Source organism: Pimephales promelas, chromosome 12 (genome assembly GCF_988280905.1).
Source record: "Pimephales promelas chromosome 12, fPimPro1.hap1.1, whole genome shotgun sequence".
Classification (NCBI taxonomy): domain Eukaryota; kingdom Metazoa; phylum Chordata; class Actinopteri; order Cypriniformes; family Leuciscidae; genus Pimephales; species Pimephales promelas.
In genome coordinates, this window is record NC_142780.1 from 9049510 (window position 1) to 9121598 (window position 72089).

The following is a 72089-nucleotide window of genomic DNA, read 5'->3' on the forward strand; positions in this document are numbered from 1 at the left end:
CAGCGCATTGAGTCCGTATTGAAAAGTTCAAAGCACAAAGGAAATACATATTTATGAACAGTGCATTATACATTATCTATCTATGCAATAGTTTATTAAGCCTTTTCTTTTAAAGGTTTTAAATTTCAGTTACTGTGTGCATGAAGAACAATTATAGTGCTCTGACTCTAGTGTTGTGATCTAACCGACACCCAGTAGAAAGTAACACGATTAAGTTACAGCAATAAAGTCCAGCAAGAAAAAGTTTCTTCATTCGAAAATATAGACCTTTAGACCTTTATCTTAAAGATCCAGTATAATAGGATTAACATTCAATCATCTTGAAGATCGTTTCATCATTGACTGTAACCGAATGTGACGTGCTGTTTGAATGCTGAATGGAGAATGACTGACAGGCGCAGAGAGGGAAAAGTTTGTGTTCTTGAATTTAATTACTTAAATATTAATTTCTATATCACATAATAGCTTCAGAACACTAATAATACAGTACACAAAAACTTTATGGTACTTTAGAAAGTTTTTGTGCCTTTGTGCCTAACATAGAATAGTATATGCACAATATAGAATTTGAATCAGCCTCGTCAAAGATGGCAGTGTCAGAGCCGATACCGATCCTGAGTATCTAATCAGCGCACTTCTTTTCAACAGTCAAATTGAAATTGAAATTGAAATTGCTTGAAACTCAACAGATACATCACATTTATTAGCCAGTAGACATGTGCAAAGTTTCAGAAACGGGCATTGTGCAAGGACTAAATAGCGCCACCTTTTGACAAAAGTGGGGTTGTTAGTTTTATCTACAGTTACAAAAATCGGTATATACATTGTACTCCTCAAGCCGGACAACTTTCTAATACATAGTTATTAGCTCGGACCAAGAGGAAGTCAGATATTTTGGTTTGAATATGGTGAGCCTCTCTCTGAGCCTACGTCCCTGTATGGCAAGCCCTTTTAACATTTAAAAGCTAAGTTTGCCTGTCCGGAATTGACATTGTAGATATCAACAACGTCTTTCTGTCTAGTCGTAATTACATTTTGGATAGTGTGTATTATCATTTAAGATATCTGTAACATAATTGTGACTAGTCTAAATGACAGAGTATGGCAAGCCGTTTTAACATTTAATCATAAAAGGGCCAAAGCCTTCGGCACCGCCACCCGGGTGCCTTTAGGTAACTAAAGGAACCAGGGTTGCGGTGCCACCGGCTTGGGCCCGCCATCGCTGCTCGCAGCTATATTTAGGGCCCAAGCCCTGAAAGGGCGAAGGCCCTATTGTTTTCCTTAGGATTATTAGGGCCCAAGCCCTGAAAGGGCGAAGGCCCTATTGTTTTCCTTAGGATTATTATTATTAGGGCCCAAGCCCTGAAAGGGCGAAGGCCCTATTGTTTTCCTAAGGATTATTATTATTAGGGCCCAAGCCCTGAAAGGGCGAAGGCCCTATTGTTTTCCTTAGGATTATTAGGGCCCAAGCCCTGAAAGGGCGAAGGCCCTATTGTTTTCCTTCCGATTATTTTTTTTTTTTCTTTTATTTTTCTAACGACTATTCGGGCACTTTTGGGGCCCTTAACATGCTCGAAAACTCTTGAAACTTTGCACACGGGTCAGAACCCGCGGCCATCAGAGCCGGGCTGAAGCTGGTACCCAGGCGTGGCAGGGCGGCTCGTCAGCGCCCCCTGGAACGGGGTCCGAACACTTGGTCCATAACTCAAACACGCTTGTATGTAATAATATGAAACTCGGTACACATGTTGCTCTCATCGTTTCATCTATACCTCACGCTCTTACTTTTTACCCCAGCCCAACAGGAAGTCGGCTATTGAGGTTTGTTTGTAAAACGCTCGCAATGGTATTTGAAATACTCCTCCTAGAGCTTTGATCCAAGTTCGACGAAACTCAGTCAGCGTGAAGTCAAGACATTGAGGATGAAAGTTTGCGAGGGGATTTTTGATATCTCGAACGGTTTGGCCGTGGCGAGGAAACGAAATCATGGCGAGAAACGTGAAACAGAAAGTGTGTCATAACTTCAGCATACATCAACCGATCTTGATGAAACTTCAGCAGTGTGTTCGCTGTAAGAGGACGATCACATGGATGTGACTATTGTGAGTCAAAGTTATAGCGCCACCAACTGGCAGCAGGAAGTGTGTCATTTTCAAAATGTTTTGAAATCACCCTCTAATTTTTACTCGATTTGCTTCAAACTTAATCTGTATACTGCAAATACACAGCAGATGAAGACCTGTGAATGGATTCTTGATATCTTTGAAACTGTTGCCGTGGCAACGCATCAAACTTTACCATTCTTTTAGGATGCTTTTGAGACTCTTAGCATGCTTTAAATTGCATGAAACTCGACAGACACATCACATTTATTAGCCAGTAGACATGTGCAAAGTTTCAGAAACGGGCGTGGTGAGGGCTCAGTAGCGCCACCTTTTGACAAAAGTGGGGTTGTTAGTTTTATCTACAGTTACAAAAATCGGTATGTATATTGTACTCCTCGAGCCGGACAACTTTCTAATTGACACTCATTAGCTAGGACCCACAGAAAGTCAGATATGTTTGTTTGAATGTAGAGAAAATCTCAGAATTTTGCCAGTCTCTCAGTGTCTCTCTGTGTGAGTGAGAGGAGGGGCGCCTGTCAGGTTAATTTTAACCCTTTATTTGCTGTGTGCGACTTCTCTGGCATTTTCGGGGGCCTTAACATCCTCGAAAACTCTTGAAACTTTGCACACGGGTCAGAACCCATGGCCATCAGGGCCGGGCTGAAGCTGGTAACCGGGCGTGGCAGGGCGGCTCGACAGCGCCCCCTGGACTGGGATTCGAACATTTGTCCATAAATCAAACACACTTGCATGAATTAATATGAAACTCTGTACAATTATAGATCACATCAGGCCAAACAACTTTCGTGCTCTAAGTTTTATGACAGTTCAAATGGAAGTTATTTATGAATTATGAATTATGGGTTGTTTGAATAATAGTCCTAGGAGAAATACATTAAATCACAATGCATGTGTTTACCAATCACAACCAAACTCGGTCTGCATGAATTCAAGACATTGAGGATGCTCAATTCCGGACGGATTTTTGATATCTCGAACGGTCTGGCCGTGGCGAGGAAATGAATTTTATGACTAAAAAAGGACACATAAAGTGTGTTATAACTTTGCTCAATTTACCTACAGTTACAAAACTTACCACGTATATTGTTCTCGTCAAGCCGATCAACTTTCCAATTTAAAGTCATTCGCTCTGAGCAACAGAAAGTCAGATATTGTAGTTTGAATGGATTTATTTCCCCTGCGATTCTCTCTCTCTCTCTCTCTCTCTCTCTCTCTCTCTCTCTCTCTCTCTCTCTCTCTCTCTCTCTCTCTCTCTGTGTGTGTGTGGGTGTGTGTGTTTGTGTGGGGAGGGGAGGGCTGTTGTCTGTGTTTATGTGTGTGTGTGTGGCTGGCTGTGATTTTTCCTAAAAGTCCTTGTCTCTAAGTCCTTGTCTTTTTGCATAACAATTTTGCATAACAATATTTTTAAATGACAAAATAGGCATATAACCCCCTTCTTTTAAATGTATAGTTTGCTTTAAATAAAAGTAAGATTGTATTTGTAATTGAAGTTGAATGAATTTAAAATTCATGTGCTATATTTCAATATATTTGTTTTCCTTAAGATTTTAAAACACTAACTTCATTCTTATCTGAATTACAAATATTTGTTTCTGTATAAAATAATACTCTGACTAAAAACACATTTGATGTTTTTTTTTGGTATTTTTATTTACATGTATTTATGTGTGTGTGTGTGTGTGTGTGTGTGTGTGTGTGTGTGTGTGTGTGTGTGTGTGTGTGTGTGTGTGTGTGTGTGTGTGTGTGTGTGCGTGTGTGTGTGTGTGTATAAAGTGCAGGGTTTTTTAAGATAAAGTAGAATTTCTATAACTACAGTATGTGTTGAACTAATAAATCACTCTTGTGTGTGTTAAACACAATCTACTTAATACAGACAACTTCATTATAAAGATAAATAACAAATCCAAAAAATATATGATTATAATCTATGACAAAAAAGCCATTACAAACTATATTAATGGAAAATACACATTGCTCTTTGTATTGTTGTAAAATATTCATGAAAAACAAGATAACAAAAATCAAAAAGATAAATTATTTTAGATATAGCCATGTTTTAAATGTATAGCAGAGATGTTAATTGAGGCAGCAACATACAAACTTTCTAGAACAACATGGACCTGAATAGCTGGTTTTTATGGAGGACAGTGAAGAGGAAGAGGGTGCAAATCAAACAGCTTAAGTTAACTTAAGCTTAAGTTTTTAGTGCTTTGTTTGAGGTTTTTTGTGCTCTGTCCTATCTATTATCAACATATAATAGATGGAACAGAACAAGAAAGGCAATTAATAATCTGTCATTGCGTCACTGCATTATGATATGAAAGGCTCAGTACAGTGTGGCACAAAACGCTTATGCGCATCCCGAGTGGAGAATGATGCGCTTAAAGCCACATGGAGTTACAGTGCACAGCGCATCGAGTCCGCATTGATGCAAGCTCTACAATACACTTCTTTTTGATAGTCAAAGGCACCAAGGTGGCGGTGCCACCGGCTTTATATTAAATATAAATATAGCTGTGAGCAGCGATAAAGGGCCAAAGCCGGCGGTATCACCATCCCGGTGCCTTTGGGTAACTAAAGGCATCGGAGTTGCGGTGCCACCGGCTTGGGCCCGCAATCGCTGCTCGCAGCTATATTTATTATTATTATTATTATTTATACGACTATTCGGGCACTTTTGGGGCCCTTAACATGCTCAAAAACTCTTGAAACTTAGCACACGGGTCAGAACCCGCGGCCATCAGAGCCGGGCTGAAGATGGTACCCGGGCGTGGCAGGGGGACTAGACAGCGCCCCCTGGAACGGGGTCCGAAAACTTGGTCCATAAATCAAACACGCTTGCATGTAATAATATGAAACTCGGTCCACATATAGATCTCATCGTACATATATACCTCATACTATTACTTTTTACCCCAGCCCAACAGGAAGTCGGTTATTTAGGGTTGTTCATAAAACACTCGCAATGGAATTTGAAGTACTACTCCTAGAGAATTCAAACACACGGCACGAAACTCGGTCAGCATGAAGTCAAGGCATTGACGATGAAAGTTTGCGAGGGGATTTTTGATATCTCGAACGGTTTGGCCATGGCGAGGAAACGAAATTATGGCGAGAAACGTGAAACAGGAAGTGTGTTATAACTTCAGCATACATTAACTGATCTTGATGAAACTTCAGCAGTGTGTTCGCTGTAAGAGGACGATCACATGGATGTGACTATTGTGAGTCAAAGTTATAGCGCCACCAACTGGTAGCAGGAAGTGTGTCACTTTCAAAATGCTTTGATCTCACCCTTTTATTTTTACCCGATGTGCTTCAAACTTAATCTGTATAATATAAATACATAGCAGATGAAGACCTGTGAATGGATTCTTGATATCTTTGATACTGTTGCCGTGGCAACGCATCAAACTTTAAAATTCTTTTTTTTAATGATTTTGAGACTCTTAGCGGCTTTTGGGGCCCTTAACGGGTTTGAAAACTCTTGAAACTTTGCACACAGGTCAGATCCCACAGCCATCAGAGCCGGGCTGAAGCTGGTACCTGGGTGTGGCAGGGGGGCTAGACAGCGCCCCCTGGAACGGGGTCCGAACACTTGGTCCATAAATCAAACACGCTTGCATGTAATAATATGAAACTCGGTACACATGTTGATCTCATCGTTTCATCTATACCTCACGCTCTTACTTTTTACCCCAGCCAAACAGGAAGTCGGCTATTGAGGTTTGTTTGTAAAACGCTCGCAATGGAATGTGCAATACTCCTCCTAGAGAATTCAAACACACGGCACAAAACTCGGTCAGCATGAAGTCAAGGCATTGAGGATGAAAGTTTGCGAGGGGATTTTTGATATCTCGAACGGTTTGGCCGTGGCGAGGAAACAAAATTATGGCGAGAAACGTGAAACAGGAAGTGTGTTATAACTTCAGCATACATTAACTGATCTTGATGAAACTTCAGCAGTGTGTTCACTGTAAGAGGCTGATTACATGGATGTGACTATTGTGAGTCAAAGTTATAGCGCCACCAACTGGCAGCAGGAAGTGTGTCACTTTCAAAATGCTTTGATATCACCCTCTTATTTTTAACCGATTTGCTTCAAACTTCATCTGTATAATGTAAAAATACAGCAGATGTAGACCTGTGAATGGATTCTTGATATCTTTGATACTGTTGCTGTGGCAACAAATCAAACTAACATTCTTTTTTGATACTTTTGGGACTCTTAGCATGCTTGAAATTGCTTGAAACAGATAGATACAGATAGCTCGACAGATACATCACATTTATTAGCCAGTAGGCATGTGCAACTTTGGCAAAAGATTAAAGTAATGTCAAAAAAGTAAACACTAAAAGCCTCATATCTTCTAAAAATGTAATTATACATCATTTGTTTCTAAATTAAATTATACAAATATTATAACTTCCCCAATTTTTCCTTTTTTTCATTTAAGAATTATGTTTACGTTCAAAAACAGCCAGAATTGTTGTAAAATTCATAAAAAAATAATAATCTGAGTCATACGTAGTGCTATACTGCCCTCTTGTGTTCAATATCAGTTAGGCCTATTGTGTATATTCCCACCGGTTAATCAACGTGTGACTCCGCTGGGACTCGGGAACTTTTAAATCGCTTACTTAAAACCGAAAGTCAAAATACAGATATCCGCACAAGACATTAATGTTGTGGAGTAGAGCAAGCATTTTAAATAAATTCCTATTAAGTAGGATTGAACTAAACAGAATGAACGTTCACTCTGTTCTGCTGGTTCCTCGCTGTTGGCGCGCACAGTTATGAATGCTTGTGCAGCCATGAGTTTTAGTTTAATTTTAAAATTAGCGCAATTTCGGGATTTGTATTATTTGAATTTATTTTTAAAAAACACAATGTTGAGTTTTATTGTAACACTGTTTAATCGCGCCCACGGTTATATTTTGTATATTATATATAATTATAATGTATTTCTGTATAAAATAATACTACAATAAAAAACACATTTGTGACCGACCTGATCCAGCAAAATTAGTCACAGTGACCCAAATTTAAAAATTGAGATTTTGATATTAATGGAAAGAGGACACTGTAAGCTTTCAAATGATACCTTGGTCATACCTTGAATGGTTGTAAAGATATACAGATTTGAATTCTGGTCGTCTGCCCTTTTTTTCCAATTGAAAACCTAAGAAAATCGCTTTTAAAGTTTTTTTGCCCGTTTTTTTTTTTTTTTTTTTGATATCTTTCAAAATCCATAGCATTTTAAGGGATAAACTATTTATTTTATATAGCTTAATTTGACCAAATAGATTAACATATATAAATGCAATTTAACGAGGCTGAAACTCAACTTATTTTAAATTTTTTTGAAATAAATAATTAAAAAGTCACTTTTACAAAAATGTTCTAAAATCAGAAAGATTGAAGAGGAGTCAGAGAGAAATTCAGTTTTCATACGGATTAGCCCACATAAGCAGAGAGCAGTCTGTTTTCTTTCATTTTGAATGGTTGTCTTTAAAAGTAGACATTTCAATATATATGTCTGTGAGGATACCTTATACGCTGACTTTCGGTTCATGAGACAAGCTTCAGTTCACGTGCCGCGCGTCTCCGCGTCGTGATTAGGCCTAGCCTATTGTCTGCAATTTATTTCTTATTATTAAATCCTAGTAATTGGTTGATGAAACATTGATTTAAATTAAGATAATTATTTTAAAACGAAATTTACTTTAAAGAAAGGCTTTGTGCTTGCATGTTTAAGCTATGTGAAAGTTTTAGTGCTGCTTCCAGAGAACGGCCACGTTCGGATTGTTTTTCCTCATAAATGCGAACACGGAAAATAAAATAAAGATTTTATGTTCTGGAGAGAGTCAACCCTTCTTCATCCGGTGAGTATTACTTTTGGTTTGTGCAGTGTGGTTCACATAGGCCAATTTATTAAAATATTTAATTATCTGGGAATTGGATCTCCTCCATAATGCTGAAATTGCCCAATTGTAAAAAATTTAGTAATAATTTAAGTTTTGTGGTGTAAGTCTACGTATTTTATAATGTTAACTTCAAATAATACTAATAGTAATTTAAAGATGTTGTAGCTAGCATTGGGTCTGGACGTGAAGGATAACTTCGGGAGTTGAAGGGACGTGTCGGTGTCGTGATTCTGTCTTCTCACACCGCGACACAGGTTCGTGGATCTGAGTGTCGCGATCGTTACAGCCTTACATAGGCTATATTCTTCTTGCAGATAAATATACTCACGCAGTTTAGGTTAGAAGCCTCCAGTGAGTTCAACGTTTCAGGGGATACCCGGGAAATGCTCAGAGGTGACGAGGGGAGTTGAGAAGAGCAATGTTTATTTCAGCTAATTTAAAGCTTTGACAACTTTAATCGTTATTTAAATACCTTTACTCAATTATCTCGACTACGAAACCCTGTGAGATTATTTTTGAATGTCTGTTCTTTGAAATTAGCAAAAAAAATTTTTTTTTTTTTTTTTTTTTTTGTTATTTCATGGTTTTTCCACATAATCTGCCCATATCTTAAAATGGAAGGTTGCAACTTCCGACTCATTTCGCCAGAGCGGGTCACATTTGATTTTTATTTTTTAAACAATGTAATGTGTAACCTAAAAATAAACAGATTATTTGATAAATGGTATATTTAAATCTGCATATTGTAGCCTAATATCTGCAGGGCAGCCTATAGTCTTAATAAATATGCTTCATTTTTCATTAGTAAATTTGATCAATAAATTCAATAATTTAGAATAATAAGGCACTATAGGGCTGTTACCCTAGGTAAGGCTGATCAAATTAAATCGGTTACACAATAATGTTACGAGATTGGTTTAACAGGAGTCAATTAAAAATCGCTGTAAAGAACGATACTTTTAAACATAACCCTAAATCACCATAAGGTGTCGCCAGATGACCGTCTTAATGAACGAGTCATGGATTCAAAATGCTGAATCATTCAGTAATGAGAAAACACATTGCTTTGAGATGCGCGATGGGTCGCTGTGATCTTTGTTTAACTATTTTTTCTGCTGAAACAGAAAAAAGTCAATATTGCATCTAAAAAGTCAATATTGCATCTAAAATGTAAGTGACTTGACTTGTGTGTGTGACTATGTTTGTTGTAGTGATAAGAGTTGCACCCTTGTTAAAGTTTAAGGCCTTGTGTTTTTGGATATATATATTTCTTTCTTTTTTTTTTCTTTTTTTACAAAATATGCATATAACCCATATATTTTAGATTTATTATTTGCTTTAAATTAAATTAAGATTGTATTTTTGGTAATTGAACCTGAATGAATTTAAAAATGAATGTGCTATATTTCAGATCATATATTTGTTTTTCTTAAAATTTGAACTAACTTTATTCTCAGCTGAATTATAAATATTTTATTTCTGTATGAATTAAAAACACATTTGATTTTTCTTTTTTAATCAATGTAGAATGTGTAACTGAAATATAAACAGATTAGGGCTCTGTTCGAGGACAAGTAACTAAAACCAATACGACATGATGAATGTTTGTTTCCCAAACCATCTCAGAGTAACAGCTTACTTTTCTTTCTTACTATATTCTTTCTTACTATAAACTGTGCTGTAGAGCTTGCATCAGTCAAAGCAGGGTTACATTTTGCATGTCGTGCACAATAAACCTAAAGGCACCAGGGTGGCGGTGCCACCGGCTTCATATATATATGTATACAGTATATATATATAGCTGTGATCCGCGATGAAGGGCCAAAGCCAGTGGCATGGCCACCCTGGTGCTTTTAGGTAACTAAGGAACCGGGGTTGCGGTGCCACCGGCTTGGGCCCTTCATCGCTGCTCGCAGCTATATTTATTATTATTATTTATACGACTATTCGGGCACTTTTGGGGCCCTTAACATGCTCAAAAACTCTTGAAACTTTGCACACGGGTCAGAATCCGCGGCCATCAGGGCCGGGCTGAAGATGGTACCCGGGCGTGGCAGGGGGGCTAGACAGCGCCCCCTGGAATGGGGTCCGAAAACTTGGTCCATAAATCAAACACGCTTGCATGTAATAATATGAAACTCGGTGCACATATAGATCTCATCGTTCATATATACCTCAAACTACTACTTTTTACCCCAGCCCAACAGGAAGTCAGTTATTTAGAGTTGTTCATAAAACACTCGCAATGGAATGTGCAATACTCCTCCTAGAGAATTCAAACACACGGCACGAAACTCGGTCAGCGTGAAGTCAAGACATTGAGGATGAAAGTTTGTGTGGGGATTTTTGATATCTCGAACGGTTTGGCCGTGGCGAGGAAACGAAATAATGGCGAGAATCGTGAAACAGGAAGTGTGTCATAACTTCAGCATACATTAACTGATCTTGATGAAACTTCAGCAGTTTGTTCGCTGTAAGAGGACGATCACATGGATGTGACTATTGTGAGTCAAAGTTATAGCGCCACCAACTGGCAGCAGGAACTGTGTCACTTTCAAAATGCTTTGAAATCACCCTCTTATTTTTACCCGATTTGCTTCAAACTTAATCTGTATAATGTAAACACATAGCAGATGAAGACCTGTGAATGGATTCTTGATATCTTTGATACTGTTGCTGTGGCAACGCATCAAACTTTAAAATTCTTTTTTTTGATGATTTTGAGACTCTTAGCGGCTTTTGGGGCCCTTAACGGGTTTGAAAACTCTTGAAACTTTGCACACAGGTCATATCCCACAGTCCTCAGAGCCGGGCTGAAGATGGTACCTGGGTGTGGCAGGGGGGCTAGACAGCGCCCCCTGGAACGGGGTCCGAAAACTTGGTCCATAAATCAAACACGCTTGCATGTAACAATATGAAACTCGGTACACATGTTGATCTCATCATTTCATCTCTACCTCACACTCTTACTTTTACCCCAGCCCAACAGGAAGTCGGCTATTGAGGTTTGTTTGTAAAACGCTCGCAATGGAATGTGCAATACTCCTCCTAGAGAATTCAAACACACGGCAGGAAACTCGGTCAGCATGAAGTCAAGGCATTGAGGATGAAAGTTTGCGAGGGGATTTTTGATATCTCGAACGGTTTGGCCATGGCGAGGAAACGAAATTATGGCGAGAAATGTGAAACAGGAAGTGTATTATAACTTCAGCATACATTAACTGATCTTGATGAAACTTCAGCAGTATGTTCGCTGTAAGAGGACGATCACATGGATGTGACTATTGTGAGTCAAAGTTATAGCGCCACCAACTGGTAGCAGGAAATGTGTAACTTTCAAAATGCTTTGAACTCACCCTTTTATTTTTACCCGATTTGCTTCAAACTTCATCTGTATAATGTAAACATACGGCAGATGTAGACCTGTGAATGGATTCTTGATATCTTTTAAACTGTTGCCGTGGCAACGCATCAAACTTTACCCTTCTTTTAGGATGCTTTTAGGATGCTTTTGAGACCCTTAGCATGCTTCAAAATGCATGAAACTCAACAGACACATTTATTAGCCAGTAGACATGTGCAAAGTTTCAGAAACGGGCATGGTGCAGGGACTAAATAGCGCCACCTTTTGACAAAAGTGGGGTTGTTAGTTTTATCTACAGTTACAAAAATCGGTATATAGATTTTACTCCTCAAGCCGGACAACTTTCTAATTCATAGTCATTAGCTCGGACCAAGGGGAAGTCAGATATTTTGGATTGAATATGGTGAGCCTCTCTCTGAGCCTACGTCCCTGTATGGCAAGCCCTTTCAACATTTAAAAGCTAAGTTTGCCTATCCGGAACTAATATTGTAGATATCAACGTCTTTCTGACTAGTCGTAATTTCATTTTGGATAGTTTGTATTATCATTTAATAGATATCTGTAATGTAATTGTGAGTAGTCGAAATGACAGATAGAGTATGGCAAGCTGTTTTAACATTTAATCATTTAATCATGAAAGGGCCAAAGCCTGCGACACCGCCACCCCGGTGCCTTTAGGTAACTAAAGGAACCGGGGTTGCGGTGCCACCGGCTTGGGCCCGCCATCGCTGCTCGCAGCTATATTTATTATTATTATTATTATTTATACGACTATTCGGGCACTTTTGGGGCCCTTAACATGCTCAAAAACTCTTGAAACTTAGCACACGGGTCAGAACCCGCGGCCATCAGGGCCGGGCTGAAGATGGTACCCGGGCGTGGCAGGGGGGCTAGACAGCGCCCCCTGGAACGGGGTCCGAAAACTTGGTCCATAAATCAAACACGCTTGCATGTAATAATATGAAACTCGGTGCACATATAGATCTCATCGTTCATATATACCTCATACTATTACTTTTTACCCCAGCCCAACAGGAAGTCGGTTATTTAGGGTTGTTCATAAAACACTCGCAATGGAATTTGAAGTACTACTCCTAGAGAATTCAAACTCACGGCACGAAACTCGGTCAGCATGAAGTCAAGGCATTGACGATGAAAGTTTGCGAGGGGATTTTTGATATCTCGAACGGTTTGGCCGTGGCGAGGAAACAAAATTATGGCGAGAAACGTGAAACAGGAAGTGTGTTATAACTTCAGCATACATTAACTGATCTTGATGAAACTTCAGCAGTATGTTCGCTGTAAGAGGACGATCACATGGATGTGACTATTGTGAGTCAAAGTTATAGCGCCACCAACTGGCAGCAGGAAGTGTGTCACTTTCAAAATGCTTTGAACTCACCCTTTTATTTTTACCCGATGTGCTTCAAACTTAATCTGTATAATGTAAATACATAGCAGATGAAGACCTGTGAATGGATTCTTGATATCTTTGATACTGTTGCCGTGGCAACGCATCAAACTTTAAAATTCTTTTTTTTTATGATTTTGAGACTCTTAGCGGCTTTTGGGGCCCTTAACGGGTTTGAAAACTCTTGAAACTTTGCACACAGGTCAGATCCCACAGCCATCAGAGCCGGGCTGAAGATGGTACCTGGGTGTGGCAGGGGGGCTAGACAGCGCCCCCTGGAACGGGGTCCGAACACTTGGTCCATAAATCAAACACGCTTGCATGTAATAATATGAAACTCAGTACACATGTTGATCTCATCGTTTCATCTATACCTCACGCTCTTACTTTTTACCCCAGCCAAACAGGAAGTCGGCTATTGAGGTTTGTTTGTAAAACGCTCGCAATGGAATGTGCAATACTCCTCCTAGAGAATTCAAACACACGGCACGAAACTCGGTCAGCATGAAGTCAAGGCATTGAGGATGAAAGTTTGCGAGGGGATTTTTGATATCTCGAACGGTTTGGCCGTGGCGAGGAAACAAAATTATGGCGAGAAACGTGAAACAGGAAGTGTGTTATAACTTCAGCATACATTAACTGATCTTGATGAAACTTCAGCAGTGTGTTCACTGTAAGAGGCTGATTACATGGATGTGACTATTGTGAGTCAAAGTTATAGCGCCACCAACTGGCAGCAGGAAGTGTGTCACTTTCAAAATGCTTTGATATCACCCTCTTATTTTTAACCGATTTGCTTCAAACTTCATCTGTATAATGTAAAAATACAGCAGATGTAGACCTGTGAATGGATTCTTGATATCTTTGATACTGTTGCTGAGGCAACAAATCAAACTTTAACATTCTTTTTTGATACTTTTGGGACTCTTAGCATGCTTGAAATTGCTTGAAACAGATAGATACAGATAGCTCGACAGATACATCACATTTATTAGCCAGTAGGCATGTGCAACTTTGGCAAAAGATTAAAGTAATGTCAAAAAAGTAAACAGTAAACACTAAAAGCCTCATATCTTCTAAAAATGTAATTATACATCATTTGTTTCTAAATTAAATTATACAAATATTATAATTAAACCAGTTTTTCCCTTTTTTCATTTAAGAATTGTGTTTACGTTCAAAAACAGCCAGAATGGTTTTAAAATTCAGAAGAAGAAAAAATAATCTGAGTCATACGTAGTGCTATACTGCCCTCTTGTGTTCAATATCAGGTAGGCCTATTGTGTATATTCCCACCGGTTAATCAACGTGTGACTCCGCTGGGACTCGGGAACTTTTAAATCGCTTACTTAAAACCGAAAGTCAAAATACAGATATCCGCACAAGACATTAATGTTGTGGAGTAGAGCAAGCATTTTAAATAAATTCCTATTAAGTAGGATTGAACTAAACAGAATGAACGTTCACTCTGTTCTGCTGGTTCCTCGCTGTTGGCGCGCACAGTTATGAATGCTTGTGCAGCCATGAGTTTTAGTTTAATTTTAAAATTAGCGCAATTTCGGGATTTGTATTATTTGAATTTATTTTTAAAAAACACAATGTTGAGTTTTATTGTAACACTGTTTAATCCCGCCCACGGTTATATTTTGTATATTATATATAATTATAATGTATTTCTGTATAAAATAATACTACAATAAAAAACACATTTGTGACCGACCTGATCCAGCAAAATTAGTCACAGTGACCCAAATTTAAAAATTGAGATTTTGATATTAATGGAAAGAGGACACTGTAAGCTTTCAAATGATACCTTGGTCATACCTTGAATGGTTGTAACGATATACAGATTTGAATTCTGGTCGTCTGCCCTTTTTTTTCCAATTGAAAACCTAAGAAAATCGCTTTTAAAGTTTTTTTGCCCGTTTTTTTTTTTTTTTTTTTTTTTGATATCTTTCAAAATCCATAGCATTTTAAGGGATAAACTATTTATTTTATATAGCTTAATTTGACCAAATAGATTAACATATATAAATGCAATTTAACGAGGCTGAAACTCAACTTATTTTTAATTTTTTTGAAATAAATAATTAAAAAGTCACTTTTACAAAAATGTTCTAAAATCAGAAAGATTAAAGAGGAGTCAGAGAGAAATTCAGTTTTCATACGGATTAGCCCACATAAGCAGAGAGCAGTCTGTTTTCTTTCATTTTGAATGGTTGTGTTTAAAAGTAGACATTTCAATATATATGTCTGTGAGGATACCTTATACGCTGACTTTCGGTTCATGAGACAAGCTTCAGTTGTTCACGTGCCGCGCGTCTCTGCGTCGTGATTAGGCCTAGCCTATTGTCTGCAATTTATTTCTTATTATTAAATCCTAGTAATTGGTTGATGAAACATTGATTTAAATTAAGATAATTATTTTAAAACGAAATTTACTTTAAAGAAAGGCTTTGTGCTTGCATGTTTAAGCTATGTGAAAGTTTTAGTGCTGCTTCCAGAGAACGGTCACGTTCGGATTGTTTTTCCTCATAAATGCGAACACGGAAAATAAAATAAAGATTTTATGTTCTGGAGAGAGTCAACCCTTCTTCATCGGGTGAGTATTACTTTTGGTTTGTGCAGTGTGGTTCACATAGGCCAATTTATTAAAATATTTAATTATCTGGGAATTGGATCTCCTCCATAATGCTGAAATTGCCCAATTTAAAAAAAAATTAGTAATAATTTAAGTTTTGTGGTGTAAGTCTACGTATTTTATAATGTTAACTTCAAATAATACTAATAGCATAGTAATTTAAAGATGTTGTAGCTAGCATTGGGTCTGGACGTGAAGGATAACTTCGGGAGTTGAAGGGACGTGTCGGTGTCATGATTCTGTCTTCTCACACCGCGACACAGGTTCGTGGATCTGAGTGTCGCGATCGTTACAGCCTTACATAGGCTATATTCTTCTTGCAGATAAATATACTCACGCAGTTTGGTTAGAAGCCTCCAGTGAGTTCAAAGTTTCAGGGGATACCCGGGAAATGCTCAGAGGTGACGAGGGGAGTTGAGAAGAGCAATGTTTATTTCAGCGAATTTAAAGCTTTGACAACTTTAATCGTTATTTAAATACCTTTACTCAATTATCTCGACTACGAAACCCTGTGAGATTATTTTTGAATGTCTGTTCTTTGAATTTTTTATTTTTATTTTATTTTTTATTTTTTTTTGTTATTTCATGGTTTTTCCACATAATCGGCCCATCTCTTAAAATGGAAGGTTGCAACTTCCGACTCATTTCGCCAGAGCGGGTCACATTTGATTTTTATTTTTTAAACAATGTAATGTGTAACCTAAAAATAAACAGATTATTTGATAAATGGTATATTTAAATCTGCATATTGTAGCCTAATATCTGCAGGGCAGCCTAGTCTTAATAAATGTATGCTTCATTTTTCATTAGTAAATTTGATCAATAAATTCAATAATTTAGAATAATAAGACACTATAGGGCTGTTACCCTAGGTAAGGCTGATCAAATTAAATCGGTTACACAATAATGTTACGAGATTGGTTTAACAGGAGTCAATTAAAAATCGCTGTAAAGAACGATACTTTTAAACATAACCCTAAATCACCATAAGGTGTCGCCAGATGACCGTCTTAATGAACGAGTCATGGATTCAAAATGCTGAATCATTCAGTAATGAGAAAACACATTGCTTTGAGATGCGCGATGGGTCGCTGTGATCTTTGTTTAACTATTTTCTCTGCTGAAACAGAAAAAAGTCAATATTGCATCTAAAAAGTCAATATTGCATATAAAATGTAAGTGACTTGACTTGTGTGTGTGACTATGTTTGTTGTAGTGATAAGAGTTGCACCCTTGTTAAAGTTTAAGGCCTTGTGTTTTTGGATATATATCTTTCTTTCTTTTTTTTCTTTTTTTACAAAATATGCATATAACCCATATATTTTAGATTTATTATTTGCTTTAAATTAAATTAAGATTGTATTTTTGGTAATTGAACCTGAATGAATTTAAAAATGAATGTGCTATATTTCAGATCATATATTTGTTTTTCTTAAAATTTGAACTAACTTTATTCTCAGCTGAATTATAAATATTTTATTTCTGTATGAATTAAAAACACATTTGATTTTTCTTTTTTAATCAATGTAGAATGTGTAACTGAAATATAAACAGATTAGGGCTCTGTTCGAGGACAAGTAACTAAAACCAATGCGACATGATGAATGTTTGTTTCCCAAACCATCTCAGAGTAACAGCTTACTTTTCTTTCTTACTATATTCTTTCTTACTATAAACTGTGCTGTAGAGCTTGCATCAGTCAAAGCAGGGTTACATTTTGCATGTCGTGCACAATAAACCTAAAGGCACCAGGGTGGCGGTGCCACCGGCTTCATATATATATGTATATATACAGTATATATATATATATATATATAGCTGTGATCCGCGATGAAGGGCCAAAGCCAGTGGCATGGCCACCCTGGTGCTTTTAGGTAACTAAGGAACCGGGGTTGCGGTGCCACCGGCTTGGGCCCTTCATCGCTGCTCGCAGCTATATTTATTATTATTATTATTATTATTATTTATACGACTATTCGGGCACTTTTGGGGCCCTTAACATGCTCAAAAACTCTTGAAACTTTGCACACGGGTCAGAACCCGCGGCCATCAGGGCCGGGCTGAAGATGGTACCCGGGCGTGGCAGGGGGGCTAGACAGCGCCCCCTGGAACGTGGTCCGAAAACTTGGTCCATAACTCAAACACGCTTGTATGTAATAATATGAAACTCGGTACACATGTTGATCTCATCGTTCATATATACCTCATACTATTACTTTTTACCCCAGCCCAACAGGAAGTCGGTTATTTAGGGTTGTTCATAAAACACTCGCAATGGAATTTGAAGTACTCCTCCTAGAGAATTCAAACACACGGCACGAAACTCGGTCAGCATGAAGTCAAGGCATTGAGGATGAAAGTTTGCGAGGGGATTTTTGATATCTCGAACGGTTTGGCCGTGGCGAGGAAACGAAATTATGGCGAGAAACGTGAAACAGGAAGTGTGTCATAACTTCAGCATACATTAACTGATCTTGATGAAACTTCAGCAGTTTGTTCGCTGTAAGAGGACGATCACATGGATGTGACTATTGTGAGTCAAAGTTATAGCGCCACCATTTGGTAGCAGGAAGTGTGTCACTTTCAAAATGCTTTGATCTCACCCTTTTATTTTGACCCGATTTGCCTCAAACTTCATCTGTATAATGTAAATACATAGCAGATGAAGACCTGTGAATGGATTTTTGATATCTTTGATACTGTTGCCGTGGCAACGCATCAAACTTTAAAATTCTTTTTTTTTGATGATTTTGAGACTCTAAGCGGCTTTTGGGGCCCTTAACGGGTTTGAAAACTCTTGAAACTTTGCATACAGGTCAGATCCCACAGCCATCAGGCCCGGGCTGAAGATGGTACCTGGGCGTGGCAGGGGGGCTAGACAGCGCCCCCTGGAAGGGGGTCCAAAAACTTTGTCCATAAATCAAACACGCTTGCATGTAATAATATGAAACTCGGTACACATGTTGATGTCATCGTTTCATATATACCTCACACTCTTACTTTTACCCCAGTCAGACATGAAGTCGGTTATTTAGGGTTGTTCATAAAACACACGCAATGGAATTTGCAATACTCCTCCTAGAGAATTCAAACACACGGCACGAAACTCGGTCAGCATGAAGTCAAGGAACTGAGGATGAAATTTTGCGAGGGGATTTTTGATATCTTGAACGGTTTGGCCGTGGCGAGGAAATAAAATGATGGCGAGAAACGTGAAACAGGAAGTGTGTTATAACTTCAGCATACATTAACTGATCTTGATGAAACTTCAGCAGTGTGTTCGCTGTAAGAGGCCCATCACATGGATGTGACTATTGTGAGTCAAAGTTATAGCGCCACCAACTGGCAGCAGGAAGTGTGTCACTTTCCAAATGCTTTAAAATCATCCTTTTATTTTTACCCGATTTGCTTCAAACTTCATCTGTATAATGTAAATACATGGCAGATGAAGACCTGAGAATGGATTCTTGATATATCTGATACTGTTGCCGTGGCAACGCATCAAACTTTGAAATTATTTTAGGATGCTTTTGAGACTCTTAGCATGCTTGAAATTGCATGAAAATCAACAGACACATCACATTTATTAGCCAGTAGACATGTGCAAAGTTTCAGAAACGGGCATGGTGCAGGGACTAAATAGCGCCACCTTTTGACAAAAGTGGCGTTGTTAGTTTTATCTACAGTTACAAAAATCGGTATATACATTTTACTCCTCAAGCCGGACAACTTTCTAATTCATAGTCATTAGTTTGGATCAAGAGGAAGTCAGATATTTTGGTTTGAATATGGTGAGCCTCTCTCTGAGCCTACGTCCCTGTATGGCAAGCCCTTTTAACATTTAAAAGCTAAGTTTGCCTGTCCGGAATTAACATTGTAGATATCAACAACGTCTTTCTGTCTATTCGTAATTACATTTTGGATAGTTTGTATTATCATTTAAGACATCTGTAACATAATTGTGACTAGTCGAAATGACAGAGTATGGCAAGCCGTTTTAACATTTAATCATAAAAGGGCCAAAGCCTTCGGCACCGCTACCCGGGTGCCTTTAGGTAACTAAAGGAACCGGGGTTGCGGTGCCACCGGCTTGGGCCCGCCATCGCTGCTCGCAGCTATATTTGATGATTTTGAGACTCTTAGCGGCTTTTGGGGCCCTTAACGGGTTTGAAAACTCTTGAAACTTTGCACACAGGTCAGATCCCACAGCCATCAGAGCCGGGCTGAAGATGGTACCTGGGTGTGGCAGGGGGGCTAGACAGCGCCCCCTGGAACGGGGTCCGAACACTTGGTCCATAAATCAAACACGCTTGAATGTAATAATATGAAACTCGGTACACATGTTGATCTCATCGTTTCATCTATACCTCACACTCTTACTTTTTACCCCAGCCCAACAGGAAGTCTGCTATTGAGGTTTGTTTGTAAAACGCTCGCAATGGAATGTGCAATACTCCTCCTAGAGAATTCAAACACACGGCACGAAACTCGGTCAGCATGAAGTCAAGGCATTGAGGATGAAAGTTTGCGAGGGGATTTTTGATATCTCGAACGGTTTGGCCGTGGTGAGGAAACGAAATCATGGCGAGAAACGTGAAACAGGAAGTGTGTTATAACTTCAGCATACATTAACTGATCTTGATGAAACTTCAGCAGTGTGTTCGCTGTTAGAGGACGATCACATGGATGTGACTATTGTGAGTCAAAGTTATAGCGCCACCAACTGGCAGCAGGAAGTGTGTCACTTTCAAAATGCTTTGATATCACCCTTTTATTTTTACCCGATTTGCTTCAAACTTCATATGTATAATGTAAACATACGGCAGATGTAGACCTGTGAATGGATTCTTGATATCTTTGAAACTGTTGCCGTGGCGACGCATCAAACTTTACCCTTCTTTTAGGATGCTTTTGAGACCCTTAGCATGCTTCAAATTGCATGAAACTCGACAGACACATCACATTTATTAGCCAGTAGACATGTGCAAAGTTTCAGAAACGGGCGTGGTGAGGGCTCAGTAGCGCCACCTTTTGACAAAAGTGGGGTTGTTAGTTTTAACTAGAGTTACAAAAATTGGTATGTATATTGTACTCCTCGAGCCGGACAACTTTCTAATTGACACTTATTAGCTAGGACCCACAGAAAGTCAGATATTTTTGTTTGAATATGGCCACTCTGAGCCTACATGTCTCTGTGTCTCTGTGTCTTTGGCTGGCTGGCTGACTGGCTGGCTGTCTGTGTGTGTGTGTGTGTGTGCAGGGGGAGGGGGCTTAACCATTTCACTGCTGTGTGTATGACCTGCATAAAGAAAATACATTTCTCAAGCCTGGTATTTTTTAAATAAGTTTTTATTTTTTATAAGTAAAGGCATATAACTAGTTTAATTGTAGTGAATTGACAATAGTTTTATATAATTAGTTTATTAATCAGATTAACTTGGTCAATAAACTTGGTCTGAAAATTTGGTCCATAAATCAAACACACTTGCATGTAATAATATGAAAGTTGGTACACATATAGATCTCATCGTTTCATATATACTTCACACTCTTACTTTTTACCCCAGCCCAACAGGAAGTCGGCTATTTAGGGTTGTGTTTAAAACACATGCAATGGAATTTAAATTATTGCTCCTAGAGCACTGAACCAAATTCGACGAAACTCGATCAGCGTGAAGTCAAGACATTAAGGATGAAAAAGTGCCACGGGATTTTTGATACCTCGAACGGTTTGGCCGTGGCGAGGAAACGAAATTATGGCGAGAAACATGAAACAGGATGTGTGTTATAACTTCAGCATACATTAACTGATCTTGATGAAACTTCAGCAGTGTTTTCGCTGTAAGAGACCGATCACATGGATGTGACTATTGTGAGTCAAAGTTATAGCGCCACCAACTGGCAGCAGGAAGTGTGTCACTTTCAAAATGCTTTGAAATCACTCTCTTATTTTTAACCGATTTGCTTCAAACTTCATCTGTATAATGTAAATACACGGCAGATGTAGACCTGTGAATGAATTTTTGATATCTTTGATACTGTTGCCGTGGCAACGAAACAAACTTTAACATTCTTTTTTGATGCTTTTGGGACTCTTAGCATGCTTGAAATTGCTTGAAACTCAACAGATACATCACATTTATTAGCCAGTAGACATGTGCAACTATGGCAAAAGATTAAAGTAATGTGAAAAAAGTAAACACTAAAAGCCTCATATCTTCTAAAAATGTAATTATACATCATTTGTTTCTAAATTAAATTATACAAATATTATAACTTCCCCAATTTTTCCCTTTTTTCATTTAAGAATTATGTTTACGTTCAAAAACAGCCAGAATTGTTGTAAAATTCAGAAAAAAATAATAATCTGAGTCATACGTAGTGCTATACTGCCCTCTTGTGTTCAATATCAGGTAGGCCTATTGTGTATATTCCCACCGGTTAATCAACGTGTGACTCCGCTGGGACTTGGGAGCTTTTAAATCGCTTACTTAAAACCGAAAGTCAAAATACGGATGTCCGCACAAGACATTAATGGTGTGGAGTAGAGCGAGCATTTTAAATAAATTCCTATTAAGTAGGATTGAACTAAACAGAAAGAATGTTCACTCTGTTCTGCTGGTTCCTCGCTGGTGGATCATATGATTACTTTGTCATAATCTATGACAAAAATGCTATTATAAACTATATTAATAATAGATAATACACATTGCTCTTATTTTTAAAAAATACATTCATGAAAAACAAGATAACAAAAATCATAAAAAGATATAGCCATGGCTGCTATAAATGTTTGAAATGCATAGGACAGATGTTTAATGACGCAGCAACATATAATTGAAAGGCAATTAATAATCTGTCATTACGTCACTGCATTATGATATTACGGCTCTAATACGGTGCAGCACAAAGCACTTATGTGCATCCCGAGCGGAGAATGATGTGCTTGAAGCCACATGAAGTTACAGCGCATTGAGTCCGTATTGAAAAGTTCAAAGCACAAAGGAAATACATATTTATGAACAGTGTATTATACATTATAAATCTATGCAATAGTTTATTGAGCCTTTTCTTTTAAAGGTTTTAAATTTCAGTTACTGTGTGCGTGAAGAACAATTATAGTGCTCTGACTCTAGTGTTGTGATCTAAACGACAGCGTCTGACACCCGGTAGAAAGTAACACGATTAAGTTACAGCAATAAAGTCCAGCAAGAAAAAGTTTCTTCATTCGAAAATATAGACCTTTAGACCTTTATCTTAAAGATCCAGTATAATAGGATTAACATTGAATCATCTTGAAGATCGTTTCATCATTGACTGTAACCGAATGCGACGTGCTGTTTGAATGCTGAATGGAGAATGACTGACAGGCGCAGAGAGGGAAAAGTTTACGTGTTCTTGAATTTAATGACTTAAATATTAATTTCTATATCACATAATAGCTTCAGAACACTTATAATACAGTACACAAAAACTTTATGGTACTTTAGAAAGTTTTTGTGCCTTTGTGCCTTACATAGAATAGTATATATGCACAATATAGAATTTGAATCAGCCTCGTCAAAGATGGCAGTGTCAGAGCCGATACCGATCCTGAGTATCTAATCGGCGCACTTCTTTTCAACAGTCAAATTGAAATTGAAATTGCTTGAAACTCAACAGATACATCACATTTATTAGCCAGTAGACGTGCAAAGTTTCAGAAACGGGCATGGTGCAAGGACTAAATAGCGCCACCTTTTGACAAAAGTGGGGTTGTTAGTTTTATCTACAGTTACAAAAATCGGTATATACATTGTACTCCTCAAGCCGTACAACTTTCTAATACATAGTCATTAGCTCGGACCAAGAGAAAGTCAGATATTTTGGTCTGAATATGGTGAGCCTCTCTCTGAGCCTACGTCCCTGTATGGCAAGCCCTTTTAACATTTAAAAGCTAAGTTTGCCTGTCCGGAATTAACATTGTAGATATCAACAAAGTCTTTCTGTCTAGTCGTTACACTTTGGATAGTTTGTATTATCATTTAAGATATCTGTAACATAATTGTGACTAGTCGAAATGACAGAGTATGGCAAGCCGTTTTAACATTTAATCATGAAAGGGCCAAAGCCTTCGGCACCGCCACCCGGGTGCCTTTAGGTAACTAAAGGAACCGGGGTTGCGGTGCCTCCGGCTTGGGCCCGCCATCGCTGCTCGCAGCTATATTTATTATTATTTTTCTTACGACTATTCGGGCACTTTTGGGGCCCTTAACATGCTCGAAAACTCTTGAAACTTTGCACACGGGTCAGAACCCGCGGCCATCAGAGCCGGGCTGAAGATGGTACCCGGGCGTGGCAGGGGGGCTCGTCAGCGCCCCCTGGAATGGGGTCCGAACACTTGGTCCATAACTCAAACACGCTTGCATGTAATAATATGAAACTCGGTACGCATGTTGATCTCATCGTTTCATCTATACCTCCCGCTTTTACTTTTTACCCCAGCCCAACAGGAAGTCGGCTATTGAGGTTTGTTTGTAAAACGCTCGCAATGGTATTTGAAATACTCCTCCTAGAGCTTTGATCCAAATTCGACGATACTCGGTCAGCGTGAAGTCAAGACATTGAGGATGAAAGCTTGTGTGGGGATTTTTGATATCTCGAACGGTTTGGCCGTGGCGAGGAAACGAAATCATGGCGAGAAACGTGAAACAGGAAGTTTGTTATAACTTCAGCATACATTAACTGATCTTGATGAAACTTCAGCAGTGTGTTCGCTGTAAGAGGACGATCACATGGATGTGACTATTGTGAGTCAAAGTTATAGCGCCACCAACTGGCAGCAGGAAGTGTGTCACTTTCAAAATGCTTTGATATCACCCTTTTATTTTTACCCGATTTGCTTCAAACTTCATATGTATAATGTAACAACCCAGTCTCACGGCAGTTCGTGATATAGTCACGAAATTTAATCTATTGATTCGTGTTCGTGGACACGAATTTCCCTTTTTTTTCGTGTCACTCAGCACGACTTTCAGTCCAATGTATTTCAATGGGACATATTTTTCGTGCCTGCAACACGTTTTTCTTTCGAGAGCACAGTATTGTTTTTTCTCAATTCTTATTCATTTTGCAAACTTTAAGGGTAGCCTACACTACCAACATTTAATCAGAAGGTTTTAATCCTTGTTTTTATTGCGTTATTTTCGCTAGGCTAATACGCAACATGAATGATGATCGTGTCCACGAGCGCGAATTTTCTTCTTTTTCTTCGTGTCACTCAGCTTTCAATCCAATGTATTTCAATATGGGACATATTTTTCGTGCCTTTTGCGAACTTTATGGGTAGGCCTACACTACCAACATTTAATCAGGAGATATGAATCCTTGTTTTTATTGCTTTATATTCGGTAGGCTACGCAACATGAATCAAATGAAGATTCGTGTCCATGGGCACGAATTTCCTTCTTCTTTTTTTCGTGTTACTCAGCACGACTTTCAGTCCAATGTATTTCAATGGGACATATTTTTCGTGCGTACATCACGTTTTTCTTTCGAGAGCACAGTATTGTTTTGTTTTTTCTCAATTCTTATTCGTTTTGCAAACTTCAAGGGTAGACTACACGAGGCCCAACAATTAATAAGAAGATTTTAATCCTTGTTTTTATTGCTTTATATTCGGTGGGCTACGCAACATGAATCAAATGATGGATCGTGTCTGGGGGCACGAATTTCCTTCTTTTTTTCGTGTCACTCAGCACGACTTTCAATCCAATGTATTTCAATGGGACATACTTTTCGTGCCTGTACCACGTTTTTCTTTCGAGAGGATTTTTCTCCTCAATTTTTATTAATTTTGCAAACTTCAAGGGTACACTGCTTTACCGACAATTAATACGAATATTTTAGTCCTTGTTTTTATTGATTTATATTCGGTGGGCTACGCAACATGAATCAAATGATGATCGTGTCCACGGGCACGAATTTCCTTATTTTTTTTCGTGTCACTCAGCACGACTTTCAATCTAATGTATTTCAATGGGACATATTTTTCGTGCCTATACCACGTTTCTCTTTCGAGAGCACAGTATTTTTTTTTGTTTGTTTGTTTGTTTGTTTTTTTCCAATTCTAATTAATTTTGCAAACTTTAAGGGTAGACTACACTAGGCCCTACCAACAATTAAATAAGAAGATTTTAATCCTTGTTTATTGCTTTATATTCGGTGGGCTACGCAATCAAATGATGATTCGTGTCTACGATTACGAATTTCCTTCTTTTTTTCGTGCCAGACAACACGAATTTCAAATCTGTATTTCAAAGGGACGTATTTTCCGTGCCTCACCACGTCTTTCTTTGGAACATGGTCTCACCGCTATTCGTCACTTGACAATAATATATTAAATAATAATATAATTTGGGGCTCCTTTAAAATTACATTACAGGACAGTATATTTTCTATATGCTTAAAACATGCCTTGTGGGAAAATGAAGTTTTTCCCTCTCTTTTTGACATAATTTTGGACTACATTAAAACGACATAACTTAATTGCAGGACTGCATATTTGCTGTAGGCTTAAAACACGTCTTAATTTATTGTGGGATATTTTGTCGATGGTAATTCAATTTGCAATTTTTTTTTTCTCAAAAAAAACAAAAAAAACGATTAGCCTACTTTTATAGAACTTTCATCCCAATACGTATTATGAAGTTGTAATAAACTGCAGAAATATTTATATTGCTTTATATGGACATATCCTTTGGCAAAGCGATGCATTCTGGGAAGTGATATGTGTTAAATGTAATGTCTACATACTCGTGTTTCATTCACTTTAACTTTTACGCTGACCACTTTAAAATTGAGCACGGATATAAAATATTAAGACTGCACTTTTTAATTGTGATTGATATTTTGGCGCAATTTTGAGCAACACGTCACTGTGTGCGACCATCGGAGAAACCATTGCCCAGCGCGATTCCACCACGGTAAGTCGCTTACAGCAGCCTGTTAAGCAAAATTAATTCAAGCATTACACGTCCAAATTAATAAAATTACGAGTTTATATATATATATAAAAACATTTTCTAGGCCTAGATCTAGGTGATATATATATATATATATATATATATATATATACATATATGAAGAGTTCAGATGCAAAAGCCTCTAAATGCCATTTGAAATTTTCTTCTTTAATGATGATTTTTAACAAACTTGTATATTTAAGTTCAGTAATTTCACTTAAATAACAATTAATAGGTAATTATTGCCATTTAAGTGAAATTACTGAACTTAAATATACAAGTTTGATAAAAAATCATCATTAAAGAAGAAAATTTCAAATGGCATTTAGAGGCTTTTGCATCTGAACTCTTCATATATATGTGTGTGTGTATATATATATATGTGTGTGTGTGTGTATGTATATATATATATATATATATGAAGAGTTCAGATGCAAAAGCCTCTAAATGCCATTTGAAATTTTCTTCTTTAATGATGATTTTTTATCAAACTTGTATATTTAAGTTCAGTAATTTCACTTAAATAACAATTAATAATATTAATTGCGCCATTAAAATAATTTTTAACAGTAGCACAGGAAGCATAGGAACAGCATGAATCTGTATTTATTTATCCTAAGCATTTATAAGAAAAAATCTATTACAGGGTACACTTTTTAAATCCTATCAACATAGCTACATAATTAACATTTTTTGTTGTTCTCCCTGCAGATCCTGTCAAACATATCACCTGTCGAACATATCTGAACCTGATTTTCAAAACCCAAAGGCACTTTTAAGAGCCAACCTCCATCTCTTCATTACTTTCTATATCTTACATTCTCTCTGTTCTCTCACTATATATATTTCTGTCTATCTTTTCAATCTTTATCTATCTAACAGTCTTTATTTATTGCTCTTTCTTTCCTCCCTGTCTGTCTTACTCTACTTGTCTGTCTTACCCATCTTTGTCAGTCTGTCTGTTTGTATCTGACTGTCTGTCTGTCTGTCTGTCTGTCTGTCTGTCTGTCTGTCTGTCAGTCTGTATATGACTGCATTGCAATGGCCACCAAGCATAAACTTGATTCAAACGATTCACACTATCAAGAGGGGAGACGCATGGCTCTGGAGCTGAAACATGAACGCATTCTAGCTGAAGCCAAGGTTAGAGTTTTTGTACACCTCAATCATTTTATAACAAACATAACAAATTAAAGTAAAATGGGATGAGTAATATGTAAGAATGATGAGTGCAGAAGATTTAATACAGGTATATTTGCATGATGCATCCTGCCATGCTCTATGACGTGTTAATTAGGGAATATAATCATAATAATAATAATAATAATAATACATGCAGTTCCATCCCCTTTGAGTTACAGAGACTTGGGGAATATATTCCCAGGCTCATTTAAGCTTTTCAACACCTTACTAACACACTATGTTGTGTTTTCCTTTCACAAGTTACCTGCCTTTTGGTTACCGTACTTTTATCAACATCAGTCTTACAAGAAATATTAACTCCAATACACAGAGAGCAGCTGATGCGAGGAAACATGTACGAGACCCTCCACACACCTCTAAAAGGGACTCTGTAGGACGTGGTAAGCCGAGGGGGAGGCGAGGAGGGCGACGCCAAGCCCCCACTACAGGTCATATCTGAATTATTTGACATTTGTTTGAATTTACTATGACAATGTTGGACCAACTCAAATGTTTGGACCAACTCAATTTAGAAATTAGAACAATGTAATTGTTTAACTCAAATTAGAACAATGTAATTGTTCATTGAGAGTTTAAAATATAAAAAGTAGATAAACCTTTCAGTGACACTATTGTAGAAGACACTACCAAGTACCTAACAAAAATATGTCTGATATCATAAAATGTTTAGTATATAGTTTGAAAAGAAGAATAAGTATAGAGTGTGATAGCCTAACTTGTTCTTATTATTATATATTTTGTTTTACAGCCACATGCCCCACTGTTGAGTGCTCCCTGTCATCCAGTGTGGAGGTTCCACTTACTGCAACCTCAACAAAACTAAATCCTCAAGAGGAATTTGGTAATTCACAGTGATGAATTTATGAATGTACAGTATAAAAAAAGTGTTCATTCTGATACTGATCAGTTGACTTTTAATTGTTCCTTATCTATAGTGAATGATCCCTTAACGCTTTATTTTTGGATTTTCTTTACAGAAAAAAATATGGAGAGGCTCTCTGATATTTTGGCGTCATGTCCTTCTGCTGCTCAGCCTCAAAGTAGCTCTGCGTCATCATGGTCTTTTCGGCAGCAGAAAGCCTCAGAGCGCTGGAAAGAAGCAAGACCATACCACCTAAAGTGCCTTATGTCAAAAGAGGCTGTTGGTCATCCCCTGTGTTGGCTTTGCAACGAGCCTGCTGTGATTAGGTTGGTTTTCATTAATACAAAACTTCAATTACCCAGAGTAGGTTTGCTGAGTGCCCTGCTTTATTGGTGAAGATACATCTCTTTTGAGATGGGTGAAGACTTGGATACCCAGATGAAAAACACATTAATGAGAAAAGTAAATCTAGGACCTTCTTGCTGTGAGGTGACAGTGCTAAACACTGATCCACTATGCAATCCATTACAATTAAATCATACTTTATAAAAGTCAAACAGCTTAACTAGAGTGTACAGTACTTTATATGAGTTATTCACCTGAAATAATGTATTATATTATTTTCTTTTCGCCCTAGGTGCAGAGAGTGTCTTCCTGAGGAGTGGTTCTTGGTTTTCATTAATACAAAACTTCAATTACCCAGAGTAGGTTTGCTGAGTGCCCTGCTTTATTGGTGAAGATACATCTCTTTTGAGATGGGTGAAGACTTGGATACCCAGATGAAAACACATTAATGAGAAAAGTAAATCTAGGACCTTCTTGCTGTGAGGTGACAGTGCTAAACACTGATCCACTATGCAATCCATTACAATTAAATCATACTTTATAAAAGTCAAACAGCTTAACTAGAGTGTACAGTACTTTATATGAGTTATTCACCTGAAATAATGTATTATATTATTTTCTTTTCGCCCTAGGTGCAGAGAGTGTCTTCCTGAGGAGTGGTTCTGTGGGGACTGTGATGTATTGCATCACAAAAAACAGCCACTCCACAACAGGGAATGTGTGATTTTTTTGAAGCCATTCCTCCGACCACATGCATCATTAAAGGGGAAGATGGATATTGCACCCATGAGCAAGGTACTTTCTCAAGAAAGCGCTTTAATTTTGTTGTTTAATGTGTGTCTGTAGACAGTTACAGATCATCTAAATTATTGGTTTTCCTTATTTTTGCCAGCTTGCATTTTGCCAACTGTAAAGGTTCCAGACTGCTCCTGTGGAGGCACAAATTTCACCATGTTACCAGGCAAACCAGTGATTTTAATTACCATCAATGGTAAAAATATTTATAATATATAATATATATGTATATTTATATATATATATATAACTGAAAGAAAGACTGATGTTTTTTCTTTTTTTCTTCCACAAAAAAAAAAAAAAGATTAGCATCTTTTCAGCATTATGTCCAGTCAACACAGCAGTGTGGAATATATTGAATTAGAAAAAAATAAATGTGGGATTATAGGAACTTGTGTAATGTCTCTCAACCATTCATAATGTGCATAATGAACTAAGTGTTGTAAAATTAAATATGTGGTAAGTGTGTATTATATTTTTAATATTTATTTTTGTTTCAAGGGCGCTTTGACTTGCATCAGCCACTGTATGAATGTCAAACATGCAAGCAGCAGTGGACCCCTGACATGAAGGACCTCCTCAGAAGTGGATATTGGCCAGCCTCCATCACCAATTCCACACTTTATACATTGGACCTCCTGAGCTCCTTTAAGGAACTCAAGATCATTTCTCCAGGATTCTCCAGACAAGCCTTTGCAAAACTGCTGGAACATCGCACTAAGTGTGGAGGAAGAGTAAGTGTAAATGTTATTTTCTATTTAAAAAAAAAAAAATCCATAAGCAGACAATATCAAAATACTATTTCATTCTATATATTTTCCAGTCTGGACCTATCAATGGCGATGCCCTGCAGCGCAGCTTCTTAGAGCTTTCTTATACTTCCTTTGAGGAAGACCAGCTCTGCTGTAGTGCTCCTTTCACCTGCCCAGCCTGCACGCCGGAAATGTTGGCAGTTTCAGCAGATGGAAACAGAAAGCTATATCGCTTTCGTCGAAACGGAAGGTGATCTTTCTTCCAGTCTTTTTATTTATTTATTTTCTTACTTCATATATTAGATGAATGGATTTTCTATTTTTCTTTCTTCCTCAGCTCTGATGATCCTGGCTTTTTTGAGGGGGTCTTTGTGGCTGAAGACAGTGCGGTGTCTACATTTGTAGACACCATACAAAAAGCAGTGAAAAATGCAAGTTGGCAAAATAGTTGTTACAATAATAAACGTAACCCCCACTTCAATTACTCCGGCCTACCAATTACAAAATCAAATTGAGAGAATGAATGCCATATATTGAATGACAGCATTGCTTTTATTTGATTTGTCATGTTTGTTTTGTGTGTCATAGACACAAGGAAGAGGCACATGTGGGGACTCCCATTGGACAGCAGCGAGGGAAACTTCCAGGAGGGCTTCAAAATTGGATGAAGAGGGGATGGAGGTTGCTGTGTGTCGCCATGGGTTCCTTTTGAAAGCCCTTAATATGTACAGGGGGGAGATATTTGCCTACCCTCTGTACCTTCAAAGGGAGCTCATGCCAGCCAAGGCACAATTCTTTGCAATGGACGTGGCATGCAAATACTGGCCATACCTGGAGAAAGTTGCTACTGTCCTTCCTGCTCTTCAGGAACTGACCACCATGAAACCCTTTCTGAGTGTGATGCATGCTCGAGCCCATGCTACTAAGTGTGAGGTGTGTATAATATTTTGGCATCATATGTACATTGGTAATATTTACAAGCACATTAATAATATGAAATATAAGTTAAGCTACAGTATATTATCTTGTCTTTTTGCATAATCATTTCTTCTATGGAATGTAATGACCTTTGATGCAAATTGTGGTTTGTGATATTGGGCTATATCAATAAAATTAAATTGAATTTCTTCCACCCTTTACTAACAGATTAATTGGAGTGGCAGGAACCAGGAAGGAGCAGGGACAACCGCTGGTGAGGAGGTGGAGCAAGTAAACAGTTACCTCTCACGTTGTGCCCTGACGACCAAATATATGTCCAAAGCAGGTGATCCGAGTTTGCAATATTCGTGTATACTATTTTTAGATTGGTCATCATAACCTCATTATTTGCTTTCAACAGCACGGGTGGACATGCTTACATTGCATGCAATGGGGTGGAATGAGAAAAAAAATCTCTCTTTACATCAGGCACTTTCCACAAGATATGTGAAGGTAAGTCTCATATTATTTTTTTGTGTCCTTTTGTTGTTTACTTGGCCTGTTGTTAATCATACATTTACATTTCCTGATTATTGTATAACACTGTTCATCAGACTTGTCAGAGACTCCATGATGAGACTGCAAGGCTAGCTGACCTAAAAACAGAACTAGATTGCACAGATGAAGTGGTATCACAGTGGCTATCGGATGTAAAGGAATGGGCAGCTGGTGGTAAGCATTACCAGATAAAAGAAAAAAACAAACATCCCTTTCTACAATCTAAGTTTGATATTAAAGAGCAGCAAAAAATAGTAGGCGGATCATCATCTAATGTGATGCCACATTTATGTCAGGTTTATTAGTATATTCCTGTTCCCTGCAGGAAGTGCACATACAAAGTTTAAATAAGTTGGATTAAAAGGTTCTGTGTTGTTTTAACAGTAAATTTGCTTTCACTATATCTTCTACAGAGACACCTGATGCATCTCATGCCAGTCAAGGCACAACACACAGAGGAATGCAGCAATCAATTGAGGGGCTCTACCTTAGTGTGAGGCACCGGAAGCGAACCCTCTACCGTCAGAATGGTATAACTATATAATATAATAGGTTGATAAATTCAGGCTACTGTATGCATCTTACTCCACCAACATGAAATTAGCAAAGTAGCACAGTTCAGCTCAATCATTGAATTATGTTCTTTAAATGACAAGTCTGTAGGATTTAGTGGTATCCATCAGTGAGGTTTGACGATTGCAACCAGCTTCCCTCACCTCTATCTTTCCAAGCTACAGTAGCCGATGAGAAAATGTGAGAGGTACTATCTAAACCCAGTGTTTGCTTGCCTGTTGTGGGCTACTGTAGGAATGTGGACGTGCAACATAGTGGCCTCTGTGGAAGCGGAACGTATTTAGATACAAAACTGCCCATTGTAAATGTATTAATGCACAATTATTATTTTCATGCAATCATGAAAAGTGTGCGTGTGTTAATTATTCCAGCAAATAGATTGCCCCCAAAATTTTACACACTGAACAATTTGTTTCCCATGTCATTCTACATTATAATTTTCACACACTTCAATAACTGTAGCTCAATAACTTTAATTTTTTGGCGCTATATTTTTTTTATTGTTGAAGAGTTCTGTCAAAAACGTCTGCCTCTGTACTTCATGTCTTTCTAGACAGCAGCAAGTTTCGCCATCGCCTTCGAAGGAAGCTGGCAGAAGACAAAAAACTCCTTCTTCAAGAGATACAGAAATACAATGATCTTGTACTAGAATCGGCAACAACCATTGACGTTGCTGTGGTGGAGCATTCCCTAACTGGAGAGAGCACTGTGTCTCAAATATGGCCGTGGGAGGTTCATGGCAGTGGTATGTCTGTTTTTAGATGCTTCTCAGGAATTTATTTACAGTTCTGCTTTATAGAGTATACTGAACTAAGGCATGCATCTTACATATTGAGTGTTGTAATATTAATTTAGTTTAAAGTCCCTGTAAAGTCAAAATTAAGTATGTGTTCTGAGTTTGTTACACCACAGAAAAATGTGTTATTAGCCATCCAGCCAAATTTGAATGATAAAAAAGCCGGCAAGTACATAAAATAAGCTATCAAAATCATGAAAAAATGAGCAGATTCTCTGCTCTCAAACGCTGGGGGCGTGTCCGCTGGCTGTGCTGAAACCACGCCCACTCACGGGAAAGCTGTCGACAGTGATATTAGCTGATTAGCTTTTGGAGACGGGAGGATGAACGCTGAGGCGGGAGATCGTCGTTTCGGCCCCGTTCACCAGTAACAGCGGATTATCAGTGAATCCCAGTTGTCTCTGAGGAAAGTTTATAAAACGATCCAGTGTAAAACGGTCACTACAAAGGCGGGTGTTGGCGGTGATCCTCAGCTCTTCATCAACAAGGTTGGCTCTCTTAAAAACCTCTTCTTGATGTGATCGTTTTTAGGGAATTTAAATGAAGATACCGATCTGTTTTGTACATGATCGCATCCAGGTAATAGCCTATGCATTTCTGTGTCAAATAGCTAGCTAGAAAACTGTAGGCTGTAGTAAATAATAGGACTGACAGTCACTCGTTATTGAGCGGTGAATGTGCTCTATTGTTAGGGGAGAGATCAGACTCTGTGCGTCATCAAATAGGGGCTTGTCCACGAGCTCATGGGCCCCAGTGTGTCATCGAGCCCTGTTTTAGCCCCGCCAAAACAATCCGTAAAATTGCAATGGTGAAAAACTGTTTAACGGTCTAACTCCACATTTCAGTAATTCACAGTTCACAGACTTTGTAAAATGTTTTAGCAATACATATGTAACATTTACAATGCGTTTAGAACTTTTTTGTAGAATTGCCTTTACAGGGACTTTAATGGTGTATTTTCAGTTTCCTTGTGTATAAATTTGATTTAAAAAAAAATCAATGTTTGTAGTGATTATGCAAGATTGTCTCATGTATACATATAACTGTAATTGATTCTTAGCAAACATGTCAATGAAGAAACAAGTGCATGACCAAGTGATGTTAACAAGGCGACTGCATGAGGAAACAAGAGTTTTGGTGTTGGTGTTCACAACACTGTACATGGTTGCAGAGCCTGGCAATGGTTCTCAAGAACAAGTTGGCTGAGGAGGGTAAGCTAAATTAAAACACCATCCATCTAATGTGAAAAAAAACACTCATCAGTCTCAGTCACAGAACTTGGATGGAGTAGATTTGTTATTGCATTGCCGTATCCATTAGGCATCTACATAAAATAGGGATTCAACCTGTTACTGTAGCTATTGTAACAAGTCGGTAAGACTATAAAGATTCACATTTGCTTGAAAGATGTGCAGATTTGTTGTACTATGGCTGTTATTAGAAAGCTGAAATTAACAAAAGAATTTTGAACATTAGACTTTGTGTCCTGATGTGTTACATAGGGTTAGCATAACATCAATATTATTATCTCCTCCAGTCAACATAGAAAACCTTGCTGGTCAGCAAGTAACAATGTGTTAATTCAGCACACAACTGTTGTGAAGAAAGCTGTTTTAAGTTAACAGTTAACAAACATGGGCACAAAACTTTGGGCCTCCCTCCATAAAGTCACCTCAGTGAGCTATCATGTTGCCTCAAGTCGTTTTATACAGAAGCGAGCCTGGTCCCATGTCAGCGATTAACTCACATAAAAATGCCAACCATCCTGCTATGTAGATTTGAATAGGGGATATCTTTTTACTCCATTTAAGTTCTTTGGCCTAATGAAACAATCTTAGTATAGTTTGTCTTTAATGTAATCTATCTCTTTTGTATTTTGAGACGTAGACAAGGGAAATGAGGGACTTTGCTGTCTCTTAAGATGAAGACTGGCAGAGGTGTCAGAAAGGTTCCAAGTTGTCCTCCAACAGTACAAGACTGCTTTAGGTCCTGAGGCTTCTGTCCTTCTACATGTTGAAGAGGAATGTCAAAGTGGCCTCAGTAGTCCAGACACCAGTGAGGATGAAGAGGAAAACACAATTTAGGTCATTTATTCATTAATATGTACATTTGTCTGTTTTTGGAATAACCCCGTTACTGTTTATAATAATTTATATTGTGTATTTCATTAATGCTTTACACACCTTATTTGTTCTAAAACAGATGAAATTCACCCTCTTATTCTAATTCTTGCTTTTTTGTTTTACTGTAATTCTCCAGATGGAAGCTGCACGAAGGACTGCGTTGAAGGAAATGGACTTGCCCTACAGACCTTATGCACCAGAGAAACGAGGGCGCCGCCATCTTTAGAATATTGTCTTTGAACTTTTGTTTTTGCGGTCGCTCTCTATATTTCTATGGCATCGCTGTCGAGGAGTAATTAGCTGGTGAAGTGGATTTACTTGTAATTGTAGAGTTAACTAAAGTTATCATGAGCATTGGAATGTTTATCATAAGCATTGTAAAGCAGATGTCTTAACAAATGTCGAGCGGGAAATTTTTCAAACGAGCCGTTCATTCAAAACTGCAAGAATCGCTGTGAAAATACAGACCGGAAGTCAAAAGACAACGAGCGCAGTGCTGAAAAGGGACAGGGCTACATAAGGTCTATATCTGTGTATTATTTGTATGCTGTTTGATTAACCACAATAAAATCTGTGTGCATTCTATCTTGTGGAAAATTCAAACTGTGTCTTTAGATTACAATGCAATTTAGTAAGCACATTGCACATGCCATTGAAGATACACAAACCTGTCAGTATAGGACACCAATCTTAGCCAAAAATGTCAACTTGGCATGATATTACCAAATGTAATTACTGGGCTCACATGATATTTGGGAAGTGAATTCATACCCTTTTAAGAGAGACTCCCCTTGATTGCGGTGACCCTGTGACATTTCCTCTTGCACCAATGTCAGGCCAAACTTTTGAATGTTATGAACCGATTTTTGTAATTTGCTGAGCAATGAATCATGTCTTTTTTTTTGACCTCATGACGTTCCCTGTAGTAGCACAACCATTATACCAGAATGTAAAATTTGATTTGGTCTAATTTGGCAGATTGCCATGAAATCTTGTAAGCACATGATGACTTTGGTGACCTCATGACCATTCCTCTATCATTACATAGGCCATAATTTAAAAACTCGTTCTTGATCACTTGCATTTTTTATGTTGTGATTATACTTTATATTGTATATTATTACAGTTGACAGATGACTTGATCTCTGTTCTGCTGGAGCTTTTCAAGTGAACTTATTCTCACAGTCCATTGTTTTAAAATACAGCCGTATGGCTTGTTTGAAAAAAATATGCATTTGGTGTATTTTCAGTGGTATTGTTGAGAAAGACAATTAATAAAATATTTTCAAAGATTACTTTTTACTACATTTGTTATTGAAGAGCAATATTTGATATTTGTATGTTTAATAAAATCCAATAGCGGGATTAAACTTATAACTTAAATAACTTATTTATATGTGGAATCTTGTTTAATTTAATATCCCACTGTATCATTAATTCATTACTTTAATGCATGTCTTTTTTTCTTATTTTCAAACCAAGCTTGCTTGTAAACAAGTAATATCTATTATATGTAAGGTGTATGTTACATTTTCCTCGATTGCTGAAACACTATAACTATGGTTTTGAACAAAAATGTAAAAACCATAACACTGTTTATAAAAAAGCACACACTTTTCCGCAAACAAAAAACACTTGCTCAGTTTTGACACATGCTAAACTTTACACACATCCCTTCATTTTTCATTGCCTACAATGTTGTAATTTAGAAAGGCTTGCGTTCAGGACAGCTTCAGGTCAATTAGCACACAATCACCCAGGATCAGGAGGAAACACAAATAGTCAAAGCTGATCACACAGCAATCGAAACCTTCAATAGATCGATGGAAGGGATAAGATGAGAGGGGGAGGGGAAAGGGAAAGAGACAAGCAGTCTCAGATGAGATTTGTGCCACTTTTGACCATGTTCTTGTCCATGGTATGACTATGAGGGAGGCTGGGCTACAAGTACGGCCAAACTGGAGTCACTTCACCGTCACCTCAATCATAAGAACCTTCAGGGAGGAAAACAGGTACAGTAGGTGAGCTTCAGACTGCTGTAGGATTAAAAAATAATCCAAGACATTTGAAATAGACATTACTGTGTTCCACCCTTTCTCTCAACCACAAGGACCATTTGGAGTTCCCAAAGACAGAGAGGGGCTGATAGTGATCAAGGCCTGAAGGCCAAGATTTGTGTACTTTGGGGGGTCAATGAATGTCACACCTCTATAACAATGGGGGAAGTGCAATTATCTGATTGGTGTGGTATTACAAATAGGTTTCCACTCCAATGGTATAAAAATTGATAAAGTTTATTAGATGATTATTGAGTCTCCAGCAAGAGTCTCCTTTCCTGATAGTCCTGTTTTCTCACATTTCAGCCTAGAGATTGAACTGTTTAGGTTGATTGGATTAGCTAGGGGAGACTTCCACCTTTTGTCTTTAATGGCTCTGGGATGGCTCTTTGGAACCAGAGTTCCTGGCCACTATCAGCATTTAAATAGTTATGCTGATTCAATTGGATTGGAAATGCCCTCAGAGTAGGGTGTGTTCCTATTTCATTTGCATGCTTTGTTTCAGAGTGACTCCACCCTATGTAAACTCCTCCCCTCTAAATGTATAAATTGCAAGGGAATCTTTCCCTTAGAGAGACGATGTTGAAATGACTGCAGCTACGAGCAATAAAGAACTTCTGCTTGGAAAACGTCCATTGTCTCCTGGTCTCCTCTGCTTCTAACATTTCGACAAGGAGAAAAGTTTCTAACATTGGTCAGTTTGAATGTCTTTGGGTTTTAGTCACATGGTCAGGGAAAGGATAAAAGAAGACTGTAACTGTTGCTCTGTCTCTCTGGCTGGGTAAGATTATCGGAATAAGTCATCATCTCATACATCTATTTTGTAACTATTTTAAGTGTAACCATAACCACATTTTGTCATTAAACCTTTTCAATTACAACTAATGTGCTAAATAGTTTTGATTTGGTATTGACTTTGAAGTGCTACCTATTGCAATACAATACTGTCACTGTCTATAGCAACGCTCTCCCACATATTAAGCTATTGTAAATCCACTTATTTCCATTGTTGGTATAAGTGGCAGTGGGTGGAATAGACAAGAAATGTACAGTTTTACCAGCTTGCTGATAACATTTCTTTAATCATTCAGCAGTCTTGCAGCCTGAACCCCTGCAAGAAATCAACCCTTACACTGCTCTCTTACTGTAACTTTTGACTCACAATAGAGACATGTACGGTAGCTGTTGCACTACTACTGTAATGAAAAGAAATGCATCAAATTCCCTCATACAGATAGAGTTTCTGTATGCTTTCATTTTCTAAAAAAGGATGCATTATAGTTACAGTAAAAAGTGCTTCTAGCCTTCTAGCATAGTATTACACGATGGAATGGAAGAAGCCTGTCTGGACATTTCATTTCATGTGGATCAACATGGTTATTTTGCCTCAGGTTAATGTAATAAACTGTTGCTTGTCATCATCATTATGGCAAGGACAAACAATATCCCAATAATAAAGATTTCCAAAATCTGTGATATGCTCTCCAGATCAAGACATTCACAATAAATCAAAATGTTTTTTTTTTTTTTTTTTTTTACTAATTTACTGACAAATTTACTGTTTTATTTTACTTTTTACTGACAAATACTGTTCAATTCTAGAAACTAAAACCTGGTGATCCAGATAGGCTGTATCTTTATAATTAAATCTGTGTGTGTCATGGTGTGGGTTCATGTCTTGTGTCCCCCCCATTTTTGTGAATTTGGTTCAGTCCTGTTCCAGTTTTCCCGCCCCTTGTTTGTGTTCACGTTTACAACCTGTGTTGTTAATTTGGGTGTGTGTCTTCTTGTCTGTCATGTGATTCCGTTTGCCATGTGTCTTGTTAATTGGCTTCATGCACGGCAGTATTTCCGGTGAAGGTTTAATGATGCTCGACTTCCGCCGATCGTAGTCCAATGCAATGGCCATAATATATATTGAATTTTATACTCCATGGTTATACTAAAGAAACGTTAGTCACAAAAACATATAAAACAGACACACCTCGTCGTGTTTATGCTTCTTTTTTGAATTATATTAAATAAACATAACTATATATAAAATTACATCTAAAGGTATGAACGTTTAGTTTCAAAGACAGGAGGACAGTAAATTTTAAGGACTCTGCCATAATCCCACAACCGGAAGCTGTAGAGCATCCAGGATCCTTGCGTCAAATGCAGAACGTATGCGTGCATAAGCCCATTGATCATTGTTCTCAGGTGTTTCTTATTAGCCACGCCCCCTTGTTATCTTGTTTGCCTGTGTATTTAAGCCCTGTGTTCAGTCTTTGTGAGTTCTTGTTGGTTGTTTTGTCCCCCCGAGTCCTGTTTCCTGCACTGTTTGACGTTTAGTTATATAAACGTGCTGCATTTGGATCCTGCTTCATTTGGATCCTGCTTCTCCCTTGCTTCAACCACTTCATGACAGTGTGGTTGTGTCTGTTGTGTGTGTGTGTCTGTGAGAGATAATACAATCAAGATATGACATATGGAACAGGTACTTCACCCAACAAGCAGCTCCATACAGTTCTATTCACCATCTTTTTAAATACATAAAACCATTCATTTTATTTGGATAAATTGTTTGTTTTTTTTGTTTTTTTTTGATCAGATTTACCATTTGTTATTTGTTTGCGCTGGTCAATTATGAACAAAAAATTCAAAAATTAAAGATAATGTAATGAGTATAAAGAAGGTCACATTTTTTGGAACTTCATATTTATGCTTCATGTCAATCAAGCCATGAGGCTGTATTTCTTGACTGTGAGGTTAAGTGAACTTAAGCAAAGACAAAAGAACACGAAATCCAGCAAACCCTTTAAGATTAAACTCCAGGTCACATTCTTGGAGATTTTCACCTTTTCACTACAGAAAGATGAGATATGACTTCAAATGCAGCACAGAAACAATGTAATAAATAGGCTGAAACCAAAATGGAGTTCAAAACATACATTTTATTTATTTTCATTATTTCGGAGAGAATCCTTTGGCTGCCAGGAATTGGCCCACTGCTCACCACTAAAAACAGAAGGTATTTTTCTGTTACTGGTTTTCCAATAAACTTGCATCATTACCGAACATGTCTTGGTAACACTTTATTTTGATAGTCCACTTTAGACATTCTACTAACTATAAGTAACTTTTCAACTACATTAACTAACTGTCATTAGAGTATTAGTAGACTGTCAGCTTACTGTCAGCTCTGCTAACACTTTATTTTGTTGGTTCCCCAACAGACATTTAACTGACTATAAGTAACTTGGCGAATACAGGTAAACTTGTTCTCCTAACCCAAAGCCTAACACCTAACCATAACCTAACAGTCTACTGACAGTCTACTATAATATACTAATACTTTAATCAGTTAGTTGACATGTAGTCGAAAAGTTACTTATAATTAGTATAACATCTAAAGTGACTATCGAAATAAAGTGTAACCCATGACTTTTACAAGTACAACAGTTTAATTTTCCATCTATGATGTAATTAACCTTCATGCATGCATTAATGGTGGTGGTCCTTCATAGATGGATAAAAACTGTTGTACTTATAAAAGACATGTCAGGTAATGATTAAGGGTGTCACGATTTCAATTTTAAATTGAAATCGATCGAAATTAATTCACAATATTGAACTTCGAATTTAAAAAATGGAATCGTCGTTTCTGCCACACCCCAATGTCACGTCCAATCGGCTTTCCAAGCGGAAAAAACACGTGTGTTGATTAAGTGCTGCGAGTCTATAGTCAACCTCCTTTAACTTAGCTACAGCCATTCAAAAGATAGCATGGCAACTGCAGATGCAGGAGACCCATCGGCAGAACTTAATCCCCCTCCTCTTTCATTGAAGTCGCAGGTGTGGAATTCTTTTTTGATTTCCACTGAGTTATGTTGACAACGTTCGGCGTTCGTACGGAGCCCCTCTAGTCCCACTTTGGTAAAAAAAATTAATTATAACTATCTCGTGGCCTCAAGATAGTAACTCGTGGCCTCAAGATAGTAACTCGTGGCCACAAGATAGTAACTCGTGGCCTCAAGTTACTAACTCGTGGCCTCAAGATACTAACTCGTGGCCTCAAGATACTAACTCGTGGCCTCAAGATACTATCGCGTGGCCTCAAGATACTATCGCGTGGCCTCAAGATACTAACTCTATCTTGAGGCCACGAGTTAGTATCTTGAGGCCACGAGTTACTATCTTGAGGCCACGAGTTACTATCTTGTGGCCACGAGTTACTATCTTGAGGCCACGAGTTACTATCTTGAGGCCACGAGTTACTATCTTGAGGCCACGAGTTACTATCTTGTGGCCACGAGTTACTATCTTGAGGCCACAAGATAGTTATAATTAATTTTTTTTACCAAAGTGGGACTAGAGGGGCTCCGTACGTTCGCTCTTCAAAAAAGCCATAATTTGCAGACAATTCAAGTCTCGCGGAAGTTCCCGGAGTGTCCCGCATATTGATAGCGGCTCCCTAATGCACGCAAATTAGTTAAAATCTCCCGGAATCTAGAGAGAGCGAGCAAGAGAGACAGAAAAAAACTGTGCTCTTAACCGTATTGCGTCCACCGCAGAGAGGGAGAGAGCGAGAGACCTTGTGTGTGTGCCTCATGAAGCGCATGTAAGACAGAGAGCATCCTGATTGGCCGATTGATAAAATTCGAGAATCGAATCAAACCGTGACCTTAGAATCGAAAATGTAATCGAATCGAGGATTTGGAGAATCGTGACACCTCTAGTAATGATGTGTGCTTTACATTTGTTAAAAGGCTTGTTTAATCTGAAACAGAACAGATAAATAAAACATTATTAAGTTTATTAAAGTAAATAAATAATGAATGCATTAATTCATTAATCAGAAGAACAGAAAAATACATACCATACTGGACAGGGCTCCCAGTCAACCAAAATTTCTTCTTTGCCCTATGAAGAAAATTATTTTTTTCTTAGTATAAGGCTATTATGTCTGGTTAGGCATTGAGTTTAATTGATACAATGTGTCATTATTTTCAGTAGACACTTCTTCCTAAACTATAATTTTTCTTCCTAAACTGTAATTCAAAAAGACTAAACACTGGTCTTATGGTCTGAATAACATGCACAGTTGATAATTGAAAAATTTGAATATTGTGGAAAAGTTTTGTCAAATTTTGATGATTATGGCTTACAGCTTATGAAAACCCCAAATTCAAAATCTCAGAAAATTTAAAATTACATACAATCAATAAAAAAAGAAGGATTTTAAATACAGAAATGTCAGCCCTCTGAAAAGTATAATCATGCATATGTATATATTTCTATATACTATATATACACCTTTTAATTTGAATTACTGAAATAAGTGGACTTTTGCATGATATTCAAATTTTTCCAAGTTTAACCTGTATTTGTCAACACAAGGAAGTTTCTAAATCCTATATTTCACTCTGCATACCGCCTACACTCTGCAGTTCCTTCATGACTGTCTAACCTTTCTCACTCTTTCTTTTACAACACTCCTGATGGGGAAAGCCTCTAGGCGAGTGTGGTAGGAACAATCTGTGAACATCAAAAACACGTTTCAAATATTTCTTAGATAGATTAGGAACAAAATAAACACAACTATGAAGATTTAAGTAGCGAACAGACTTGCAAGGATGAGAAGTGATGTTTATCACTAATTAAAAAAAAATGTATAAATGGAACCAACTTACTCTAAGTTCCAATGTGGTATGCTTGCTTTAATAACCATACTACTGCAAAGTCAACCCTCACAACTGAGAATACTCCACTGCTGCTGCTTCCAATACTTGACTTTATTTTGGTAAAATTAGACTAACTAAGCCTGTTGGATTTATAGGTGGTCCATTGTACTAATCTCAATAATATTAATCCCTTCCTATTCTATATCTATTATGAATAATCATGTGTCAATAATCAATAGTCATGTGTGCTACACTGGACTAGCTGGACTGGTCACGACATTTGCATATTGTTGCACTGTTGTGGATTTGACTGCTTGTATTGTAAATATTGTATTTATATGCAAGTCGCTTTGGATAAAAGCGTTTGCTAAATTATTAAATAAATAAATAAAATTGTGACTAATTGTCTGTTGTAATTGGTTAAAAAAATAAGCAATTGAACTATAGCAAATAAACAGGGGTAAAAGTTGTAATGTATAGCAAAGTATCAATCATTGCATTTACATGCACTTACTCTTTTGTGGCCTTTTTCTTTCAGGCATATGCCTTGGTCCCCCTGTGGGACATAAGATTACAGTCCAGTCATATATCCACTCAGAATTTTTTTTTTACAATAATTAGACAAAATGCACTTTGTACGGTCCTTTCAACAGAAATATTTGTTCCTGGTGTGTCTAGAGACCCCTGAAATATGAGAAAAGACCACCCTCTCTTTTAGTTAAAGGGTTAGTTTACCCAAAAATGAAAATTCTGTCAGTATTTACTCACCCTCATGTTGTTCCAAACCTCTATGTGTTTATTTGTTCTGCTGAAAACAAAGGAAGATATTTGGAAGAATGTTTTAATCAAACAGATCTCAATCCCCATTGATTTCCATAGTACTATGGTAGTCAATGGGGAATGAGATCTGTTTGATTACTAAACACATAGAGGTTTGGAACAACATGAGGGTGAGTAAATACTGACAGAATTTTCATTTTTGGGTGAACTAACCTTTTAATATGTGTGCAATCACGCTGTTTATATTTACCTCCACATTTTACATCACATGCAGGCTCATTAGAATAGTAATCATAGGCTTATAGAATACTCCATCTAAAACGACTAATTTCAAACAGGGTCTGCATAAATCATGCAAAGCTACTCAAGTGGAGTATCAGAATAAAAATATAGAACTGGAAATTAGCATAATAGGTCCCCTTTAAATAATATTTTATTTATTTATTTACTTAAGAGAATCTGCTTGACTAATGAGGTATGGTAACAATTCTCAGAACCACCAATACCCTACAAATATTTTTTACATACCTGACTTTTTCCTTTTGCCCCTGGCTGACCCTGTGAAGACAGCTGTGGGTTTGGAGAAAGAAAATTAATCGTATAACAAATAAATCTTTAACTTATTATTTAAAATACTGGAAGATCACAACATTGCACAAGTGTGGAAGTGCATGTATTAATAGGTGTAAAGTACATGTATTCTTATTGTGATTGAATTAAGGTTGCTCAATTAACTCCAAGTGTATCTTTTTCTCGCTTGGGTCCATCCTGTTTTTAATAATCCTAATTTGTTTAAACAAGTGCATGGTGTGTTTGAGTTCATTTCCCATACTTGACATAATGCATCCTGCATTGTGACTATTTCATATGCGAGTCGATCAAGTCGAGTTAAGTTAAGGTAACCCATGGATCAAACACTTTAGGCCTTTACACATATTAACTGTAATTTTTTTAATTTGTTCTAATTACCTTGCCCCTCCGGGGGGGTCGCCTGTTCGCCCTGACGCTCCGGGGGGGTCGCCTGCTCGCCCTGACCCTCCGGGGGGGTCGCCTGTTCGCCCTGACCCTCCGGGGGGGTCGCCTGTTCGCCCTGACCCTCCGGGGGGGTCGCCTGCTCGCCCTGACCCTCTGGGGGGGTCGCCTGCTCGCCCTGACGCTCCGGGGGGATCGCCTGCTCGCCCTGACCCTCTGGGGGGGTCGCCTGCTCGCCCTGACGCTCCGGGGGGGTCGCCTGCTCGCCCTGACGCTCCGGGGGGGTCGCCTGCTCGCCCTGACCCTCTGGGGGGGTCGCCTGCTCGCCCTGACGCTCCGGGGGGGTCGCCTGCTCGCCCTGACCCTCTGGGGGGGTCGCCTGTTCGCCCTGACGCTCCGGGGGGGTCGCCTGCTCGCCCTGACGCTCCGGGGGGGGTCGCCTGCTCGCCCTGACGCTCCGGGGGGGTCGCCTGCTCGCCCTGACGCTCCGGGGGGGTCGCCTGCTCGCCCTGACCCTCTGGGGGGGTCGCCTGCTCGCCCTGACGCTCCGGGGGGGTCGCCTGCTCGCCCTGACCCTCTGGGGGGGTCGCCTGTTCGCCCTGACGCTCCGGGGGGGTCGCCTGCTCGCCCTGACGCTCCGGGGGGGTCGCCTGCTCGCCCTGACGCTCCGGGGGGGTCGCCTGTTCGCCCTGACGCTCCGGGGGGGTCGCCTGCTCGCCCTGACGCTCCGTGGGGCTCGCCTGCTCGCCCTGACCCTCCGGGGGGGTCGCCTGCTCGCCTTCTTCTGGTTCTTCTTCTGGATCACAAGGTGTGAGCTGCAGCGTAATCAGCTGGTCGTTGCCACTTGAATCCTGGGTCCAACCTGTGCAAGTTAAACAAGTGTTATGTTTTGCTTATTTAAAACATAGAGGTTAACCATAAGCTTGATCTATACTTGTTTTTAGTGTTAATCTTTTTGAATCATATAGTCCAAATTTTCCACAAACAAATTTGAAGGCACTTTTGATTGCAGGATAACTATTGAGAGTCTACTGGATGTATTATACTACTATGATTTTATTCACGCTGCTAGGCAGTCTGGATACCATGGACCAGATTTTCGCCTCAGCGAGGGGACCAATCACAGAACGGGGAGGGAGCAGCAAGATGATGACGACGTCTATGCGACACACCGAAGCTGTTTGTTTATATCTATGGATCCAACATGGAAACGCAAAGTTACCTTTCGATGCAGCCTTAGATATTGTTGGCAATATTCGCTGAACGCCACTGTGTACACATAAATCTCCGACCCATCATCTTCTTCCTCCTCTAATTTCTGTCGCTCTACATACATCATCTGGTATAATTGAAACAACTGGCTATGAGCTACGTACAAGCACATTTGATAGACATCCGTAGCATCCAATAAACTGTTCTGGGCATTTGTAAACCACGCCTCAAATACGAGAAAATTAACATGCGTTTCCCAGAACACGTCTCAATGAGACGAGGCTAAGTTTGTAGTGTATCCAGCCAACATTTGAAAATTTTCATTAATGATCTACATTTTAGCACTGTCCTTGATTTTGTTTCATTGAGTATATACTGTATAGATTCATTATCATTTGACCACCCAGTGACCAAAACGGGTCTTTGCAAATTTCATGTGTTAAATTAGTAGGTCAGTTAACGTAGTGTGATAGCGTAGAGCTACGTCACACGTAGGCTCATTATTGGCCGATGCTGGTGTGCGTGTGATGCGTGTGACGTACAATAACAGAAGCTTACGCTATTAAACTAGTAACCTGACTCGAGGCAGAGAGAGAAATAAAAGAATAGAATCATTCCCTCAAGAAGCCTATGGACTAGTATGCAGGAGTGATCTTAATATCTTAAATATCTTAATTTGTGTTCCAAAGATGAACGAAGGTCTTACGGGGTTGGAACAACACAAGGAAGTTAGTTCACAAGGAAGTGAATAGTTGAAATAAAGTCGTTATTTTTGTTTGTTTTTGCGCACAAAAGTGTTCTCGTCGTTTGATAAAGTTAAAATGTAGCCACTGTAGTCACTTGGACTATTTTAAGATGGACGAAGGTCTTACGGGGTTGGAACAACATGAGGGTGAGTAAATACTGACAGAATTTTCATTTTTGGGTGAACTAACCCTTTAAGTTTTAAACATTAATAAAATATTTTGCGTACTCAACAAAAGTTGTGAACCGTGACTTTAAAATACAGTGTGTGCATCTCACCTTCACAAAGATATTCATAAAATGAACCTATCTTCTGAAGGTAGTCCTTGGCATAGGCGGAGAGTGTGCAGCGGGGGGTCAAAATTTCACACTTGAATGTTTTTTTGTTGGTCTCCTTTCCAAGAAGGAGAAGTGGCTTATATCCAATGGCATGGAGTTTCTCCAGCTGCAATGACAAAATTGTATATTTACTGTTTAAAGTAATAGAAAAACAACAAAAAATAACTAAGCTATTTAACTAACTAATTATTAAGAGAATATAACATTATTGATGACAGCATCCAGGTTCCTGCCATTCAAAATTTGTAACCTAATGGTGAGTTTAGCTTATGTATAATCTAGTATGTGCAAACAGGAAAGGCTCATACAGTAGCAACAAAAACCAACTCTAAAACATCAGAAAGATGAATCTGACACCATGAGGGTACAATATGACTTTTTGTAACATTAGTAGTTTGGGTTTTGCACGTACGTTGACAATATCATGTAACCATTGTGCAACTGGACAATGACAACCTAAAGATTTATTAAAAATAAAGGCAGAAACTTAATGATTACATTATCAGATGGGTGAATGCTGCACATATTTAGCTAACCATGCACATTGTAAATTGCTATGAGTAGTACAGTATGAATGCAGTTAATTTGTTATTTCTCATCCACTCAATAATAAAATGTTTGATTATTATATTGCACCTGTAATTCTGTCATAATGCATGCCTGTATTTGTTATGAACTCAATAATTCCTGGATATAAATTATGTTTGCTGTGTGTTCAAATTTTGCTCTGGTAGATAATTTAGGTCTGTGATGTATTACTGTGAATAAGTGATTACTTAAGGGATCACAATTCACAATTTCACAATTACATCTGCCTTCTAAAATTGATAGTTAAATTGTACTTTTAAATTAGTTTTGATGACACAGGGTCATTGAAAAAAATATTGATCTATATTTGCAAAAAATAATGTCTTTCTGACCTTGCACTAACATGCTCACTTAACAAATGGTACCACTGAATGTACTTCCTAGACCTAGATGATATGGACAGTTTAATGTCATGTATGAAATTGTACGTACCATGATATTGGCTTCATCCTTGATGGATGCCATGTTGTGGTTTTTCTTGTGACCACTCACCCATTCCTCTCGCTTCTCATCAAACCTCTGAAGCTTTTTCTTGAGGCGCTGTTTCAGAGGCTGCTCCTTTTTGCAATGTGTGCATATTTTTTGAGCACAAAATAAAATGCCCTGGCAAAAGGGGCAGATCTTTTTTGTAGACCCCCCTGGCATAATAAGTGGACAGACAGACAGACAGACAGGCAAAGACAAAAGAACAAGCAACAGATAAAGACTGTGAGATAGATAAAGATTGAAAAGATAGACAGAAATATATATAGTGAGAGAACAGAGAGGATGTAAGATATAGAAAGTAATGAAGAGATAGAGGTTGGCTCTTAAAAGTGCCTTTGGGTTTTTAAAATCAGGTTCAGATATGTTCGACAGGTGATATGTTTGACAGGATCTGCAGGGAGAACAACAAAAAATGTTAATTATGTAGCTATGTTGATAGGATTTAAAAAGTGTACCCTGTAATAGATTTTTTCTTATAAATGCTTAGGATAAATAAATACAGATTCATGCTGTTCCTATGCTTCCTGTGCTACTGTTAAAAATTATTTTAATGGCGCAATTAATATTATTAATTGTTATTTAAGTGAAATTACTGAACTTAAATATACAAGTTTGTTAAAAATCATCATTAAAGAAGAAAATTTCAAATGGCATTTAGAGGCTTTTGCATCTGAACTCTTCATATATGTATATATATATATATATATATATATATATATATATCACCTAGATCTAGGCCTAGAAAATGTTTATATATATATATATAAACTCGTAATTTTATTAATTTGGACGTGTAATGCTTATGAATTAATTTTGCTTAACAGGCTGCTGTAAGCGACTTACCGTGGTGGAATCGCGCTGGGCAATGGTTTCTCCGATGGTCGCACACAGTGACGTGTTGCTCAAAATTGCGCCAAAATATCAATCACAATTAAAAAGTGCAGTCTTAATATTTTATATCCGTGCTCAATTTTAAAGTGGTCAGCGTAAAAGTTAAAGTGAATGAAACACGAGTATGTAGACATTACATTTAACACATATCACTTCCCAGAATGCATCGCTTTGCCAAAGGATATGTCCATATAAAGCAATATAAATATTTCTGCAGTTTATTACAACTTCATAATACGTATTGGGATGAAAGTTCTATAAAAGTAGGCTAATCGTTTTTTTTTTTGTTTTTTTGGAGAAAAAAAAATCAAAGTAGGCTCCATATAAGCCATTGCAAATTGAATTACCATCGACAAAATATCCCACAATAAATTAAGACGTGTTTTAAGCCTACAGCAAATATGCAATCCTGCAATTAAGTTATGTCGTTTTAATGTAGTCCAAAATTATGTCAAAAAGAGAGGGAAAAACTTAATTTTCCCACAAATAAGGCATGTTTTAAGCATATAGAAAATATACTGTCCTGTAATGTAATTTTAATGGAGCCCCAAATTATATTATTATTTAATATATTATTGTCAAGTGACGAATAGCGGTGAGACCATGTTCCAAAGAAAGACGTGGTGCAGGCACGGAAAATACGTCCCTTTGAAATACATTAGATTTGAAATTCGTGTTGTCTGGCACGAAAAAAAGGGAGGAAATTCGTGCTTAAGGACATGAATCACTTCAGCCAACCGAATATAAAGCAATTAAAATCGTCTGAATAAATGTTGAGTAATGTAGCCCAGTTTGCAAAATGAATAACAATTGAGAAAAAACAATACTGTGCTGCTATCGAAAGAAAAACGTGGTGTAGGCACGAAAAATACGTCCCATTGAAATACATTGGATTGAAAGTCGTGCTGATTGACACGAAAAAAAGAAGGAAATTCGTGCTCGTAGACACGAATCATCATTTGATTGCGTATAGCCCACCGAATATAAAGCAATAAACAAGGATTAAAATCTTCTTATTTAATTGTTGGTAGTGTAGTCTACCCTTAAAGTTTGCAAAATTAATAAGAATTGAAAAAAAACAAACAAACAAACAAACAAAAAAAACAATACTGTGCTCTCGAAAGAGAAACGTGGTACAGGCACGAAAAATATGTCCCATTGAAATACATTAGATTGAAAGTCGTGCTGAGTGACACGAAAAAAAATAAGGAAATTCGTGCCCGTGGACACGATCATCATTTGATTAATGTTGCGTAGCCCACCGAATATAAAGCAATAAAAACAAGGACTAAAATATTCGTATTAATTGTCGGTAAAGCAGTGTACCCTTGAAGTTTGCAAAATTAATAAAAATTGAGGAGAAAAATCCTCTCGAAAGAAAAACGTGGTACAGGCACGAAAAGTATGTCCCATTGAAATACATTGGATTGAAAGTCGTGCTGAGTGACACGAAAAAAAGAAGGAAATTCGTGCCCCCAGACACGAATCATCATTTGATTCATGTTGCGTAGCCCACCGAATATAAAGCAATAAAAACAAGGATTAAAATCTTCTTATTAATTGTTGGGCCTCGTGTAGTCTACCCTTGAAGTTTGCAAAACGAATAAGAATTGAGAAAAAACAAAACAATACTGTGCTCTCGAAAGAAAAACGTGATGTACGCACGAAAAATATGTCCCATTGAAATACATTGGATTGAAAGTCGTGCTGAGTAACACGAAAAAAAGAAGAAGGAAATTCGTGCCCATATCACGAATCTTCATTTGATTTATGTTGCGTAGCCTACCGAACATAAAGCAATAAAAACAAGGATTCATATCTCCTGATTAAATGTTGGTAGTGTAGGCCTACCCATAAAGTTCGCAAAAGGCACGAAAAATATGTCCCATATTGAAATACATTGGATTGAAAGCTGAGTGACACGAAGAAAAAGAAGAAAATTCGCGCTCGTGGACACGATCATCATTCATGTTGCGTATTAGCCTAGCGAAAATAACGCAATAAAACAAGGATTAAAACCTTCTGATTAAATGTTGGTAGTGTAGGCTACCCTTAAAGTTTGCAAAATGAATAAGAATTGAGAAAAACAATACTGTGCTCTCGAAAGAAAAACGTGTTGCAGGCACGAAAAATATGTCCCATTGAAATACATTGGCTTGAAAGTCGTGCTGAGTGACACGAAAAAAAAGGGAAATTCGTGTCCACGAACACGAATCAATAGATTAAATTTCGTGACTATATCACGAACTGCCGTGAGACTGGGTTGTAAGGGAAGGGGCGAAAGATTCGAGTTCCAGCAGAGCGAGCACTTTTGCTCCCGCAAGTAATGCTGACATTAGTTTTTAAATTTCATCCAAAAATCAATGGTAATGGCATTGAATCATGTTACATGATTCATAAAAGAAGACAATGCATCTCTGAAGATCTGATTAAACACCTCCACAAACAGCATTACCAGCTTCACTTATTACTAAACAAACTGACTTTATCTCTGCCAGACGTCAGCAGAAGCTCTTATTGAGAATGAACAGAGGTTTATATGTTATTTTATTCAAAATGTTTGGTCACCTTTACACCATGTCATTTTTATGTGAGTTATGGTCTTCTATGGTCAGTGTATACTAAAACACATAATATGTTGCAAAAGGAACCAGAAACAAAGATGATCAGGTCATATAGTTTTCAGCATCATAAAGTAGAATAATTCATTAATCTTATCAATGGCCAATAGTGGTTATTTATTATTAATAGAGAATAATTCAGTAATCTTATCACTGACCAAGAGTGGTTATTTATTATTAACAGATTATTTTCATCAACAAAGCTTTCTTGTTACAGATACTTATGAGTGCATGAGCCGCACGGAAAACGCGTGCATACTAGAAATAGAACCGACGCCTATTTTTCAAGCGACACGCAAGCGTGTTGGAAGCGTTTCCAGGCAAAAGAAAAAGAATGTTTATATGTCAAATATTTCCATTATTTTTGCCTATATATAATTCCATGAATTTTTTTTAAACAATCGAGTCCTGGTGACCGAGAACTAAATCGCACGTACACACACATGAGCTTTTTATATCTTCCTGCTTCGCATAAAATGCTGTATTCTATTGTATTTTATTTTATTTTATTTTCATGGGATTTTATTTATTTCCCTCATATTTTAATTTGGAAAAATAAAATGGAAAAAGTAAAATGGAAAAATGTGAAGGTGTGAGGAAATGGCCATCTAGCGGCTTTAGTGGAAATGTCACGTTATTTTATTTTTTGTTTGGTTTCCAATAGATGGCAGCAATCGTCCATTAATCATGGCACACGTTTATAACATAATCAATGGCTTTCATCTGATGTACTAGATGTTCTATGCACAGCAGGAATGCAATAAAATACATTGCAAATAAACACTAGGCCTAATTGAAATGAATAAAAATCTAAGTATTCTCCCTGTGAAAAGATGCATCTTGATTTATTATTTTTATTGATTTATTGATGTGCAAAGAATTTCTCTGACACCTGAGAAAATTCTGCTTTTTGATTTGCAAATAAAAAAAATTACTGTAAAAAAAAACTTTAAAAAGTGAGACCTGCACTATTGTGGTGCGTGCAAAACAAACTAATTATTGCTGTGACAGAAGTCATTTATGCTTAGTTAGATCAATAGCCTATATCAATAGCAATCATATGAAACAGTAATGTCATCTCTTCAATGCATATCGAATTAAGTTTAAACGAATATTGCAATGCAATCATAACACATATGTTGTGTTATCTCGCACAACGGAATGTTATAACGAGTAGTTGCTTTGCATTGCAGTCAAGCTGTGTTATGCACAACACTATAGTTTCTATAGTAACTTCTTATATACTATGCAATGAAATAAGTGCATAGTTTATTCTTCAATAAACAACGCAGATGTGTTATTTCTTCATTGTACTAGTAATTTTATGCATTCTTGTCACAGTGTCTGGTTGTGTTCCCTTGTTTATCACTAGAGGTCCTCGTTCTCACGGTGTCCTTCACTTCAATGTGAAAAATTGCAGGTTTTTTAACAACAACGTTGGGTCAAATATGGACGAAAACAGACATTGGGTTAAATTTTTATTATTACCTTTTTAACCCAACGTTTGGGTTTGTCCATATTTGACCCAAAGTTGCATGTTTGTCAAAGTTGCACCCAAACAACCCAGCTTGTTTAGAGTGTAATGCAAGCAAACATGTGAAGTGTTATTCTTAAATGGTGCATCCAGTGGTTTTCTCTTCAATGCGCAGGACAACTTCCTGGCTAATAAAACATCAATAGTAACCTAATGATCAAGTGCCATTTGACCAGAAATTATCTAGTACTCGTCTATGTTCAGTAGGTCAGAAGGACCTGTTTTTCTGATATAACATCAGAAAAAAATGTTTCTATTGTTTAAAACCTTTTGAGGATCCTTTGACCTGAAATGAGTTCAATATGGACATTAGAAGGTTGGGCTGAGGAAGCATTAGAAGGAGTCTACACTCTAAAAAATGCTGGGTTGTTTTAACCCAATTTTGGGTCAAATATGGACAAACCCAAAATGTTGGGTTAAAAATGTAATGTAAAAATTTAACCCAACGGCTGGGTTAGTCCATATTTGACCCAAAGTTGGGTTAAAACAACCCAGCATTTTTTAGAGTGTATGAGCATGTTTAGAAAGTTCAAGATCTACTAACGTATTCCTCTGTGCAATGAAACGATAAGACGTAACAAATGTGCTTTCGTATGCATTTCCATTCTACAACTAATTCAGTTGTGCACTGACGAGAAAAAATTACATGAGCACGCATACAATAACTAACTCGTTAATTTGTGCTACGACGAGACGTGCAATGCGTGTGCTTTTGGATTCTTTGCATTTGCGATCAAACGTTGTATTCTGATTTCTGATTTTGCATGCTTGCAACGATATCTCTTCATCACACAAATGTAACAGCTAAATGCAATCCTCCTCAGTACACAAATTAATGGAAATGCATCCAAAATATATATTATTATGTCTATAATATATATAATATATATGTGCGATAAATGTCATGCCTTTTTATTGCAAAGAGGAATAAGTTAGATATTTTTGATATTCATTGATATGTTATATCAGCGGATGCACATCGGAATGAGTCAGTTATTTCATGCATTGCACTTGTAGCCTATATGCACAACTTAGACGTGTGTGCAATGCATGTTGTTTCTTTGTTAAACAAAGGGATGAGATAGATATTATACACATTGTAAAGCTTGTTGCTAATGCAACAATCTATTTTCATCTCACAAATGCAACAACTGAATAAGTTAGTTGTAGTGTACTGTATCTCTTTATATACATAGGAATGCAAATTGGAATGAATTAGTTATTTCATGCATCACACAGTATATGTTATTCTTTCATGCACAACGTTAGACGTGTTGCGTGCATATGCATGACGAGGAACAAGTTAGATGTGTCATGCAATGCAATGAAACACATCTGAGGTGTTTTCTTTTCATTACACAGAGGTTAGTTATTGCGTGCATATGCATAACGAGGAACAAGTTAGATATGTCATGCAATGCACTGAAACACGTCTTAGGTGTTTTCTTTTCACTGCACAGAGCAGAGGTTAGTTATTGCGTGCATATGCATAACGAGAAACAAGTTATATCTATCATGCAATGCAATGAAACACATCTTAGGAGTTTTGTTTTCATTGCACAGAGGTTAGTTATTGCGTGCATATGCATAACGAGGAACAAGTTAGATATGTCATGCAATGCACTGAAACACATCTTAGGTGTTTTCTTTTCATTGCACAGAGGTTAGTTATTGCGTGCATATGCGTAACGAGGAACAAGTTAGATATGTCATGCAATGCACTGACACCAAATCTTAGGTGGTTCCTTTTAATTGCACAGAGGTTAGTTATTGCGTGCATAAGCATAACGAGGAACAAGTTAGATATGTCATGCAATGCAATGAAACACATCTTAGGTGTTTTCTTTTCATTGCACAGAGGTTAGTTATTGCGTGCATATGCAATGCAATCCTAAAGCACAAGCATTGCAAATCTCTTCGTTGCACAAAGGAACAAGTTAGTGTATGCATTGTAAAGCGATCGCTCTTGTGATGTTTTCTCGTCAAAACACAAATTAATTAGTTGTAGAATGGAAATGCATGGAAAAGCACTGAAGCTTTCATTGCAAAGAAGAATAAGTTAGAAAATGTAAGCATTGCAATGAAACACACCTTAAGCACTAAGGAAGAGTTTAGTTCTTGAATGAAATAAAGTGCATAGTATGTTATTTTTCATGCACGATCTTCATGCACGATCCACATCTCTTCATTGCACAAAGCAACGCGTGTTGTTTTATTGCAATGCATAAAATATCGAACTTGTTCCTCTTTGCAATGAAAAGAAAATGTATGCATGTGATTTCGCATGCATTTCTATTTTACAAACTAGATTGTGCACAGACGAGAAAACATCACGTTATGTCTTTTCATTGCAACGAAGAACAAGTTAGATTGTTGTGCAATCCAATGAAACATATAGGTGTTTTCTTTTCATTGCACAGAGACACATGTTAGTTATTGCGTGCATATTCTTTAATGCACAACGTTAGACCTTAGATGTGTTTTCGTTGAACAACGGAATATGAGTTAGTTATTGCATGCGTTGTAAGGAAACAGCTAATGGCAACGATTTCTCTTCATCACAGAAATGAAACAACTAATGCAATTATTTCCCTTGTTACAAAACACATGCATTACACATCTCTTTGTTGCACAAAGGAACGAGTAAGTTATTGCATTGCATGACCGCTCAAGTGATGTTTTTTCGTCAGTGCACAAAAGAATTAGTAGTAGAATCCATGCGAAAGAGTCAAAGGGTCCTCAAAGGTTTTAATAAATATGAACTTATTGACTTTTGATGATTTATAAGCTATAGATGGGCTTCTTTTTGTCCTAATGAAAATATTTCTGGCTCACGGGTACTTGATTCTAATAGAGAAGTCCATATCTGACCTATTGAACTAATTTCTGGTCTATGTTTCCTCAAAAGTTTTTAAATAATATCAACTGATAGACTCAATCTGATGTTATACAAATAGGTTCCTTTTTGACCTACTGAACATATTTCTAGCCTATGGGTAATTAATTGATTAATTAATTAATTAATTTCAGCCAGAGAGATATTTGAACTACTGAACATATTTCTGGCCCAAAAGTACTTGATCTGGAACTTTCCATACATACTCATAGACTCCAATATGCTTCCTAAGCCATGGAAAAGTCCATATCTGACCTTTTGAACTAATTTCTGGTCAAAGGTTCCTCAAAAAGTTTAAAACGATATAAACTTATAGACTCCTTTTGATGTTATATTACATAGGTCAATTTTTGACCTCCTGGAACACTTTTATGGCCCACGGGTCCTTGATCTGTGGGTTAATATACCGAGAGCTTTACTTCTCATGATGTCATTTCAGCCAGAAAGATATTTGACCTACTGAACATATTTCTGGCCCAGAAATACTTGACCTTGTACTTTTCATTCATACTCATAGACTCCAACAGATGCTTCCTAAGCCATAGAGAAGTCCATATCTGACATATTGAACTCATTTCTGGTCAAAGGTTCCTCAAAAAGTATAAAACAATATAAACTTTTAGACTCCTTCTGATGTTATATTAGATATACATAGGTCAATTTTGACCTCCAGGAAAACATTTATGGCACAATTCCAGAAGAAAATGTGAAGTGGAGCTTGAAGCGGCAAATCTCACCACCCGGTTGCTAGGGTGTTCTGGGAGGTTGCTACGGTGTTCTGGGTGTGTTGCTAGGTGTTTTTTAGGGTATTCTGGATGGTTGCGAAGGTGTTCTGGGTGGTTGCTAGTGTGTTGCTAGGCGGTTGCTGGCGTGTTCTGGGTGGTTGCTACAGTGTTGGCAGATGGTTGCTGGGGTGTTCTGGTTTGTTTCTAGGGTGTTCTGGGTGGTTGCTAGGCTGTTGCTTGGTGGTTGCTAGGGTGTTCTGGTTGGTTGGAGATTTACTTCTCATGATGTCATTTCAGCCAGAAAAATATTTTACCTACTGAACATGTTTCTGGCCCAAAATGTACTTGATCTTGAACTTTCCATACATACTCATAGACTATATAATACATAACATTCTTATGTTATATTACATAAGTAAATTTTTGACCTCCATGAACACTTTTATGGCCCACGGGTACTTGATCTGTGGGTTAATATACCGAAAGATTTACATCTCATGATGTCATTTCAGCCAGACAAATATTTGACCTACTGAACATGTTTCTGGCCCAAAAGTACTTGACCTTGAACTTTCCATACATACTCATAGACTCCAACAGATGCTTCCTAAGCCATAGAGAAGTCCATATCTGACCTATTGAATTCATTTCTGGTCAAAGGTTCCTCAAAAGGTTTTAAACAATATAAACTTTTAGACTCCTTCTGATGTTTTAGTCAGAAGGAGTCTGACTGTGTGAGTGTGTGTGTGTGTGGGCAACGCATTCTCACCCCAAGGCGTCACCTTTGACCATGCTTCAATATTTGACGTTTTAGGCGCCCTTTAGCGTCACTTACATGACGCGATCCTATGGCAACATCTAACTGACGCTAAAGGAAAGCGTCAGTTAGAGGACGCGGTTAGGTTTAGGTGTGGGGTGGGGGTAGGGTACACGCGATCCTAGGGCGTCATCTAACTGACGCTAAAGGGCGCCTAAAGCGTCAGATATTGAAGCATGTCCAAATGCTTCCCAAGGCATCAGTTAGGTGACGCCTTGGGAGTGAGAATGGGCTGGTGTGGGTGTGTGTGATACTGGTTGGTAAACTAGTGAGTAAACATGAGGATGTGAGTATTTATTTCTTTTATTCATTGTGTGTTACTGTATTTTAACTATTATGGATGGGTTGGCTGTAAAACTGAATTGCCCCTTGGGGACTAATAAAGGTATATCTGAACTGAACTGAACTGACTAACATCAGATAAAATAGACACTTAGATAAATTTTTGACCTCCAGGAACACATTTATGGCACATTTCCAGAAGAAAATGTGAAGTGGAGCTTGAAGCGGCAAATCTCACCACCCGGTTGCTATGGTGTTCTGGGTTGTTGCTACGGTGTTCTGGGTGGTTCCTAGGTGGTTTATAGGGTATTCTGGGTGGTTGATATACCGTTGCTAGGGTATTCTGGGTGGTTGCTAAGTTGTTCTGGGTGGTTGCTAGGGTGTTGCTAGGCAGTTGCCAGGGTGTTCTGGTTTGTTGCTAGGGTTTTGCTAGGTGGTTGCTAGGGTGTTCTGGTTGATTGGAGATTTACGTCTCATGATGTCATTTAAGGCAGAAAAATATTTTATCTACTGAACATGTTTCTGTCCCAAAAGTTTTTGATCTTGAACTTTCCATACAGACTCATAGACTCCAATAGATGCTTCCTAAGCCATAGAGAAATCCATATCTGACTATTGAACTCATTTCTGGTTCCTCAAAATAGTTTAAAACAATATAAACTCATAGATTCCTTCTGATGTTATATTAGCTATACATAAGACAATTTTTGACCTCCAGGAAAACATTTATGGCCCACGGGTACTTGATCTGTGGGTGAGTATACCGAGAGATTTACTTCTCATGATGTCATTTCAGCAAGACAAATATTTGACCTCCTTCTGATGTTATATAAGATATACATTGGTCAATTATATTAGATATACATAGGTCAAATTTTTGACCTCCAGGAACACATTTATGTCCCACGGGTACTTGATCTGTGGGAACCATATTAATATACCGATAGATTTACTTCGCATGATGTCATTGAACTCATTTCTGGTCAAAGGTTCCTCAAAAAGTTTAAAACAATATAAACTTTTGGACTCTTTCTGATGTTATATTAGATATACATAGGTCAATTTTTGACCACCAGGAACACATTTATGGCACATTTCCAGAAGAAAATGTGAAGTTGAGCCTGAAGTGGCAAATCTCACCACCTGGTTGCTTCGGTGTTCTGGGTGGTTGCTAGTTGGTTGTTAGGGTATTCTGGGTGGTTGCTATGGTGTTTTTATGTGGTTTCTAGGGTGTTCTGGGTGGTTGCTAAGGTGCTAATGTTGCTAGGTTGTTGCTAGGCTGGTGCCAGGTATTTCTGGATGGTTGCTAGGGTGTTGCTAGGTGGTTGCTGGGGTGTTCTTGTTTGTTGGTGGGGGTTTCTGGGTGGTTGCTAGGGAGTTGCTAGGGTGTTTTAGGTCGTTACTAACAACCCAGAATACCAATTCTGGGTTGTTGCTATGATGTTACCAGGTGGTTGGTAGTGTTCACATATGGTTACTATAGAGTTTCTATAATGTTTTTGGCATGATTTAGCTCTTAACTAATCGATTCTTTTATTACATTTCATGTTTATATTGTTTGAAACCTTTTGAGGACCCTTTTACCATAACAATATATAGAACTGATGTTGTATTAGCTATACATAGTCAATTTTTGACCTATGTAACACATTTATGACACATTTCCAGAAGAAAATGTGAAGTGGTGCTTGCAGTGGCAAATCTCACCACCCAGTTGCTAGGGTGTTCCCGCTGGTTCTGGGTGGTTGCTAGGTGGTTGTTAGGGTATTCTAGGTGGTTGCTAAGGTGTTGCTAGGGTGTTCTGGATGGTTGCTAGAGTGTTGCTAGGGTGTTCTGGGTGGTTGCTAGGGTGTTTTAGGTGGTTACTATGGTAGTCTGTGTTGTTCCTATGGTGATTCTAGGTGGTTGGTAGTGTCCAAATCACTATAGAGTTTTTATAATGTTTTTGGCAATTGATTTATATATCATCAAAAGGAGTCGATAAGTTTTTCAGAAATAATTTCAATAGGTCAGATGTGGACAATTCTATATGGCCTAAGAACCATCATAAGGAGTCTATGAGTATGAAGAAAGTTCAAGATCTTCATACTGATAGTCTTTGGGTCAATAGTCTTTGGGTCAAATATCTGTCTGGCTAAAATAACATGATAAGAGGTCATTCTGTATAGTATCCTGATTTTCAAAGAACACTTTAGCCAGAAATATGTTCAGTAGCTAAAATAAGGACTCTTGTATGGCTTCAGTAACATCAAAAGGAGTTAATGAGTATGTTTAAAATGTTCAAGATCAAGTACTCGTGGGCCAGAACTATGTTCAGTAGGTCAAAAAGGAACCTATCTATAGCTCATGTAATATCAGAAGGAGTCTAAAAGTTTTTCTTGTTTAAAAACTTTTGAGGACCCTTTGACCAGAAATGAGTTAAATACTTAAGATATGGACATTCTATATGGCTTAAGAAGCATCAAAAGGAGTCTATAAGAATTTATAGAAAGTTCGAGACCTAGTACTCGTCGGCCAGGACTATGTTTGTAGGTCAAAGAGGAACCTCTAAGCCTAGGAAGCATAAGAAGTAGTCTATTTAGTATGTATAGAAAGTTCAATATCAGGTACTCGTGGGACAGATATATGTTCAGTCGGTCAAATATCTCCCTGCTCATAAAACATCATAAGTACTAAATATCAATGTATAGTAACCTAATGACCCTTTGACCAGAAATGAGTTCAATGGGTCAGATATAAAAAATCCATATGGCTAATGTGTTCATTAGGTAAAATAAGGACTCTTGTATGGCTTCAGTAACATCAAAAGGAGTCAATGAGCATGTTTAGAAAGTTTAAGATCTAGTACTCGTGGGCCAGAACTACCTTGTATGTTCAGTAGGTCAAATCCTACTTCACATTTTCCATAAATGTGTTACATAGGTCAAAATTTGACCTGTGTATAGCTAATACAACATCAGAAGGAGTTTATATTGTTATGGTAAAAGGGTCCTCAAAATGTTTCAAACAATATAAACATGAAATGTAATAAAAGAATCGATTAGTTAAGAGCTAAATCATGCCAAAAACTTTATAGAAACTCTATAGTAACCATATGTGAACACTAGCAACCACCTGGTAACACCATAGCAACAACCCAGAATACCATAGTAATGACCTAAAACACCCTAGCAACACCCTAGCAACCACCCAGAAACCCCCACCAACAAACAAGAACACCCCAGCAACCACCTAGCAACACCCTAGCAACCATCCAGAACAACCTGGCAACAGCCTAGCAACAACCTAGCAACATTAGCACCTTAGCAACCACCCAGAATACCCTAGAAACCGCATAAAACACCATAGCAACCACCCAGAATACCCTAACAACCACCTAGCAACCACCCAGAACACCATAGCAACCGGGTGGTGAGATTTGCCACTTCAGGCTCAACTTCACATTTTCTTCTGGAAATGTGCCATAAATGTGTTCTTGGTGGTCAAAAATTGACCTATGTATAACATCAATACAATATAACATCAGAAGGAGTCTAAAAGTTTATATTGTTTTAAACTTTTTGAGGAACCTTTGACCAGAAATGAGTTCAATGACATCATGAGAAGTAAATCTATCGGTATATTAACCCACAGATCAAATACCCGTGGCCCATAAATGTGTTCCTGGAGGTTAAAAAATTGACTTATGTATATCTAATATAATTGACCAATGTGTATCTTATATAACATGAGAAGGAGGTCAAATATTTGTCTGGCAGAAATGACATCATGAGAAGTAAATCTCTCGGTATACACAGATCAAGTACCCGTGGGCCATAAATGTGTTCCTGGAGGTAAAAAATTGTCCTATGTATAGCTAATATAACATCAGAAGGAATCTATAAGTTTATATTGTTTTAAACTATTTTGAGGAACCAGAAATGAGTTCAATAGGTCAGATATGGACTTCTCTATGACTTAGGAAGTATCTATTGGAGTCTATGAGTCTGTATGGAAAGTTCAAGATCAAGAACTTTTCGGACAGAAACATGTTCAGTAGGTAAAATATTTTTCTGCCTTGACATCATGAGAAGTAAATCTCCAATCAACCAGAACACCCTAACAACCACCTAGCAACACCCTAGGACCAAACCAGAACAGCCCAGCAACCACCTAGCAACACCCTAGCAACCACCCAGAACACCCCGGCAACCGCCTAGCAACACCATAGCAACGACCCAGAACACCTTAGCAACCACCCAGAATACCCTAGCAAGGGTATATCAACCACCCAGAATACCCTAAAAAACCACCTAGCAACCACCCAGTGGTGGTGAGATTTTTGCTACTTCAAGCTCCAGTTCACATTTTCTTCTGGAAATGTGCCATAAATGTGTTCCTGGAGGTCAAAAATGACCTATGTATATCTAACATAACATCAGACGGAGTCTAAAAGTTTATATTGTTTTAAACTTTTTGAGGAACCTTTGACCAGAAATGAGTTCAATATGTCAGATATGGACTTCTCTATGGCTTAGGAAGTCTAAAAAATGTGTTTCTGGAGGTCGAAAAATTGACCTATGTATAGCTAATATATAACATCAATAAGAGCAGGAGTCTATACGTTTATATTTTTTTAAAACCTTTTAGGAACCTATTAAGGCAAAAATTCAATAAAACAGACATCGCTGCGTAAGAGACACTTCAGAGTCAAATTAATAAAAGAAAAGAGAAGTTTATTCTTGCAAGAATAGGCCCAGTCGCTAACACAGATTGGTACACTGTGAAGAGAGTGACGCCCAGAACACAGGCCGGGGTGAAGACTAAATAGCCGTCCCCAAGGTTATTTACTACAGGCCAAGCCTCCCTGTAAAATTCCACAAGCAATGGATTCAAATGCTAGGTTAGAGTTACCAGTCTAAGATGACCTCTGACCCGGCCGGTTCTCTGGTACCTCACTCCACTCTTGATAACGGAAAAACAAATTACCTCCTTCACAGATAGCAAAACAATAAGACATTCCTCTGTTTATACTATAGGAGGTAAACAGATAGAAACTCAAGACCCAATGATCAAATGTAATACATGTGAGATTAAAATTCCCCAACAAACCTTTGACCAGAAATAAGTTCAATAGGTCAGATATGGACTTCTCTATGGCTTAGGAGTCTATGAGTATGAATGGAAAGTTCAAGCTCAATTAGTTTTGGGCCAGAAACATGTTCAGTAGGTCAAATATTTGTCTGGCTGAAATGCCATCATGAGAAGTAAATCTCTCTGTATATAAACCCACAGACCAAGGACCCATGGGCCATAAAAGTGTTCCTGGAGGTCAAAAATTGACCTATGGAATATAACATCAGAAGGAGTCTATAAGTTTATATCGCTTTAAACTTTTGGAGGAACCTCTGAGCAGAAATTAGTTCAAAAGGTCAGATATGGACTTTTCCATGGCTTAGGAAGCATCTATTGGAGTCTATGAGTATGTGTGGAAAGTTCAAGATCAAGTACTTTTGGGCCAGAAATATGTTCAGTAGGTCAAATATCTGTCTGGCTGAAATAACATAATGAGAAGGATCAATTAATTACCCATAGGCTAGAAATATGTTAAGGAACCTATGTATATAACATCAGATTGATTCTATCAGTTGATATTATTTAAAAACTTTTGAGGAAACATAGACCAGAAATTAGTTCAATAGGTCAGATATGGACTTCTCTATGGCTTAGAATCAAGTACCCGTGAGTCAGAAATATGTTCACTAGGACAAAAAAGAACCTATCTATAGCTTATAAATCATCAAAAGTCAATAAGTTAATGTTTATTAAAACCTTACAGGACCCTTTGACTCTTTCGCATGGATTCTACTACTAATTCTTTTGTGCACTGAAAAAAAAATGCTGATGCTGAAGAGAAATCGTTGCCATTAAGAACGTTGTGCACGAAGAACGTTGTGCATCAAAAATAACATATATGTAATATGCACTTTATTGCATTCAAGAACTAAACCCATAGTGCTTTGACTGGATAACGTGTTGTTTCATTGCAATGCTTACATTTTCTAACTTATTCTTCTTTGCAATGAAAAGAAAAGATAAAACACGCGTGCTTTTCCATGCATTTCCATTCTACAGCTAATTAATTTGTGTTTTGACGAGAAAACATCACAAGAGCGATCGCTTTACAATGCGTACACTAACTTGTTCCTTTGTGCAACGAAGAGATTTGCAATGCTTGTGCTTTAAGGATTGCATTGCACATGCACGCAATAACTAACCTCTGTCTAATGAAAAGAAACCTAAGATGTGTTTCATCGCATTGCGTGACATATCTAACTTGTTTCTCGTTATGCATATGCACGCAATAACTAACCTCTGTGCAATGAAAAGAAACCTAAGATGTGTTTCATCGCATTGCATGACATATCTAACTTGTTCCTCTTTATGCATATGCACGCAATAACTAACCTCTGTGCAACGAAAAGAAAACACCTAAGATGTGTTTCATCGCATTGCGTGACATATCTAACTTGTTCCTCGTTATGCATATGCACGCAATAACTAACCTCTGTGCAATGAAAAGAAAACACCTAAGATGTGTTTCATCGCATTTGCATGACTTATCTAACTTGTTCCTCGTTATGCATATGCACGATATAACTAACCTCTGTGCAACGAAAAGAAAACAACTAAGATGTGTTTCAGTGCATTGCATGACATATCTGACTTGTTTCTCGTTATGCTTATGCACGATATATAACTAACCTCTGTGCAATGAAAAGAAAACAACTAAGATGTGTTTCATTGCATTGCATGACCTAATCTAACTTGTTCCTCGTTTATGCATATGCATGCAATAACTAACCTCTGTGCAATGAAAAGAAAACAACTAAGATGTGTTTCATCGCATTTGCATGACATATCTAACTTGTTCCTCGTTATGCACGATATAACTAACCTCTGTGCAATGAAAAGAAAAACACTAAGATGTGTTTCATTGCATTGCTTGACCTAATCTAACTTGTTCCTCGTTTATGCATATGCACGCAATAACTAACCTCTGTGCAACGAAAAGAAAACAACTAAGATGCGTTTCATTGCATTGCATGACATATCTAACTTGTTTCTCGTTATGCATATGCGCAATAACTAACCTCAGTGCAATAAAAAGAAGACACCTAAGATGTGTTTCATCGCATTGCATGACATATCTAACTTGTTCCTCGTTATGCATATGCACACAATAACTAACCTCTGTGCAATGAAAAGAAAACCCCTAAGATGTGTTTCATCGCATTTGCATGACATATGTAACTTCCTCGTTATGCAGATGCACGATATAACTAACCTCTGTGCAATGAAAAGAAAACAACTAAGTTGTGTTTCATTGCATTGCATGACCTAATCTAACTTGTTCCTCGTTTATGCATATGCACGCAATAACTAACCTCTGTGTAACGAAAAGAAAACAACTAAGATGTGTTTCAGTGCATTGCATTACATATCTAACTTGTTTCTCGTTATGCATATGCACGCAATAACTAACCTCTATGCAATGAAAAGAAAACACCTATTATGTGTTTCATTGCATTGCATGACGTATTTAACTTGTTCCTCGTTATGCATCTACACGCAATAACTAACCTCTTTGCAATGAAAATAAAACAACTAAGATGCGTTTCATTGCATTGCATGGCCTAATCTAACTTGTTCCTCGTTATGCATATACACGCAATAACTAACTTCTGTGCAATGAAAAGAAAACAGCTAAGATGTGTTTCAGTGAATTGCATGACATATCTAACTTGTTTCTCGTTATGCATATGCACGCAATAACTACCTCTGTGCAATGAAAAGAAAACACCTAAGATGTGTTTCATTGCATTGTATGAATATGCACGCAATAACTAACCTCTGTAAAATGAAAAGAAAACACCTAAGATGTGTTTCATCGCATTGCATGATATATCTAACTTGTTCCTCGTTATGCATATGCACACAATAACTAACCTCGTTGCAATGAAAAGAAAACAACCAAGATGTGTTTCATTGCATTGCATGACCTAATCTAACTTGTTTCTCGTTATACATATGCACATGCACGCAATAACTAACCTCTGTGCAGTGAAAAGAAAACACCTAAGGTGTGTTTCAACGCATTGCATGACATATCTAACTTGTTCCTCGTTATGCATATGCAAACAATAACTAACCTCTGTGCAATGAAAAGAAAACAGCTAAGATGTGTTTCAGTGAATTGCATGACATATCTAACTTGTTTCTCGTTATGCATATGCACGCAATAACTACCTCTGTGCAATGAAAAGAAAACACCTAAGATGTGTTTCATCGCATTGTATGCATATGCACGCAATAACTAACCTCTGTAAAATGAAAATAAAACACCTAAGATGTGTTTCATCGCATTGCATGATATATCTAACTTGTTCCTCGTTATGCATATGCACACAATAACTAACCTCGTTGCAATGAAAAGAAAACAACCAAGATGTGTTTCATTGCATTGCATGACCTAATCTAACTTGTTTCTCGTTATACATATGCACATGCACGCAATAACTAACCTCTGTGCAGTGAAAAGAAAACACCTAAGGTGTGTTTCAACGCATTGCATGACATATCTAACTTGTTCCTCGTTATGCATATGCAAACAATAACTAACCTCTGTGCAATGAAAAGAAAACAGCTAAGATGTGTTTCAGTGAATTGCATGACATATCTAACTTGTTTCTCGTTATGCATATGCACGCAATAACTACCTCTGTGCAATGAAAAGAAAACACCTAAGATGTGTTTCATCGCATTGTATGCATATGCACGCAATAACTTACCTCTGTAAAATGAAAATAAAACACCTAAGATGTGTTTCATCGCATTGCATGATATATCTAACTTGTTCCTCGTTATGCATATGCACACAATAACTAACCTCTTTGCAATGAAAAGAAAACAACCAAGATGTGTTTCATTGCATTGCATGACCTAATCTAACTTGTTTCTCGTTATACATATGCACATGCACGCAATAACTAACCTCTGTGCAGTGAAAAGAAAACACCTAAGGTGTGTTTCAACGCATTGCATGACATATCTAACTTGTTCCTCGTTATGCATATGCAAACAATAACGAACCTCTGTGCAATGAAAAGAAAACAGCTAAGATGTGTTTCAGTGAATTGCATGACATATCTAACTTGTTTCTCGTTATGCATATGCACATAATAACTACCTCTGTGCAATGAAAAGAAAACACCTAAGATGTGTTTCATCGCATTGTATGCATATGCACGCAATAACTAACCTCTGTGCAGTGAAAAGAAAACACCTAAGGTGTGTTTCATCGCATTGCATGACATATCTAACTTGTTCCTCGTTATGCATATGCACGCAATAACTAAACTCTGTGCAGTGAAAAGAAAACACCTAAGATCTGTTTCAGTGCATTGCATGACATATCTAACTTGTGCAGTTTTCTTTTCACTACACAGAGGTTAGTTATTGTGTGCAAATGCGTAATGAGAAACGAGTTAGATCTATCATGCAATGCAATGAAACACATCTTAGGTGTTTTCTTTCCATTACACAGAGGTTAGTAATTGCTTGCATATGCATAACGAGGAACAAGTTAGATATGTCATGCAATGCGATGAAACACATCTTAGGTGTTTTCTTTTCATTGCACAGAGGTTAGTTATTGCGTGCATATGCATACAATGCGATGAAACACATCTTAGGTGTTTTCTTTTCATTGCACAGAGTTATTGCGTGCACATGCATAACGAGAAACTAGTTAGATATGTCATGCAATGCACTGAAATACATCTTAGGTGTTTCCGTTTCATTGCACAGAGGTTAGTTATTGCGTGCAAATGCATAAAGGAACAAGTTAGATAAGTCATGCAATTCAATGAAACGCATGTTAGATGTTTTCTTTTCGGTGCACAGAGGATAGTTATTTGCGTGCAGATGCATAACGAGAAACAAGTTAGATATGTCATGCAATGCACTGAAACACATCTTAGGTGTTTCCTTTTCATTGCACAGAGGTTAGTTATTGCGTGCATATGCATAACGAGGAACAAGTTAGATAAGTCATGCAATTCAATGAAACGCATGTTAGATGTTTTCTTTTCGGTGCACAGAGGATAGTTATTTGCGTGCAGATGCATAACGAGAAACAAGTTAGATATGTCATGCAATGCACTGAAACACATCTTAGGTGTTTCCTTTTCATTGCACAGAGGTTAGTTATTGCGTGCATATGCATAACGAGGAACAAGTTAGATATGTCATGTAATGCAATGAAACACATTTTAGATGTTTTCTTTTCGATGCACAGAGGTTAGTTATTTGCGTGTGTATGCATAACGAGGAACAAGTTAGATATGTCATGCAATGCACTAAAACACATCTTAGGTGTTTCCATTTCATTGCACAGAGGTTATTTATTGCGTGCATATGCATAACGAGGAACAAGTTAGATATTTCATGTAATGCAATGAAACACATGTTAGATGTTTTCTTTTCGGTGCACAGAGGTTAGTTATTTGCGTGCATATGCATAATGAGGAACAAGTTAGATAAGTCATGCAATGCAAAGAAACACATCTTAGGTGTTTTCTTTTCATTGCACAGAGGTCATTGCACAGAGGCACGTATGCATTGCATACGTGCATAGGCAATGCAATCCTAAAGCACAAGCATTGCAAATCTCTTCGTTGCACAAAGGAACAAGTTAGTGTATGCATTGTAAAGCGATCGCTCTTGTGATGTTTTCTCGTCAAAACACAAATTAATTAGTTGTAGAATGGAAATGCATTTAAAAGCACTCGTGTTTTATCTTTTTTTTTCATTGCAAAGAAGAATAAGTTAGAAAATGTAAGCATTGCAATGAAACAACACACGTTATCCAGTCAAAACAATAAGGAAGGGTTTAGTTCTTGAATGAAATAAAGTGCATATTACATACATGTTATTTTTGATGCACAACGTTCTTCATGCACAAATCCACATCTCTTCATTGCACAAAGCAACTGGTGTTGTTTTATTTGTAATGCATAAAATATCGAACTTGTTCCTCTTTCAGATGCATTTCTATTTTACAAACTAGTGTTTTCGTTGAACAACAGAATATGAGTTAGTTCTTGCATGCGTTGTAAGGAAACAGCTAATAGCAACGATTTCTCTTAAGTGATGTTTGTTTGTCAGTGCACAAAAGAATTAGTAGTAGAATCCATGCGAAAGAGTCAAAGGGTACTTGATTCTAAGCCATAGAGAAGTCCATATCTGACCTATAAAACTAATTTCTGGTCTATGTTTCCTCAAAAGTTTTTAAATAATATCAACTGATAGACTCAATCTGATGTTATACACATAGGTTCCTTTTTGACCTACTGAACATATTTCTAGCCTATGGGTAATTAATTGATCCTTCTCATGATGTAATTTCAGCCAGACAGATATTTGACCTACTGAACATATTTCTGGCCCAAAAGTACTTGATCTTAAACTTTCCATACATACTCATAGACTCCAATAGATGCTTCCTAAACCATGGAAAAGTCCATATCTGACCTTTTGAACTAATTTCTGGTCAAAGGTTCCTCAAAAAGTTTAAAACGATATAAACTTATAGACTCCTTCTGATGTTATATTACATAGGTCAATTTTTGACCTCAAGGAACACTTTTATGGCCCACGGGTCCTTGATTTGTGGGTTAATATACCGACAGCTTTACTTCTCATGATGTCATTTCAGCCAGAAAGATATGTGACCTACTGAACATATTTCTGGCCCAAAAGTACTTGACCTTGTACTTTCCATTCATACTCATAGACTCCAACAGATGCTTCCTAAGTCATAGAGAAGTCCATATCTGACATATTGAACTCATTTCTGGTCAAAGGTTCCTCAAAAAGTATAAATCAATATAAACTTTTAGACTCCTTCTGATGTTATATTAGATATACATAAGCCAATTATGACCTCCAGGAACACATTTATGGCACATTTCCAGAAGAAAATGTGAAGTGGAGCTTGAAGCGGCAAATCTCACCACCCGGTTGCTAGGGTGTTCTGGGAGGTTGCTACGGTGTTCTGGGTGTGTTGCTAGGTGTTTTTTTTAGGGTATTCTGGGTGATTGCTATGGTGTTGCTATGCGGTTGCTATGGTATTCTGGGTGGTTGCGAAGGTGTTCTGGGTGGTTGCTAGGGTGTTGCTAGGCGGTTGCTGGGGTGTTCTGGGTGTTTGCTAGGGTGTTGCCAGATTGTTGCTGGGGTGTTCTTGTTTGTTTCTAGGGTGTTCTAAAGATCTTGAACTGGGTGGTACATACATACTCATAGACTATGTAATATAACATTCTGATGTAGGTCTATACATAGGTCTATTTTTGACCTCCATGAACAGTTTCATGGCCCACGGGTACTTCATCTGTGGGTTAATATACAGAGAGATTTACATCTCATGATGTCATTTCAGCCATACAAATATATGACCTACTGAACATGTTTCTGGCCCAAAAGTACTTGATCTTGAACTTTCCATACATACTCATAGACTCCAACAGATGCTTCCTAAGCCATAGAGAAGTCCATATCTGACCTATTGAACTCATTTCTGGTCAAAGGTTCCTCAAAAGGTTTTAAACAAAATAAACGTTTAGACTCCTTCTGATGTTATAGTCAGAAGGAGTCTGACTATAACATCAGATAAAATAGATACTTAGATACATTTTTGACCTCCAGGAACACATTTATGGCACATTTCCAGAAGAAAATGTGAAGTGGAGCTTGAAGCGGCAAATCTCACCACCCGGTTGCTAGGGTGTTCTGGGTGGTTGCTAGGTTGTTTTTTAGGGTATTCTAGGTGATTGATATACCGTTGCTTGGGTATTCTGGGTGGTTGCTAAGATGTTCTGGGTGGTTGCTAGGGTGTTGCTAGGCGGTTGCCGGGGTGTTCTGGTTTGTTTGTAGGGTGTTGCTAGGTGGTTGCTAGGGTGTTCTGGTTGATTGGAGAGTTACTTCTCATGATGTCATTTAAGGCAAAAAAATATTTTATCTACTGAACATGTTTCTGTCCCAAAAGTTCTTGATCTTGAACTCTCCATACAGACTCATAGACTCCAATAGATGCTTCCTAGGCCATAGAGAAATCCATATCTGACCTATTGAACTCATTTCTGGTTCCTCAAAATAGTTTAAAACAATAAAAACTTATAGATTCCTTCTGGTGTTATATTACCTATAGGACAATTTTTGACCTCCAGGAACACATTTATGGCCCACGGATACTTGATCTGTGGGTGAGTATACCGAGAGATTTACTTCTCATGATGTCATTTCAGCCAGACAAATATTTGACCTCCTTCTGATGTTATATAAGATATACATTGTTCAATTATATTAGATATACATAGGTCCATTTTTGACCTCCAGGAACAGATTTATGTCCCACGGGTACTTGATCTGTGGGTTAATATACCGATAGATTTACTTCTCATGATGTCATTGAACTCATTTCTGGTCAAAGGTTCCTCAAAAAGTTTAAAACAATATAAACTTTTAAACTCCTTCTGATGTTATATTAGACATACATAGGTCAATTTTTGACCACCAGGAACACATTTATGACACATTTCCAGAGGAAAATGTGAAGTTGAGCCTGAAGTGGCAAATCTCACCACACGGTTGCTAGGGTGTTCTGGTTGGTTGCTAGGTGGTTGATAGGGTATTCTGGGTGGCTGCTATGGTGTTTTTATGTGGTTGCTAGGGTGTTCTGGGTGGTTGCTAAGGTGCTAATGTTGCTAGGTTGTTGCTAGGCTGTTGCCAGGTTGTTCTGGATGGTTGCTAGGGTGTTGCTAGGGTGTTGCTTGGGTGTTCTTGTTTGTTGGTCGGGGTTTCTGGGTGGTTGCTAGGGTGTTGCTAGGGTGATTTAGGTCGTTACTATGGTATTCTGGGTTGTTGCTATGGTGTTACCAGGTGGTTGGTAGTGTTCACATATGGTTACTATAGAGTTTCTATAATGTTTTGGCATGATTTAGCTCTTAACTAATCGATTTTTTTATTACATTTCAAGTTTATAT

The 72089-nt window shown here is 37.8% G+C and overlaps 2 protein-coding genes and 1 long non-coding RNA gene across 6 annotated transcripts; 2 read left to right on the forward strand and 1 right to left on the reverse strand.

The window, feature by feature from the left end:
• Positions 1–27499: 27499 nt before the first annotated feature.
• Positions 27500–28793, forward strand: LOC148976933 (uncharacterized). Its single transcript, XR_016145673.1, has 4 exons — positions 27500–27616; positions 27987–28104; positions 28425–28517; positions 28654–28793. It is a non-coding gene; the product is annotated as an uncharacterized LOC148976933 (long non-coding RNA).
• A 778-nt stretch (positions 28794–29571) lies between these two features.
• On the forward strand, positions 29572–36706 carry LOC120463391 (uncharacterized). 2 transcript variants are annotated; one of them, XM_089117460.1, is made up of 14 exons: positions 29572–29678; positions 29776–29874; positions 30180–30412; positions 30502–30680; positions 30768–30861; positions 31019–31363; positions 31577–31694; positions 31770–31861; positions 31963–32080; positions 32320–32436; positions 33033–33224; positions 34336–34486; positions 35157–35359; positions 35535–36706. In XM_089117460.1, exons 1-12 carry the CDS (start codon positions 29600–29602, stop codon positions 34479–34481), a joined length of 1812 nt encoding a protein of 603 aa, XP_088973586.1. In that variant the 5' UTR covers positions 29572–29599; the 3' UTR covers positions 34482–34486; positions 35157–35359; positions 35535–36706. The 2 variants fall into 2 exon arrangements, with proteins under 2 accessions (XP_088973586.1, XP_088973587.1); XM_089117461.1 differs by having other exon boundaries at positions 35163–35359.
• A 3665-nt stretch (positions 36707–40371) lies between these two features.
• LOC120476189 (uncharacterized) lies at positions 40372–49405 on the reverse strand. 3 transcript variants are annotated; one of them, XM_089117462.1, is made up of 9 exons: positions 49086–49405; positions 48189–48633; positions 47109–47274; positions 45532–45735; positions 44430–44471; positions 43636–43677; positions 42908–42975; positions 42317–42360; positions 40372–40455 (listed from the first exon to the last, which is right to left on the reverse strand). In XM_089117462.1, exons 2-9 carry the CDS (start codon positions 48399–48401, stop codon positions 40392–40394), a joined length of 843 nt encoding a protein of 280 aa, XP_088973588.1. In that variant the 5' UTR covers positions 48402–48633; positions 49086–49405; the 3' UTR covers positions 40372–40391. The 3 variants fall into 3 exon arrangements, 1 of the variants encoding a protein (XP_088973588.1); XR_016145674.1 differs by lacking the exons at positions 40372–40455; positions 42908–42975; positions 45532–45735; ... (1 more) ...; positions 48189–48633; positions 49086–49405 and adding exons at positions 41787–42217; positions 44871–44890; XR_005622082.2 differs by lacking the exons at positions 40372–40455; positions 43636–43677; positions 44430–44471; ... (2 more) ...; positions 48189–48633; positions 49086–49405 and adding an exon at positions 41790–42217.
• Positions 49406–72089: the final 22684 nt, after the last annotated feature.

Excerpts from the sequence above, each read along its gene's own strand:
- LOC120463391 (XM_089117460.1), top strand. The coding sequence starts at position 29,600 with ATGTGTGATTTTTTTGAAGCCATTCCTCCGACCACATGCATCATTAAA. Across the intron at positions 30,862-31,018 it reads TACAAAAAGCAGTGAAAAAT|ACACAAGGAAGAGGCACATG; the intron begins GCAAGTTGGCAA and ends TGTGTGTCATAG. Across the intron at positions 33,225-34,335 it reads GTGGGAGGTTCATGGCAGTG|CAAACATGTCAATGAAGAAA; the intron begins GTATGTCTGTTT and ends ATTGATTCTTAG.
- LOC120476189 (XM_089117462.1), bottom strand. The coding sequence starts at position 48,401 with ATGCCAGGGGGGTCTACAAAAAAGATCTGCCCCTTTTGCCAGGGCATT. Across the intron at positions 44,472-45,531 it reads GACCCCCCCGGAGCGTCAGG|CTGTCTTCACAGGGTCAGCC; the intron begins GCGAGCAGGCGA and ends CCAAACCCACAG. Across the intron at positions 42,361-42,907 it reads TAAAAGAAAGAGTGAGAAAG|GGCAAAGAAGAAATTTTGGT; the intron begins GTTAGACAGTCA and ends TTTTCTTCATAG.